Here is a 64,051-nt window from a genome sequence, read left to right as displayed (position 1 = left end):
CTGGAGCCTCTACCTGTGCCAAGCCATCTGTGTGAGTGCATAACTAGGGATTTTATTGTGAGCTTGCCGAAGGCACAAGGCTGCAGTTCTATCTATATGGTTGTGGATAGGTTTTCAAAGTATGTTGTTTTCGTGTCTGCCCCTGTCACCTACTCAATTGTTGTCACCGTAAAGTTGTTCGTGCGAAATGTAATCAAGCATTGGGGAATTCCAAATAGCATTGTCAGCGATCGTGATGCACGCTTCGCTGGCAGGTTTTGACGAGATGTGTTTTGCTTGATGGAAACAAACTTACATTTTAGCACAAGATTTCACCCCCAAACCGACAGACAAACAAAGATGATCAATGACATGTTGGAGGAATACCTATGACACTTTATCAGTGCTAACCAAAGGGATTGGGTTGATCTACTTGATGTAGCTTAATTCTACTACAACCTCCAAAAGAGTGTGCCATTCGGTCATAGTCCATTTGAAGTTACAATTGGACAACAGCCGCAAACTCCACAGTTCCTTACTGCGCGAGGACGCGTCAAAGCGCTTTATGCATACCAGCTCGTCAGGAACTGGCAAGATCAGACAAAGTTAGCGAAGGCATACCTAAACAAGGCGACCAAGCGTATGAAGAAATGGGCAGATGAGAAGCGTCGTCCAACAAAATTTCATATTAGAGACAAGGTGTTGGCCAAGCTCTTTCTCGATCACATAACTATCTTTTAGGGCTATCACTGAGGCCTTATTGGCAAGTATGATGGTCCCTTTACCATTATCAAGCGTGTGAGAAACTTGGCGTATCGGCTGAACTTGCCAACAAACTTTCAAGTACATCCAGTATTCCACATATATAACCTGAAGCTGTTTCATAAGGATGAAGATCCTCAACAAAACATGCCTCAACGTGCTCCCATCCTACAACAGACACCCTCAACGGTCAGTGTACCAGGCATAGAATCGAAAGTCATTATCAACCATTCCAACAACTACCTAGGGGAAGTAAAAAAGTACTTAATGCAGTGGAAGGGATTACCAGAATATGAAGCTACCTGGGAGAAGACCAGCGACATGTTTCAGCATCGACAGCTTGTAGAAGACTACCATGAACAATTGGCGTTGAGAACAACGCCAACTTTGGCGGGGGACCATGTTCAGGATCACCATGTTTTTCACCTTTTTATTTTGATGTATATACCTCTTTGGCACTCTCGAGTGCCCCACAAGGCCTTACGGCTTAAGAACTCCGTGTATTCATACTCTCTCTCTCCCTCTTGATGTACTTTGCTTTCAAGTATCTATAAAGAAGCTTTTTGCATCATTGTCTCTTTGCTTTCTTTGTGATTGTGCATGCGCGTACTCTTGCTTCTGTTTGTGCGCATGTGTCGTGCATTGCTTGTGTGTTTAAAAGGCTTGTTTTTAGTGTTTGCATTTACCCGAAGCTATGTCGTGGGGGCCTTCGTTTCTAAGCCCGTGACAATAAGTAACCATGTGATTTTCCTTCTATTAGTCGCTAATCTCATTATTGAGATTTTCTCGACAAACGTAAGTCTTGGTTTTGAGAAATTTTTGAGAATATATATAAGAAACAAAATAAATTATAAAAATTTATGTAACCATTAATAACATGTTAATATCGTGATAGATACATGGTATTATCAAAATAAGTGATATTTTGGAAATGTCATATATATAGTTTTTCTTGGGATTATATCGGTTTTCAATATCTCATGAAAAAATAGAGAGATTTTCATAAAACGGGCAATATTTGTGTCTATGTAATGAACAAATGAAATGAACATAAACAGCTAACCTTTCCAACAAATATCGGAGACGTTTTGAAAGTATCACAGTTTTATCGAGATGTTAATGCAATAAGAACATTTATTTTGATAATTTGATATTCTTTATAATTTCTTTTCAATTTTGAATTGTATGTTCTCCTTAAAATTTTCCCCAAAATAAAAAATTTCAGATTATTGCGAACTTTTTCCGGGTACCAAGACTTGTGATATTGCAACCAAGTTGGATATGGATCCCGTTAGAAGGGGTTAGTCCATGTCCACTTCAATCTATGATGGATTTGGTTGTAAGTGGATGAAGACTAGGTCTGCGTCAGTCCACATCCAAGCCCATTTATTTTACGTGCTTTTCAAAGATATCCAAAGTTTTATTCAATTTCAATTGGATATGCTCAGATCTGGATTCAATTCAGATCCAATTAGCAAGAACCGTATCCATGTCTTTTCCATCAGGTCCAACACGAATGATCCACAAGGGTCCCGTTTTTACGCTGGTACGGATACAAACGATTAATTTGCAGAAAACCTCAAACTCATCCATCTTTTACAAAGACCCCCCAAACTTTTCATTATTAGATTCTGCTACTTTCCTTTTTTAGTGCATTTTTAAGAACTCATCTTATGTTTTTGAAAATGAATACTAAGGTTTCTTGGCCATTTTATTTCATTGGGCGATGGTCTAACTCGTAAATTATGGGATTTAAACTTTTGGATTTGAAATCTTCAAAAACCCTCCTCTAAAGTATGCCGATCCTTAACTGGTGGGCGCCATAAGAGCTTGGGTGCCCGTGACCCCACCCGAGGTTTTTTGGGGAATATGAGTCGAAGCAAGAACTGCGAATCACTATAGAAGTGGAACATCTTTCACAATCCCTGGGGAGATGGTTCACTAATAGACCGAGGGATAAGTAATTCGACTCATTAACATACAGATCATGAATGTTTGGAATCCATATTATGTATGCAAGGAGACATTGCTTTTGCTAATTCTAATGGAAAGGTGATCTCAAATCGGTTTATTTTCGGCGTCATATACATAGTTAGCACATTCGACATAGTTAGCAGCTCCGTATCAAGGTCATCATCGATATCGTCACTATCATCAATATCGAACTCATCAAAAAAAGGTCTTTTCTTCTGCCTGCTTATAGTGGTGACCTATTTTTCCTATCATAAATGACCCTCGTGGGCAATTCCGACAGATGTTGGTTTTCAAAAAGGCAACAACTAATGGTTGTTCTGGTATATGGAACAATGCGAATCATGCATCGCGCTCTCGCTCCTCCACTTGACAGGCCTATAGAGGGTGCGGTGCGATCACATTTTGGTTCCTTCCCCCATTTCAATAACTTCGCTTTGCGAGTGCTGCTATTAAAGGGTACAAAGGAAAGATCTGTTCTTTTGTCATAGATAAAGAACGAACAAAAAGAAGGGTTTCGCGTGGTCCGAGAGTGTCTTTTCCTATCTCTCTCTGGAACGCAAGACCCATCCCGATTCTGGAGCCTCGAAACTCCACTCCCATGCCTTTCGTGGTCGGACCAAGCCAACCGGCTCCTTCCCACAAGTCTTTTTTCAGGGAACAACTTTCTTTATCTGTCTATTTTATGGATAACCCATTGTTCAAATATATTTGGGAAACTTTCCCCAAGAAATGGGTACAAAAAATGGAAAGATCGGAACATGGGAATAGATCAGATACCAATACGGACTACCCATTTCCATTGTTGTGCTTTCTGAGATTTCATACCTATACACGGGTTCAAGTTTCGATCGATATTTGCGGAGTTGATCATCCCTCTCGAAAACGAAGATTTGAAGTGGTCCATCATTTACTGACTACTCGGTATAACTCACGCATTCGTGTACAAAACCAGTGTAGACGAAGTAACACGAATATCTCCGGTAGTCAGTCTATTACCACACAGGGGATGGGCTCTCTAAGTGACCCGATTCTCGGCGATAAAAAAAATACCGATCTTTGGCCAATAAGATGATAGATGGAGTCATATGCAGAGCTAGGGGGGGGGGGGTCCAGATTCCATATGAAATAGATTTTTATCCATTTTTGTAGTCCAGTCCTAGCCCAGCCCTGACCAGCAAATAGTTTGATTTGTGCATATGAAATTAGATTTTTATTAATAATTGTAGCCAATTTTTATTTTATCTCAAAAAAGAAATTTTAGACTATCACACAAAAAATATATATATATTTTTTGCTAACTCCCCCCCCCCCATGAATCCTAGCTACGCTACTGGATGGAGTGGAAAGGGAGGATTGGATGATGAGATCTGTGTATTAGAGATCTTATGATCTCTAAAACACTGATTTCAAATCACCTCAGATCCGAGGCAATCGAACGAACTCAAGTAATTTTAGGAACAAGATAGTCTTCAAAATAAAGGTCAAAAGTTAAGCGTTTAACTGTAATAACAAGAAAGTTGATCTGTTATCGTATATTTCTCACAATCTGGCAGTTATTTGGAATTTTAATAAAGAGGGAGAAAGAAAAAAGGCTTTTACGGAAACTCTGCCCTCTCTCTCTCTCTCTCTCTCTCTCTCTCTCTAGGCCCGCCGGAGAATGGAGGGGCAACCGGAAAATGAGATCTACGGCGACAACAATGTGACGGAGGAGGGCGAGATGGATGCGGATGCCGAGATGGTTGGGGCTGAAGACGGCGATGCTTCTTCTTCCAAGGTTAGGGTTTCTTCCTTTCCGACTCTCTCCGCAACGGATTCAGAGCACCAAAAGAATGTTTTTTTTTTAGGAGTTGGATGAGATGAAGAGGAGGCTCAAGGAGATCGAGGACGAGGCCGGCGCGCTCCGCGAAATGCAGGCCAAGGTCGAGAAGGAAATGGGCGCCGTGCTAGGTGTTGTGTTTTTTTATTTTTTTTACTTGTTTGGTGGAAATCAGTTTCGGTTTATGGAATGTTTATTTAGAAGAGTGAATCTTGAGCTTTGGTTTGTTTTCTTCTTACCGGATATGGTTGAGTTTTGTGGGAATTATGCGATTCTGGTGAGTTGGGATGCTGGTTTTCTTGGGTTTCGATTAGTACGGTCTTGATATTGAAGTCCTATTGCATATTTATGATGATGGGCGTCGAAAATCTGTCACAAACTACATGATTTGCTAGCTGAATTGAGCTGTTTGTCAAACGATTTTAGAGTTTCAACTTGAGAAAATTGTCAACTTCTGTTGCGGGTTGATTTCGATTGTTGTCCGATTTGTTTTTAATTGGGTTTCAGAGCAACTGGTTTAGAATAACATGTGCAAGCATTTAGCGGTCCTACTTAGACTAGCTAAATACCACAGGAGTTGGAATTATGAAGATTGGATTTGCATCTATAGCTGCATTTTTGTACTCTATTCGTCTTGTTCTGGAGATCACTTCAAGATTTTCAGTGGCTATTTCCATGTACTCTTTGACACTTCACTTCACTATTGATCGAATAAGCGATGAAAACTAAATAAAAAGATAATACCAATAGAAGAAAACGAGGATGGGGGGATGCATCGTTTTTGGTTCTTTGAATCAAATGAAAAATCAAGGGTGACAAGAAGGGAATTGCAATGTGAAATGTTATGGAAAGTGAAAGTTGGAGGTCATCATAAATGGTGTTTAATAGGAATCTTCAATCCATTTAACCGGTCCCTTTATCCATAATTTGTACTGGTTCTTGATCAAGTTAAAAAAGTTATTCTAATCTCAGCCAACTTCGAGTCAGTTTTTATTTGAGCAAAACACTATTGGTTTTCTTCTGTCTGAGCAATAATTCTAGTTTCAACCTAAGTGTGAGTTGGGATACTGAATAAGATTAAACTCTACTTAGCTTGTGATCTAGTCAGATCCAGATTCATCAATGAAATTGACTTTCAACAGTTCCAGAGTTGGATTTTTTATCAAGTTTGTGCTGGATTTGAAGGTTACTTGGTTAGGTTCTGGTTTGACTTAGAAATTTTTTAGTTTTGAGTGATACTGGCTCAATAAGATCCCATAGCCGCTAAGTAAAAGTCCTGAAAGTTAATAGAAAAGGCATCAATTTCAAACAAAAAAACAAGTAATGGATTAACAAATGTGGGCTGAAGAAGAAAGGGATCACGAAGAATGGCATGAAGAGCATGAATAGAGGGAATGAATAATAAGAGAGGAGCCGACTATTTTCTAGGGCAATTTTATCGAGGCAAAGGTTTAGGCCATAGTTGGCAAACTTGTGACTCGGATTCGGATTGCCTGACCCTTGACTCGTGAGTCAGTGGGTCAACTCGGTAACTCAGACGAGTTAGGATTATGCATTTTCTATTATTAAGATATGTAAAAATATCAAAATTCATTCTATATGATCGCAAAAATTAGCACATGACATCAATAACTAAGTTATATAAGTATTCAACTATACATAATTGTTAATATTTATGATTTAAAAACATATGATTCTTTATAACAAGTATTCTTTTTATGGACATTATACATTAAAAGCACAAAATGCAAAATAAAAAGTACATAAGAAGCATGTAGATCGGTGGCTCTGAATTTGTGAACCAGTTAGGGTCTGATCCAGGTCCCAAGTCGACTCGCCGAATTTGCCAATTACGGCTTAGGCATCCTTGATAGATAACAAGCAAGTTAACCAAAGACTTATTACTATGCCAATCATAGTTGACAAACTTGTGATTCGGATTTGGATCGCTTGACCCTTGAGTCACGAGTTAGCGGATCAACTCGGTAACTCGGACGAGTTAGGACTATGCATTTTCTAATGTTAAGATATGAAAAAAAATCAAACTCTAAATTGTTTAATAACTAAATTTAGCACATGCTATCAATGACTAAGCTATATAACTATTCAGCTATGCATAATTGCTAATATTTATGATTTTAAAATATATAATTCTTTATAACAAGTAGCCTTTTATGAGCATTACACATTAAAACCACATGCATGAAAAAAACACATAAGAGATATGCGGATCAGTGGTCCTGAATCGGTGATCAGTTGAGGTTCGATTCGGGGTTTGCCAACTATGATGTCAATGGATCATTTAGGCACAAGGAAATCTTAGTTTTCTTGAGTCTAGGATTGCCTAAAATAAATGACATAGCTTGGCAATCCTTTGAGCATGAAGCCATGAAAATATAAAAATATAAAAACATAAAAATAAAAAAAAATACTGAAAAACTTATCGAAACATGATTATAATGTTTTAAATATTATAAAAACAAATGCAAAATTTCAACTTTGTTTCACATCCCCTTCCAAACCTAGGTACTTTCCTAGGCACCTAAGTGCTCCTAGGCGGGCTTTTAATTACATTGCTTCACTCCAACCAGTCATAGAAAGACTAAATCAATATAGTTCTCCATGGAATCAATAAACGCTTTGTATGTTGTAAAAGATGCACCGAGCCCTAGATAGAGAGAGAAGAGAGAGAGAGAAGAGAAGAGAGAGAGAGAGAGAGAGAGAGAGAGAGAGAGAGAGAGAGAGAGAGAGAGACGGCTGCACAAGAAAAAGAGAACTCAATATCGTTATTAAGGCCTCTCTCTATGTTAAATAGAGAGACGCTTAAAAGCATAATTACAATCAAGCCCCATTATAAAAGCAAAAATACAAATAGCATCTAATATAAAAGGACTTCACTTAAAACCACCTATTCTCAACACTCCCCCTCAAGCTGGAGCATAGATATCAATCATGCTCAGCTTGTCACAACATTTTGAGAAATTTGGTCTACCAAGAGGTTTTGTAAACATATATGCAACTTGGTCTTCCGACTTTAGATATTTGGTAGTGATATGACCAACTTGAACCATATCTCTTACATAGTGGCAATCAACCTCAATGTGCTTTGTTCTCTCATGAAATACAGGATTGTTCGCTATATATGTTGCAGCTTTGTTATCACACATCATGGTCATGGGAGAGAAAACCTTCACCTGAAGATCAAGAAGAACAGTACAAACCCACATCAATTCAGCAGCTGTTTGGGCCATAGCCCGATATTCTGATTCTGCACTCGACCTAGAAACCACATTTTGTTTCTTACTTCTTCAAGAGATCAAGTTGTCTCCCAGGAACACACAAAATCCTGTGGTAGATTTTCTATCCACTACAGATCCTGCATAGTCAGCATCAGAATAGGCCACTATCTCCAGAGTTCCACCTTTTCTGAACAATAACCCCTTTCCAGGAGAAGATTTTAGATATCTGAGAATCATAATAGCTGCATTCCAGTGTACCTCAGTTGGTTTGTCCATAAACTGACTAACTTTGCTTACTGCTAAAGCAATATCCGGCCTGGTCACAGTTACATACAGTAGTTTCCCTACTAGGGAGCGATAGCTTTTGCTATCAACCAGTTTTGACCCTTCTTTAGACAACTGAACTTTATGGTCCATGGGAATATTTGCTGGTTTAACTCTCAACATTCTCGTTTCCTTTAATAAGTCAAGAACATACTTCCGTTGAGACAAAACCATCCCTTCACGGCTCCTGGCAACTTCTATACCCAGAAAATACCTGAGTGAACCAAGGTCTTTTGTAACAAAGTGTTTTTGAAGATGAGCCTTTGTGGCTTCAATAGCTTTCACATCATCTCCTGTAAGAATGATGTCATCCACATATACCACCATAACAACTATGCCAGAGCTAGTTTTCTTTTTCAATCTACACACCTTCTGACACTCCCCCTCAACCTCGAATCCTGGAGGTTGTTGCATGTAAACGGTCTCAGATAAGTCCCCATATAGAAATGCATTTTTCATATCTAATTGGTACAAGCTCCAACCATGCTGAACAGCTACTGAGAGAACAAGACGAATGGTACCCATCCGTGCAACAGGAGAAAAAGTTTCAAAGAAATCAATACCATATGTCTGAGTATACCCTTTGGCTACTAATCTGGCCTTGTACCTTTCAATAGAACCATCAGATTTGTACTTTATGGTATATACCCATTTACATCCAACAATGTCAGCATCTGTTGGGGAATCAACTAGATCCCATGTATGCTGAGATATTAAAGTATCTATTTCTTCTTGCATAGCCAGCTTCCAGCGAGTATCAAGCTCTGCCTGTTGATAGTTCAGAGGAATAGTTTCAGCAGATAAGGCTGAAATAAAAGATTTCATCTGATTTCCAATTCTGGCATCAGAGACAAAATGAGATATGGGATATAAGGTACATTGTCGTGTCCCCTTTCGTAGAGCAATAGGCCTGTTATCATCATCATGAAGATCACTATTGTCAGTAGAACTTACCTCAAGGGAAGAAGAAGATGAAGGCACTTGCGAAGGTGGATCTCTACGCACATATACCAATGGAGGATTATGAAATCTGGAAGAGGATGAAGTTTGGTTCGGGAATGAGGGCACGAGTTCTAAAGGAAAAGGAGGTATAGGTAATGGACAAGACTCAGCTGGATCAACCTGCAGCGGGGAACCGGTACTAGAGTAATATGGAGTGGATTCCAAGAAAGATACATCCGCACTGACATACTCTCGGCGAGAAGTAGGATCATAACATCGATATCCCTTTTGATTTTTGGGATAACCTATAAATATGCATTTTGTAGCTTGAGCAGCTAATTTATCATGGTCAGGGCCAAGTTTGTGTACAAAACAAACACATCCAAATACTTTGGGCGAGAGGGAGAAGAGGGGGGTATTGGGTTTTAGGATATGAATTGGAATTTGATCACCCACAGAAGATGAAGGCATGCGGTTGATTAGATAGCAAGCAATTGTAATTGCATCACCCCAGTATAACGCAGGAACATTGGATTGAATCATAATGGTCCTGGCAACATCAAGTAGGTGACGATGTTTTCGCTCAGCCACCCCCATTTTGTTGAGATGAATAGGCACATGAAGTTTGGGGTTGGATGTCATTATCTTGGTAAAATTATAACAGACTTTTTGATTTAAACTCGAGAGCATTATCAGTGCGAACAATCTTGACACTAGATTCAAACAGTTTTTATTTCAAGAATTAAAGATTTGATAATACTTGGAACGTCAGATCGTTCCTTTATTAAAAACACCCATGACAACTTAGAGAAATCATCAACAATAACTAAATAGTATCGACACTGAGTCCTAGTAGGAATCTTACTAGGACCCCATACATCTGCATAAAGAAGTTCAAAGACTTTATTACTAGACTGACTTTGACTCGAAGGGAACGGACTTCGATGATGCTTGCCCAGCTGACATGCTTCACACTGAAATGATGTGGTGGAAGGAATCTGAGGAAAGACCGAACAGAGCTTTGACAATGAAGGATGACCAAGACGACGATGCCACTGAACAGGACTGAATGAATGTTCCACTGCAGCATGAACAGTACCCATTGGATGATGTAGGTAGTAAATTCCATTTTCTTCATAGCCTCCACCAATACCACTATCTTCAAGATACTTCTTGAATTCATTTGAGATATACTCTCCTCCGGAATCAGTTCTAAATATCTTTAAGTCGCTATTAAATTAATTTTTAATCATCACATGATATGATTTAAAGCATGAAAAAACTTAATGCTTATGTCTAAGAAAATATATCTAAGAATACCTAGAAAAATCATCCGCAAAAATCACATAATAGGCAAACCCTCTTTTTGAAACAACAGGTGCCGGTCCCCAAACATCCGAATGAACAATTTTGAAAGGTTTAGAAGTAAACATGGATCTTTGTTCAAAAGGCATACTTCTCATCTTTCCAAGAATAAAGTCATTACAAGAGAATGTATCTTTACAAAGATTTTTAGCAAAATGCAAATAAGATAACTTGGTGATATTGGGATGACCAAGTCTTTTGTGCCAAACATTTATATCCTTATGTTGGACAACATTACAAAAAGATTTTTAGGAACTTAAAGAGAATCCATATAATATAAGTCTCCCTTCCTAGAGCCTTCCTCAATCAATTTCCTGGACCGTGATCCTGTATTAAACATTTATCAAAGGAAAATTTAATATAGCATCCATGGTCCGAGAGTTGAGAAACAGAGAGAAGGTTCAAGTTTAATTTTGGCATAAATCTAATTTTGGGGATGAAAAAGTTTTGAGTTTCAAAATTCCCAACACCTTTAATTTCAAGAGAAGTCCCATCCGCAGTAGAAACAAAAGATGTGGAAATATTTTTTGAATATCCGAAAAAAGAATACATGTTTGGGGACATATGAAAAGACGCACCCGAATCCAAAAGCCAAGGAGGTTTACCTGGACGAGAGAAAGTAGATACAACAACTCCCAAGATGACTCCCTTGAAGAGAGGTTGAAGTGCTTCCACAATTTGATTTAGTGAAAGTGATCCACTTGAAGAAGTCTCCTCCTTTTACGGCTGAGAGGTGGTGGTCATGGCTAACAACTTCTTCCACTTGGGACAAACGGGTTTGATATGCCCCGGTTCTTTAAAAAAATGGCAAACAATTTTGCTATAATCTTTTTTTCCACCTTGTCCACCATTTCCTCATTGATTTTGATTTTTAAAATGAAGGGGGACGATAGGCTCTTAAATTGTTTCCGGGCCTAGACACCGCATTGACCTCATCATTCTCTTCGAAATTGGATGGAATCACAAATATATTTAACCCTTGCTTATTTATACCCATACGGGTTTCTTCCCCACTTAATTTGGTGAGAACATCCTCAAGAGAAGGAGGAGTGAAAGAGGACAAAAGAGAAAACCTTATTTGCTCAAATTCGGACCTTAGCCCATTCAAAAAATTGAAGAATCGATCTTCTTCTAATTGTTTGTGGCGAAGTTCAATTGTCTCTCCATTCTATTTTGGTTTGAGCATAGCAAGCTCGACCCAAATGGAAGAAAGATTGGCGAAATATTCCGTAATGGTCATTTCGCCTTGAAGAAGAGTTAGAGCCTTCTTTTGAAGGTAATATTTATGGGACAAGTCCCTTGAGCTATACATTTTCTCAAGATACTCTCATGCTTGAGAAACCTTTTTGAATTTGATAATATTCGCGTTGATTTTTGTCCTAACGGAAGAAAAAATCCAAGACAATATTTTGAAATTCTGCATTTTCCATTCATCATGCTTCTTCGAATATTCCTCAAGGGTTTTGGTTCTTTCCTCCCCTCCAAGGATTTTAATTTTACCTTTCTCCATCAAGGTGATTTTTTGTTCCAGTTTCGGGATTGTGCCTTGCACATAACCCCAAAGACCTTTCCCTTTTACGTGAGCCTCCATATTTTTGGCCCAAACATGATAGTTGGAGCCATTGAGTTTGAATCCAATAAAGAAATAAAACTCCTTTTCACCCATTAGAGAGGAAAGATGGAAGAAGAAATACGTACCACAATAGGACTTATAAGTCTTACTTGTCATAATGCCCTTCTAAAATATTGAAGGAAGAAAAGCCCCCACTCCAGTCTCCAAGAAGCCAAAGGCACGTTTTTTGAGGCACCCGAAAAATGAAAACACACACTATCTTCAATCTTTAACCAAGCTTTGATACCATGGAAAAATGTCTTCAAAAAGACTATATGCAAACAAGCATTAATACTTCACAAGAGCGAGCACAAAAGCACCCAAAGAACACTTGAATAATTATGCACAAAGGCATAAAATATCCCACACATGCACAAAGGCATAAAATATATCTTTATATTAAAAAAGTAAAGGAGCTTGAGCTCTCAAGCTTGAGGAAATACAAGGGGAAGTCCCCTATTTATACATCACAAGAGGAGCCACTTAGAGGGCTCCCAAGGGAGTCGTTGGGAGCCCCCCAGCGACTCTTGTGAGGAGCCTTCCATAGGTGGCACAAACCACAAAAAGATAATAAGAAAAGAAAAAGAAAAGAAAGAAAAAAAAGAAAGAAAAGAAAGAAAAGAAAGAATACAATCATATTTCAAATGGAATATGCGTAAAATAGAAAATTATAGAAATACCCTTTTGGGTTATTATGAGCAATATATATATATATATATATATATATATATATATATATATATATATATATATATATATATATGTGTGTGTGTGTGTGTGTGTTTGTGCATACAACAAGATTAAGGATTATATTTTAACAGCGTTGACATAAAGAAATGTTGAAGTCTTGCAAAATTTGAGCATGCAAATGATGCGTGGGATTACCTTAAGAGAATGTATTCTCTTAAAGATATTGCACATGTGTGCAATCTACAAATCAAAGTACGAAATATGGTTCAAGGAGACAAGAACATTAGGAAGTACTACAGTAGCTTGTCGAAATTATGGGAAGACTTAGCTCTTCTTGAACCAAAATGACATTGTCCACAAGATATTGAACTCCGCCAAAATCAAATAAATACAAAACAAATTTTTTATTTTATTAGTGGATTAAGATCGAAATTTGAATCCACTAAGTCTATTCTTCTCCATCGTGGAAATGTGTCTTTGATAGAGGATATAATAGAGGAATTAAGTATAAAAGAAAATAGACTTAAGAATAGAATCACCAAGTGTGATGACGACTCTGTTTTAGTCGTCTCAAAACCAGGAAACTATGTTAGAACCTACAAACCCCCTAACTATGGAAGTGGAAATGATGAAAAACAAGGCAACGATTTTGAAAAAAGAAAAATCATCTATTATTATTGCCTTGAACCTGGACATGTGAAAACTCATTGTCCAAAATTAAAAAGACCTTATGAGAAAAGGGTTGCATCCGTTGGACCACCACAAGAATCAAGTGAATCTTCCATTGGAAGTATTTCTCTAGCACAATTGATGGAAGCACTTCAACCTCTACTCAAGGGAGCATCTTCATCTACAGGAGCTCCAGTCTCTTCAGTTAGCACCTCCGATTTAGGTAAATCTCTGACTTCTTAACTCAGGTGCTTCATTTCATATGACCCCAAACATTAATAATTTATCTGAATGTCATAACTCAAATGGGTCTAATGTTTTTACTGCTGACGGGACATCACTAGAAATCAAAGCAATAGGAGATTTTGAAAATGTTTCTCAAAACTTAAAAGGTTTTTACATTCCATAAATTAGGTATATTTCAAAATTAAATCTCAATCTTTTGTCTGTTTCCCAATTAACTGACCATGGATATAACATTTCCTTCTTCTCTTGTGATTGTCGAGTATAGGATCACCAGTCAGGGAAGTTGATCGGGGAAGGTAATAGAGAATGCGGCCTATACTACATGGATTTTGTGGAAATTCTCAAGAATATGTTATGTTGTAATGTTCAAAAAAATGACTTGGATCTATGGCACATGAGACTTGGTCATCCTAGCATATCCAAGATTCATCTTTTTCTAAATATGGAAAACTTTTGTAATCCTGAGACATTTAAATATGAAAAATATATTCTTGGAAAATGAAGAAACTACCCTTTTAAGAAAGAAATTTTGTCTCTTCTCAACCTCTTGAGTTAGTACATTTAGATGTATGGGGTCCTCCACCTGTCATATCTGAGGGAGGTTTTTCGTACTATGTCTAGATGACTTTACAAGGCATACTTTGATTTATTTTCTCAAACATAAATCCAAAGTATTTTTTCATTTTCAAATATTTCATAACCTGGTTAAAAACCAATTTAAGAATGACATCTCTATTTTTTGCACTGATTCATGGGGAGAGTATTTATCAAAAGAATTTAACGATTATTTAAATTTACATGGTATTACACATCAAAGATCATGTCCATGTACTCCACAACAAAATGGTTTAGCAGAAAGAAAACATAGGCATATTATAGAAACAACAAAAACTCTATTCATTACTTATCAAGTACCCAAAAAAATTTGGGCCGAGGCTACTCTAACTGCAGTATATCTTATTAACAGAATGCCATCATCCTTGTTAAACAATATATCACCCGTTAAAAAACTTTTCAAACAAATTCCAGATTATTCAAGGTTAAGGGTATTTGGTTGCAAATGTTTTGTTTTATCTAACAAAAATGACAAACTCTCTTCCCGTGCCATTCCATGTGCGTTTTTTGGTTATGCTAACAATAAAAAAGGATATAGATGCCTTGATCTCAGAACTAGAAAGTTATGTGTCACGAAATGTATCTTTTTTAGAAAATGAAACTTTTTTTGAAGTTAAAGATTCAAGAGAAATTGATGAATACTCCTTATTAGACTTTGTTCCAGAGACTAATGAATGAAAAGTTGATCAAGAAGATCAAAATGATATAATAAGCACCGAATCATCTCATCCAGACTGCATTCAATACTTCAGACGAGGTAATCTAGAGCAACTTTATGCTCTAGAAAAATATACTAGAGCACATGATCAAATAGAAACAAGATCATCTAGGGTGCCAAAAGTGCCCAAAAAATTTGTATCCTATGAGTCTTTTTCACCAAAGTATCAAGCATATATTGCCTTATTATATTTCTACATAGAATCGTCTAATTATGTTACAACAAAATAACATTCAGAATGGGTCGAAGCCATGACAGTAGAGTTAAATGCCTTAGAAAAGGCAAATACGTGGACTATTCAAGATATTTCACCTGAAAAGAAGTTCATAGGATGTCGATGGGTATACAAAGTTAAAACCAAGATTGATGGCACTCGTGAAAGATTTAAAGCCCGACTAGTTGCCAAAGTTTATTCCTAAGAACATGAAATAGACTATGAAGAGACTTTTGCACTAGTCGCTAGAATGACCACCGTAAGAACCTTAATAGTTCTTGCCTCTGTAAAGAAATGACATATCTTTTAGATGGATGTCAAGAATGCATTTCTCAATGAAAACCTAGTTGAAGAAGTATATATGGAATGACCACCTGGCATTAAGATTCCTTTAAGAAAAAACCCTTCGTTTACATAAGGCCTTGTATGGTCTTAAGCAGGCCCAAAGGCTTGGTATAATAAGTTCAGTCAAGTTATGCTTGATTTTGGTTTTCAATTTTGTCTTCTTGATACAACTTTGTTTATTAAGAAATCTAATGCAGGTATTATTATTATTCTTCTCTATGTGGATGACATGATCATCACAGGAAGTGATAAACAGGGAATTGACAATATCAAAAAAATTCTCAAAAACAACTTTGAAATAAGTGATTTAGGGTTTTTAAATTTTTTTTTGTATTGAAGTGGTTTATTCTCTTAAAGGATATTTACTAACTCAATATAAATTTGCTCTTGATATTGTTGACAGGTCAGGAATCACAAATGAAAAGCATGTTGATACTTTTGAAGTTGTAAATACCAAAATAAAGATTGACAATGGAGAACCACTTGAGAACCCAACACCTTATAAACAACTTGTTGGGGCATTGTCTTACCTTTCTATCACCAGACCTGACATTGCACATGTTGTTCACACAGCAAGTCAATTTCAGCATGCTCCTACCACTGTTCATATGGGAGCTGTGTTACGTATTATTAGATATATTAAAACTTTCATTTTTAGAGGACTTTTTTTATCTGTTTTTTCTCATTAGAATTAACTTCTTATACTGATGCAGATTGGGGAGGTGATCCCAATCATCGACACTCGACTACTGGACTTTGTGTGTTTTTAAGAGAATCATTGATTCCTTGGAGGTGCAAGAAGCAACAAAAGGTTTCTCTTTCGTCAACTGAAGCAGAGTATAGAATCATGACTACAACCACCATGGAAGTAGTATGGTTGAGGCGATTGCTTCAAGATATGGGTATTGGGAGTACAGGAGCATTACGGCTATGTTGTGACAATAAAAGTTCTATTTACATTGTCAGCAATCGTACATTCTACGAACGGACCAAGTATATTATGATGGACTGCCACTACGTACGAGTGGAATAGGCACCATTGATCTCCCATATGTCTTCTCAAAATATCAACTGGCGGATTTCTTTACCAAACCTTTCGATGCTCCTCGATTTTACTTTCTTTTAGACAAACTTTCGGTTGTTCAACTGTAAGTTTGAGGGGGAGTATTAAATAATGTAATCTCATATGTAAATATTCCATCATATGTAATCTTTAATCTTTTATTTTCAGTTTAGATACATAGTTTAGTTATATTAGGAATAGAGTAAACTTTAAATTTCATTTTTTTGGACATATGTAAACTTTATGCTTTTTGACCAAAAGTCAAAAGCCATAAAGTAGAGAGACGTTGGACTCCCAACAACTCTAAATAGAGTTGTTGGGAGCCCAACGACTTCCTCTCCCTTCTCATTTCTTTAGTTATAAATAGGGGACTCTTCCCTTTATAATAAATCACTATTGGTGTGGGTTTAATCCTACTTGAATGAAATTCATTCTTTACTTTTTATTTGTGCATTATCTTTTGGGTACTTTGTGGATGAACCTTGGTGGTTCTTGAGTGAATGCTTTGTGTATGAACCTTTATGGTTCTTTAAGAGATTATTTGTGACGATTCGGTTATGGGTTCTATCTTCTTTCATTCAGGTATGAAATCACATGATAAAAAAGTTAACACTCCCGATGTTATCAATGCTAAAATAAGGATTGATGACGGAGAACTACTTGAAGACCCAACTCCTTGCAGATAACTTATTGGAGCTTCTTACCTTTCAATTACTATACGCGATATAACACATGTTGTACACACTAGTCAATTTCATCACGCTCCCACTTTTATTCACATTTGAGTTGTTTTGTATATTATTAGATATATTAAGACTTCTATTTATTGAGGCATTTTTTTTGTCTACTTCTTTCACTTTAGATTTAATTGCTTATATTGATGTTGATTGGGGAGGTGATCCGAATAACAGACATTCAACCACAGTTTTTTGTGTTTTTTTAAGAGAATGATTGATTTCATAGCAGTGCAAGAAGCAACAAAATGTCTCTCTCTTCGATTGAAGTTGAATATTGAGCCATGACAACTATAGAAGTGGTCTGGCTCAGAAGATTGTTGGCTGATATAGGAGTTCCAATAAAATGAGCCTTATGAATATGTTGTGATAACAAAAGTTCTATCTACATTGCCAGCAATCGGACATTTCATAAGCACATCAAACATATTGAGATAGATGTCACTATATACAAGGGGAGTATTTACATGGCACTATCGATTTGCCCTATGTTACATCAGAATACCAGTTGGCGGATTTTTCAACAAACTTCTCGTTGCTCCTGGATTTTATTTTCTCTTAAGCAAACTTTCGGTTATCTAATCGTAAGTTTAAAGGGGTGTTAAATTGTATATATATATATATATATATATATATGCTGTAACTTTTTTCTCTTTTTGTATTCTTCCTTTTGTCTTTTGTTTCGTTCCTTTTTGTTGTAACTTTTTCCCTTTGTATTCTTCTTTTTGTCTTTTTGTTTGGTTCCTTTTTGACCCGTCAACATAAAGTTAATTAGTCAAAAAGAGTTGCTGGAACTGTTCCCTTTCGAAAGTTAACTAGTCAAAAAGTTAACCGGTCAACATAAGCAGTTAAATCAAAAGATGAGGAAGAGGATAAGAAAAGCCTTTTCGAAATAGTGTTTGTAATGTATCACACAATCCTCGTTACTACTGCCATGTGCACAATGGTAGGTGCATGTTGAAACTGGCTAGTTGCATGAACAACATGAGCAATATCAGGTCAGGTGATGAAGAGATAAGTGAGAGATCCAATTCATTAAAAGATGATGAAGGGGATAAGAAAAGCCCTTTCGAAATAGTGTTTGTAATGTATCACACAATCCTCGTTATTGCTGCCATGTGCACAGTGGTAGGTGCATGCTGAAACTGGTTGGCTGCATGAAAAACATGAGCAATATCAGGTCGAGTGATTGAGAGATAAGTGAGAGATCCAATTAATTGATGATACAGAGGAGGATTTTCAAGTAATACAATATCTTCGAGCCTTAATTTAACATTTATGATTTCAAGGGTCTCCACCTTTTTTTCATTTGAAACTCTTGACTTAGCATATATGTCAGCAGCTAATTTCATTTGAGAGAGAATATATCTTAAACTCCGCCTGTGTAGTTATACACTGCCGGTCCCAAGCCCGGATAAAGGAGGAGGGTTGCGGTAGGCCTGTGACAGCCAGCATAAAAACTTTGTCATATCCTATGAAAATGAACCAATATAAGAATTTCGTTGGGGCGTTCCCTACTGAGCGACGCGCTGTACTCTCTAGGCCCGGAGGCAGTGATAAATGTGCAAGGGTTGCTAGGTCGTCGCCCAGAAGCGACGCGTCACACCGGCGCCCGGGTGTGGTGTCAAATAGGCAAGGGTTCCCTCACTTTGTTGGACGGGTGGGGGTAAAGAAGTTAGTCCAAGACCATAAAATTAGGTTAGCCACTTGGAACATAGGGTCTTTAACTGGTAAGTTGGTAGAGTTAGTAGATGTTATGTGTAGGAGAAAGATTGATATTTTATGTCTTCAAGAGACCAAATGGGTAGGTGAGAAAGCTAAAGTGATAGAACCTTGGGGATATAAGATTTGGTATACAGGAATAGGAATGGAGTAGGGATTGTTATGAGTCGTCAGTTTATAGATAATGTAGTTGAGGTCCGTAGGAAGGGTGATAGAATTTTACTTATTAAATTAGTATTAGGTACGGATATTATTAATATTATTAGTGTTTATGCACCTCAAGTAGGTTTAGATGATTCCATTAAGCATCAATTTTGGGAAGATTTAGATGGAGTAGTACAAGAGACATCTTATGGAGAAAAGCTTTTCATCGGCGGTGACCTTAATGGACATGTAGGCATTAGTAGGGATGGATTTGAGAATATCCATGGAGGCTATGGTATAGGAGAAAGAAATGAAAGTGGAGAAAGGATTTTAGATTTTTGTTTGTCTTATGATATGATCTTAGCAAACACTTGGTTTAGGAAGAGGGAGTCTCACCTAGTAACATTTAAAAGTGGGGTTAATACGAGTCAGATAGATTTTTTCCTACTTAGAAAGAGAGATAGGGGTTGTTGCATCGATTGTAAGGTTATACCAGGAGAAAGTGTAGCTACACAACATAGAGTCTTAATTTTAGATCTTAGAATTAGACAATGCCGCAAAAGGGATAGACATAGGATAGATCCTAGAATTAAGTGGTGGGCACTGAAAGGAGTTAAACAAGGAATGTTTGTAGAGCAGGTAGTTAAGGAAGCTGATTGGTGTCTCGAGGAGGATTCAGAATCAATGTGGAATAAGATAGCGGGTGGCATGAGAAAAGTGGCTAAGGAGGTATTGGGTGAGTCTAAAGGCGGTGCACCACTAGGTAAGGATACATCGTGGTGGAACGAGGATGTCAAATTAGCTATTAAGGTTAAAAGAGAGTGTTATAGAAATCTAAGTAAGAGTCGTGATAATGAGAATTTGGAGAAGTATATGATAGCAAAGAAGGAAGCTAAAAAAGTTGTTCGAAACGCGAGGGCTAAGGTATATAAGGAGGTTTATGACAAGTTGGATACCAAAGAAGGCGAGAAGGATATTTATAGGCTTGCAAAGATGAGAGATAGGAAATCGAAGGATTTGGGTATGGTTAGATGTATCAAAGATGAAACGCAACGGGTTTTAGTCAAAGATGAGGAGATTAAGGAGAGATGGAAAGATTATTTTGATAAGCTATTTAATGATAGTCATGCTCAAGATCTTGGAGACTTCTCCATTCCTTTTCATGAGATAAATCGTGACTTCATGCGCAAGATTCAAAAGAAAGAAATTGCAGAGGCTTTGAAGAAAATGAAATCAAGAAGGACAGTTGGCCCAGATGGTATACCTATCGAGGCTTGGAAATGCTTGGGAGAGAAAGGTTTAGAATGGTTGACAAATCTTTTTAACTTGTTTTGGCGAACAAATAAGATGCCTAATGAGTGGAGGAAGAGTACTTTGGTGCCTTTATATAAGAATAAGGGTGATATACAAGATTGCACAAACTATCGTGGTATAAAACTCATGAGTCATACTATGAAACTTTGGGAGAGGGTGATTGAGTCTAGGTTGAGGAAGGTTGTCATGGTATCGGAGAATCAATTTGGTTTTATGCCTGGAAGATCAACTATGGAAGCTATACATCTTCTTAGACAACTTATTGAAAGATATAGAGAGAGGAACAAAGATTTGCATATGGTTTTTATTGATTTAGAGAAGGCATACGATAGAGTACCTAGGGACGTTCTCTGGTGGACAATGATGAAGAAAGGTGTTTTTCTCAAGTACATTAGTATAATTAAAGATATGTATGAAGGAGTAGTAACCAATGTCCGCACTTGTGGAGGGGTGACAACCAATTTTCCGATAACGGTTGGGTTACATCAAGGATCTGCTTTAAGCCCTTTCCTATTTGCGATAGTGATGGATGAGCTTACGAGATCAATTCAAGATAATGTACCGTGGTGTATGTTGTTTGCTGATGATATTGTTTTGATTGATGAGTCTAGAGCTGGGGTTAATGCTAAGTTAGAATTATGGAGACAGACATTGGAAGCTAGAGGTTTTAAGTTGAGTAAGAGTAAGACTGAATATATGGAATGTCGGTTTAGTAAGCAACGAAGTAGTGATGGGAGTGTAGTGAAGCTTGGTGAGCAAGATATACCGGTGAATGATTATTTCAAATATTTGGGATCCATCATTCAAAAGTATGGAGAAATTGATGGAGATGTAAATCATAGGATAAAGGTTGGGTGGATGAAATTGAAAAGTGCTACTGGAGTGCTGTGCGATCGTAGAATGCCATTGCGGTTGAAGGGAAAGTTTTATAGGACGACTATTAGACCCGCTTTACTATATGGTACGGAATGTTGGGCTGCCAAGAGACATCATATTCAAAAAATGAGTGTAGCTGAGATGCGGATGCTTAGATGGATGTGTGGAAATACAATAAAAGATAAGATTCGGAACGAAGAGATACGTAAGAAGGTAGGTGTTGCACCCATTGAAAATAAGATGCGAGAGAATCGTTTATGGTGGTTTGGACATATTTGGCGAAGGCCTAATGATGCTCCAGTTAGAAGGTTGGAGAAATGGGAAAATATATTAGTTAAAAGAGGTCGGGGTAGGCCTAGGAAGACTTGGATGGAGATGATAGGAAAGGATATGAATGCTTTGAACCTCACCGAGGACATGGCGTTGGATAGAAATGATTGGAGGAAAAGGATTCATGTGGAAGACCCAAAATGAATTTCTTTTTTGGTTCATATCGCTGACCCCAATTGTTTTGGGATGAAGGCGTAGTTGTTGTTGTTGTTTGTTGTAGAGAATATATCTTATAGGGGAGTAGGCAACTTCAATTCTTAAAAAATATCTCAAGAAACCAAAGTAAGACATATCAAAAGTTTTCTTTAAGATTGATTTAATTTTAATAACTCATTTGTCGTTTCCTGTGATAATCATATCATCAACATATAGAAGAAAAATCACAATTGTAGTACTTGTTTTCTTGACAAAAAGAGCAGTGTCAGTATAACAAGAGATAAATCTTAATTTAATCAAAACATTACTAAATTTGTCATATCAAGTCTTATGAGCTTGTTTAAGGCCATACAAGGCTTTTTTAAGTTTTAAAACTTTTCTATTTAAATTCATCCTTAGAGGAGGTTCCATGTAGACTTTCTCACCAAGCTCTCCATTCAAAAAAGCATTTTTAATATATAATTGAAAGATAGGCCATTTTTTAATAAATGCAATGGTAATGAGAGCACAAACACTTGTCATTCGTGCTACTGAGGCAAAAGTTTTTTCATAATCTATTTAATATTCTTGAGCATACCCTTCTGCAATTAACCTTGCTTTGTATATTTCTAACGATCCATCACTTTTGGTTTTAACTTTAAACACCCATCTACATCCTATAGGTTTCTTTCTTAACGGTGGATCAACTATTTCCCCTGTGTTAGCTTTCTTAAGAGCATTAAGTTCAAATTTCATTGCTTCATTCCAATGCGGATATTGTTTGGCATCATTAAAATGAGATGGTTCATAATAAAAGTAAGGAATTATTAAACATGCTCTAAAATTTGGAGAGAAAGAGTCATATGATACAAATCTACTTGGAGCATTTTCTAGGTTGGGATTCTTCTAAAGATATGTTTTGAGAGAACTTGTCAAGGGCACATGAATGATCACCTTCACCCCGTCTAGTATACACATGTGTATCATTTAATACATGTTGATTCAAATTCTCATGTTGATCACCATCCTTATCATCTAGTGGATGCTTGTTAAAACATATGTAATAATACCATAATACCCGATAGGGGTATTATGGTCATTTCACAAAGTACCCCATAGGGGTACTTACTTTGCTTCTCGTATTTCACTATTTTTTATTTTTCTTTTTATTTTTATTTTTGTATTTTTTGGATACCGAAAAGGGGCCCCACAATGGAGTCGTTGGGGCTCCCAACGACTCTATTGGGAGCCCCTTTGGTCTCCTCTTCTTATAAATAGGGGGAACCCCCCATGTATGTTGTATTGCTCTTTAGAGCCCCTCTTCAATAATAGTGATATTATTTTTCATGTGTGTAGCCTTTTTATAAGGCCCTTTGTATATCCCTTAGTGGATTTTCTCTCTTGTGCTTGTTGCATTTGTCCGTGTGGGACATAGTGAATGCTTTAGCATTCTTGGTTTCTTCCGCTTATTTCATTACATGGTATCAGAGCCATAAGATCTTCTAAAGGTAAAATCTTGTCTCTCTCTACTTCCTTTCTTTCTCACATCTTCCTTGTGTAGCAATGGAAGTCAAGATCGATCTATCATTCAAACTCAATGGAAAAAATTACATGATGTGGGCATCCGCAATGGAGAATAATCTCAAAGGCAAGAAGCTTTGGGGTTATGTAATGGGAACCGTTCCGGAACCCCAACTTAAGCTCACAAAGATGGAAGGAGATCAAGAGAAAGCACTTGAAGGCGATGCTCGTCTCAAGGCCATTGAAGATTATAATCATCAAATGGAAGATTGGGAGAGCAACCATGCAAAAATCCTTGCATGGTTTATGAATAATGTCGAACTTAAGGTATGTGCAAATATTGCAAAATTCCGCCGGGCAAATGAAGCTTGGTTTTTTATGAAGGGTATGTTTACCCAAAAGGATCTTGCAAGAGCTTATTTCTTGCAAGAAAAAGTAAGAACCACAAAACAAGGCGACATGAGCATACAAGATTACTATAGTGCTCTAAATCCTTTGTGGGATGAATTGGCTCTTTTAGAGCCTAAATGGGTATCTATGGAGGATGTGGTTCTAAGACAAAAACAAATGGAACAAGATAGATTGTTTCAATTTTTATTTGGGCTTCGTCCCGAATTTGAACAAGTGAGATCCTCACTTCTCCATAGATCCACGTTTCCTCCCTTAGAAGAAGCTATTGCCGAGATTACTCAAGAAGAGACTAGGCATAGCATGGGTAAAAGCATAGAGGAAGTTCTTGCCGTATCTAAACCCGACAATCATGTTAAAACATACAAACCACCTCATTTTGGTAAGCAAGGGAGTGGTGGAAGAAAAATGATTATATGTCACCATTGTTATGAGCCGGGACATATTAAACCCGTTTGCCCAAAGCTAAATGGGGCATTCAAGCCAAAGGTGGCTTCCGTTGAAGAATCCACCACCAAAGAAGATGACGGCAAGAACGGGGATCTCAAAGACACTCTTGGACAAATCTCCTTGGCTCTTCAACAAATCTTAAAGGTCACTTCTTCCACCTCCGGTGCCGCCATTGCCTCATCATCACCTCCCGGTACGTACTCTTGGATTTTAGATTCCGGAGCTTCTTTTCACATGACCCCTCATGAAAATGCATTAACCAATGTGCACACCAATTCAAAAATGTCTTGTGTCTCTACGGCCGATGGAACTTTTCTCAAAATAAATGGTGTTGGAACTCTTGATTCTAAAAATGTTCAAAATTTCCTTGTTCCAAAAGTTAGAATAGTTCCAAAATTAAATCTTAACCTCTTTTCCGTTTCTCAAATAGCCGACCATGGATGTGAAATATCTTTCTCATCCCAAGGGTGCTTTGTGCAGGATCTCCGGTCCGGGAAGCGGATTGGGCAAGGCCATAGGAAGGGAGACCTTTATTTTATGGATAATTTAATGCTTCCAAATACCTCATTTTGTACTTATGTCCAAGACAAAAATATTGAAACTTGGCATAAAAGGCTTGGACATCCAAGTTACTCTAAAATGTATCTTTTTCCTTTTGGACACAAGTTTTGTAAAGAAAAAGATATCAATTGCAAAGATTGCATTTTTGGCAAAATAAAGTCTACTCCTTTTCCTATTAGATCCTTTGTGACAACAAGACCTTTTGAATTGGTGCATTCCGATGTTTGGGGGCCATCTCCGGTTCTATCTAAAGGTGGTTATTCATATTATGTTACTTTTATTGATGATTATACTAGATATGTATGGATTTATTTTCTTAACTTTAAATCAGAAGTTTTTAACTTCTTTAAAGAATTTCATGCAAAAATTCAAAATCAATTTCAAAGTCAAATATCCATTCTTAGATCCGATTCGGGTGGAGAATACTTATCAAATGATTTTCAAGCATATCTAAAACAACATGGCATTTGTCATAAAAAATCTTGCCCAAGAACTCCTCAACAAAACGGTCTAGCGGAAAGAAAACATAGGCATATTTTGGAAACCACTAGATCCTTACTCATTTCTAAAAATATTCCTAAAATTTTTGGGCCGAAGCCGTGTTAACCTCCACCTATTTAATCAATAGGATGCCATCTTCAAAATTGAATAATATCTCTCCCTATGAAAAACTTTTTAATATGACACCCGACTACAATCGTCTTCGGATTTTTGGGTGTAAATGCTTTGTTCTTTTACATAAAAGAGATAAATTGTCACCTAAAGCAATAGAATGTGTGTTTTTAGGATATGGTGAAAATCAAAAAGGCTATAGATGCTTTGATCATAAAAACAATAAGTTATTTGTCTCCAAAGATGTAACCTTTTTAGAAGATGAAAATGGATTTGACATATTGGAAAAATCAAATGAAATTGATTATATGTTTATCAATGATCTTTTAGAAGATTCAAATGATGACTCTTTGAGTCATCCGAAAATTTTAGAAAATACTCATGATTCTCATGATAATGATGTATCACCAACTAATGGTGACAATCTCCAAGTATACACTCGGCGTGAGGAAGCCCAACCTATTAGTGCTTTAGAAAAATTCTTGCGGCTTAATGAACCCCTAGAAGAAACCTCCCTTAGGCGTTCTTCTAGAGAATCAATTCCACTTAATAGGTTTGTCTCATATGAAACTCTTTCACCTAAATATAGAGCTTGTCTAATAGCCTTGCATTCTTACTATGAACCCTCCCATTATAATCAAGCAAAAAGTATACCTCATTGGGTTGAAGCAATGAAAGTTGAACTAGATGCTTTAAATAAAGCTAAAACTTGGGAAATAGTTCACCTTCCTCCAAATAAGAAAGCTATAGGATGTCGATGGGTCTACAAAGTCAAAACAAAAAGTGATGGTTCCCTAGAGCGCTATAAAGCTAGATTAGTTGCTAAGGGATACTCACAAGAATATGGCATCGATTATGAGGAGACTTTTGCTCCCGTGGCTCGCATGACAAGCGTTAGAACTTTAATTGCGGTAGCATCATCTAAGAAATGGCCTATATTCCAATTAGATGTTAAAAATGCCTTTCTTAATGGTCAGTTGAATGAAGAAGTATATATGGATCCTCCGCCGGGAATCAGTGTTAACCAAGGACAAACCCTTCGGTTATTAAAAGCCTTATATGGTCTTAAACAAGCCCCTAAGGCTTGGTATGATAGATTTAGTGCTATCATGTTACAATTGGGATTTCGCTCATGTTATACTGACACTGCTCTTTTTGTTAAAAATGCAGGTAATAGTATCATCATCCTTCTGCTTTATGTTGATGATATGATCATCACTGGCAATGATGAAAACGGTATTCTTAAAGTTAAAAATATGTTAAAACATAATTTTGATATGTCTGATCTGGGTTTTCTCAGGTACTTTCTTGGCATAGAAGTTGCATACTCTCCTCGAGGGTATATACTGTCACAGATGAAGCTTGCTGCAGACATATGCTCCAAATCTGGGATTTCAGATGATAAAAAGGTGGAGACTCCCGAGGTTATCAATGCTAAACTACGACTGGAGGATGGAGTTCTGCTGGACGATCCTACGCCCTACAGGCAACTCATAGGCTCCCTCACCTATCTGACTATCACCAGGCCCGATATTGCTCATGTTGTGCACTCTACAAGCCAATTTCAGCATGCTCCTACATCTGTGCATATGAGTGCTGTGCTCCGGATCATTCGATATATTAAAAATACTTTGACTAAAGGGCTATTCCTATCCTCAATCTCTTCCTTAGATTTACTAGCTTATACTGATGCTGACTGGGGAGGAAACCCAAATGATCGAATCTCAACTACTGGCTTTTGTGTATTCCTAGGAGATTCGCTAATTGCTTGGAGGTGCAAGAAACAGCAGAAAGTCTCATTGTCTTCTACTGAAGCAGAATACAGGGCTATGGCAACCACTACAATGGAGCTGGTGTGGCTTCGAAGTCTTCTTCAAGATATGGGAGTCGAAATTACCGGGGCTTCGAAGCTTTGTTGCGACAACAAAAGTGCTATCTACATTGCCAGCAACCACACTTTCCATGAGAGGACGAAACATATTGAAATGGATTGTCATTATGTACGTGATGAATATCTTCGTGGGACAGTAACACTGCCATATGTCACTTCAGAATATCAACTTGCTGATTTCTTCACCAAAGCCCTGCCTGCTCCTCGCTTCTTGTTCCTCCTTGGCAAACTTTCGGTCATTCCCCCGTAAAGTTTGAGGGGGGGTGTTAAAACATATGTAATAATACCATAATACCCGATAGGGGTATTATGGTCATTTCACAAAGTACCCCATAGGGGTACTTACTTTGCTTCTCGTATTTCACTATTTTTTATTTTTCTTTTTATTTTTATTTTTGTATTTTTTGGATACCGAAAAGGGGCCCCACAATGGAGTCGTTGGGGCCCCCAACGGTCACATATGTGACCGTTGGGGGCTCCCAACGACTCTATTGGGAGCCCCTTTGGTCTCCTCTTCTTATAAATAGGGGGAACCCCCCATGTATGTTGTATTGCTCTTGAGAGCTCCTCTTCAATAATAGTGATATTATTTTTCATGTGTGTAGCCTTTTTATAAGGCCCTTTGTATATCCCTTAGTGGATTTTCTCTCTTGTGCTTGTTGCATTTGTCCGTGTGGGACATAGTGAATGCTTTAGCATTCTTGGTTTCTTCCGCTTATTTCATTACAATGCTCACTACTAGAGCTATTGTCAAAAGATTCAAATACCTCAATAGAGTTTGACTCATCATTTCTTGGTAATAAATCAAATAGAAATGAATAATCCATGTTTTCTCTTAGTTCTTTGTTATCAAACCCATTTTCATTTTCATTTTCATTTTCAAGAAAAGTAACATCTTTTGAAACATAAAGTTTGTTATTTATTGGATCAAAACATCGATATCCTTTTTTATTTTCTCCATAACTTAGGAAAACACACTCAATGACTTTTGGAGATAGTTTATCATTTTTATGAGTAAGAACATAACACCTACAACGAAAGATTCTTAGTCTTTTAAAATCGGGAGTCATTTTAAAAAGTTTTTCAAATAGAGAAACATTGTTTAATAAGAATGAAGGGGTTCTATTAATTAAGTTGAGGTTAGAACGGCTTCGGCCTAAAACTTTTTTGGAATATCCTTAGAAATTAAAAGAGCCTTAGTGGTTTCTTTTATATGTTTATGTTTTCTTTCCGCTAACCCATTTTGTTGCAGAGTTCTAGGACAAGACCTTTGATGACAAATTTTATTTTGTTTCAAGTAATTTTGAAAATCATTAGACATGTATTCTCCTCTTGAATTCGATCTAAGAATAAAAAGGTTGCTTAGAAATTGATTTTTAATCATTATATGAAATTCTTTAAAAAAAGAGAACTCATCGGATTTATGATTTACAAAATAAATCCATGTGTATCTAGTAAAATCATTAACAAAAATAACTTAATATGAGTAACATCATTTTGTTATGATAGGTGAGGGACCCAATATATCCGAATGTACTAATTCAAAAGGCCGTATATAAACAAAAGTTCATTGGGTACAGGGAATCGTTTTCATTTTTTCAAAAATACAATCTTTACAAGATATGCCTTTTTCATTACATGTATTTCCCAAAAAAGAAAAAAGAGACATCTTTGAAAAGTTAAGGTGGCCAAGTCTCTTATGCCAAATATCAATACTTTTGATATATACAAAATTACAAAATGACTTGGCTGGAAGAGACAAAAAATTCATAAAATAAATAGCACCTTTCCTATGGCCTTGCCCAGTCAGTTTCTCTAACTGGAGATCCTGCACGGTGCAATCTTTAGGTGAGAGAAACTTTGCAACCATGATCTGACATTTGAGAAACCGAAAAAAATATTTAAATTTAATTTTTGAACCACCGTTATTTTTTGAACCAATTTTTTTTTTAGAATGTTTTGAATCAAGTGTTCCAATACTTTCTATTTTTAAAGAAGTTTCATCGGTCATTGAAATATAAGATGAAGTATGATTAAAATAAACTTTGGAAAGAACATTCTTATAATGTGTTGTATGAAAGGAAACACCCGAATCAAGAATCCACGTACCTAGAGGAGATGAGGGCAATGCAATGGCAGTACTCGAAGTGGAGGATGATTTGAGAAGTTGTTGAAGTGCCTCTGATATTTGATTAATCGTGTCTTTAATATCTTCATTTTTTGCTTGTTTTTTCTTTTAGGTATAATTTCACCAACGAAAGCAATCTTATCTTTAAGCTTAGGACATACCGGTCTAATGTGTCCTGGTTCATTACAATGGTGGCAAGTGACACCCTTCCTATATCCAATATTATAATTGGGCCGATTACCATAGTTATTTAGTTTTACAAAGTGGGGTGGCTTATAGGTTTTTTTCATTGAAACCCGGCCTAGTAACGGCCAAAACATTATCATTCTTATGGGTCATGCCAAGACGTGTTTCTTCTTGGCATACCTCGGCAAGAGCATCTTCAATAGGCATAGCTTTGGTCCTATGAAGGAGAGAAGCCCTCACTTGTTCAAATTCTGGTCTTAGACTATAAAGGAATTGAAAAAAGTACTCCTCAATTTGCTCTCTTCTCATTTCAATATCTTCGGGAGCCACCCATTTAGGCTCAAGAAGAGCTAATTCATCCCAAAAAATGACAAAATGCTAAAGTAATCAAGGACACACATGTTTCCTTGCTTAGTAGATCTAATTTTATCTTGACAAAAATATTGTCTAGTAAGATCCTTTTGGGTATACATACCCTTGAGAAAGAATCAAGCTTCATTTGCTCTTCTAAATTTAACAATGTTGGCTCATATTTTAATGTCAACATTGTTATTTTCCCAATCCTCTAGTTTTATTTGATGATCATTGATAGCTTTAAGACGATCATCCCCAATGAAAGCTTTTTTGACACCTTCTTCAACTTTGGTAAGCTTTAACGATGGTTCAAGAGAGGTTCTCGTCACAAAACCCCAAAGTTTCTTTCCTCTAAGATGATTTTCCATAGCTGCCCGCATCAATTAGTTTGATCCATTAAGTTTGAAGAACTCTACTCTTGATTCATGCTTCATGACAATAAGAAAAAGATTGAGACAAAGAAAGCGATAGCACCTTTGTCATGATCTTCAAACACTACAAAAAATTCTTTCAAGATCAAGAGAACCTAAATGGCTCTGATACCATGTAATGAAGTAAGCGAAATTACAAATAACTAAGTGTAGAACACTTACAAGTCCAATGATGGACAAATACAAAGAGAGTAAATAAGTAGTTTAAGTGCACACACACAAATCCACAAAGGATAATGCCAAAAGGCAAACAAAAGTAAATATTATTGAAAATGTGAGAGAAGAAATAATTAACATGTAGGAGATGCACCCCTATTTATATACACAACAAGAGAGGGAGCCATTGGGAGCTCCCTCTTTTTATAGAGACGCCGGGAAGCTCCCAACCGTCATAAATATGACCTTTGGGGCCCCAACAACTCTATGGAAAGGGAGGGCCCCAATGTGAAAAAGGTGAAAAAATAAAAAGAAAAGAAAAAGTAAAAAAGAAAAAGAAAAAGAGAAAATATTTGTTTTTAAGAAACAACTATTTTATACATGTAAAAAGACAAAAATGCCCCTGTCGGGCAATACATAATAAAACGGAAATATATATATTAACATTTGTTTCATTTTCAGTTCTTCATATTTACATGTGATTGCTCTAGCTTTCTGTTGACCAAGTGCTTCTTTGTAGACTCTTCCAGCGCTGCTGCAACACAAGCTAGCAAAGAGGAGGTGGATGCCAGATCCATCTATGTTGGTAACGTGAGTTCCAGAATATGCTTGCTTTCCTGAATCTAATTGCAAATATATTTTTGTAAACATCACTTTTTCCCAATGGATGTGGACCTACATTGGTTTAATCAGTTTCCACATTTATTTTTGTTATTGCTTTTTGAATCATCCATCTAATTGTTGGAATGTAAGCACTTCTGAAGTTAGTTTTTTTTATATACTGGATAAGCAACACTGGGAACATTAGTTAGTTGGAGGAGAAGCTAGCGTAATTTGACTGTCATTCTCAGGTTTCATACACGGTGTTTCATTGTCAGGGATCATATGAGTTCCATCTTGGTTTCATTGGACTAGGTATTGGATCAGTGTTGAATATTATCCATGTTTTTGTGTAAATGGTTAACATTTGGAATGCCACAAAAACCAAAGCTATATCACACGAACATGGCTGAAGGACATGAGGACAAACTATTCTTATTTAGTTTTCCACTAAGAAATCTATATAAGGGACTGTGACTGTAACGAAAAGAGGCGAAAGCACCAATAGAGCAAAGGCACTCTTTAAGAGTGACCACAAGAGCCAAGAACACAAACGCCAAAGGTGTACACACAAAACTCACAAAAGTACAAAATGACTTAAAGTCATAAGTTGAATATTATTGAAGAAAGGAAGAGAAGGGTGAAAACCCCATGCATTTACAAGGAGAGAGCCTCCTCTATTTATAGAGGAGGGGAACAAAAAAGGAGACCATAAAGGGGGTTCCCTTCTAGTCGTTGGGAGCCCCAACGGTCATAAATATGATCGTTGGGGCCCCAACGGTCATAAATATGTTCGTTGGGGCCCCAACGACTAGATGGGTGGGGCCCCTTATGGTCCTCCGAAGTGAGAAATAAAAAATAAAAAAGGAAAATGAAAAAAGGGAAAAAGAAAGAAAAAGGAAAAATAAAAAGGGAAAAATTACATGGTAATTTACCAAAACACCCCTATCGGGTTTTTGGTTGTACAGAAAAAGAAAATAAATTATGTATATATACATATATGTATATATATACTTATATATATACGAATGTATATATATATAAGTATATGTATATATATATATTAATATATACATAATTTAACACGCCCCCTCAAACTTTACGGGGAGAAGACCGAAAGTTTGCTAAGAAGAAACATAAATCGTGGAGTTGGGAGCGCCTTGGTGAAGAAGTCAGCCAGTTGATATTCTGAAGTAACATATGGTAATGTGATAGTTCCTCTAAGATATTCGTCTCGAACATAATGACAATCCATTTCAATATGCTTGGTTCGCTCATGAAAAGTGTGATTGCTGACAATGTATATCGCACTTTTGTTATCACAGCAGAGCTTGGTGGGAGTAGAAATAAGGACGCCCATGTCACCAAGGAGACTTCTGAGCCATACGATTTCCATAGTTGTCATTGCCATGACCCGATATTCAGCTTCAGTGGATGATAGTGAGACCTTCTGTTGTTTCTTGCATCTCCACGAAATGAGAGATTCACCTAAAAAAATACAAAGACCCGTAATTGAGATACGATTATTGGGATTTTTTCCTCAGTCAGCATCAGTAAAAGCAGTTAACTCAAGAGATGAGGAAGAGGATAAGAATAGTCCCTTGGAGATGGTATTTTTGACGTATCTCACAATTCTCATTACGGCCGCCATATGAACCAAAGTGGGTGCATGTTGAAACTGGCTTGCTGCATGAACCGCATGAGCTATATTTGGACGTGTGATGGATAGATAGGTGAGGGATCCAATTAATTGACGGAAGGGGGTTGGATCCTCAAGAAGAACACCATCCTCAAGCCTCAGTTTTGCATTGATAACTTCGGGAGTCTCAACTTTCTTTTCATCAGATATTCCTGATTTGGTACAAATTTCTGCAACTAATTTCATTTAAGATAGGATGTATCCGCGCGCGGAATAAACTACTTCAATCCTTAAAAAATATCTCAAGTATCCAAGATCAGACATATCAAAAGTTTCTTTTAACATAGACTTTACATCATTTACCCCATTTTTGTCATTCTCAGTGATGATCATATCATCAACATATAACAGAAGCATAACAATGGAGTCACCTGTCTTCTTAACAAAAAAACCAGTGTCAGTATAACAAGAAGAAAATCCTAAATTGATTAATACATTACTAAACTTGTCATACCAATCTTTAGGAGCTTGCTTAAGTCCATATAAGGCCTTTTTTAATTTTAAAATTTTTCCATTTAAATTCATTCCTGGAGGAGGTTCCATATAAACTTTTTCATTTAAATTTTCATTCAAAAAAGCATTTTTGATATCAAGTTGAAAAATTGGTCATTTTTTAACAGAGGCTATAGCAATAAGAGCTCGAACACTAGTCATTCGAGCAACTGGGGCAAAAGTTTCATCATAATCTACCCCATACTCTTGGGCATATCCTTTGGCTACTAACCTAGCCTTATATCTTTCTAATGAACCATCACTCTTAGTTTTTACTTTAAAAACCCATCTACATCCAATGGGTTCCTTGCCATTGGGAGGATCAATGATTTCCCAAGTTTGTGCCTTTTTAAGAGCATTAAGTTCTAGATCCATAGCTTCATTCCAATGAGCATATTGTTTAGCATCATTGTAATGAGATGGTTCATGAAAGGAGTGAAGAGCAAGTAGAGATGCTCGAAAGTTTGGAGAAAAATAATCATAAGAAACAAATCTATTTGGTGCTTTGAAAATACAATTTGATCTTCTTTGAGAGGTTTCTTCGATCGACTCACTTTGAGAGAATTTTTTAAGGGCACAAGGTGGATTTCTTTCATTCCTTCTAGAGTAGACTTATATTTGTCTTGAAACATTTTCTTCTAAATTTTGATCATCATTTGGATGTTCAAAATGATCTTCAATATTAGGATCAATATGATCATCTATGATGTTTTCTTGAGGCAACAAGTCGAATAAAAAGGAATAATCAATATTTTCATTTGGTTGGTGCGAAAAACCATTTTCTTCTTCTAGGAATGTGACATCTTTTGAGATATAAAGTTTGTTTTTTAGTATGTCAAAACATCGATAACCTTTTTGTTTTTCGCCATATCCTAAGAAAATACATTCAATAGCCCTAGGAGAAAGTTTATCATTTTTGTGAGTTAGAACAAAGCATTTACATCTAAAAATTCTTAGTCTTTTATAATCGGGAGACATATTGTAAAGTTTTTCAAATGGAGAAAGATTTTTCAAAGAAGATGAAGGGGTTCTATTGATAAGGTATGTTGAGGTTAGAATCGCTTCAGCCTAAAAGGATTTTGGAATATTTTTTGAAATTAATAACGTTCTTGTGGTTTAACTCCGCCTGTGTATAACTGTTTAGTTATACACCGTCGGTCCCAAGCCCGGATAAAGGAGGAGGGTTGCGGTAGGCCTGTGACAGCCAGCATAAAAACTTTGTCATACCCTATGAAAATGAACCAATATGAGAATTTCGTTGGGGCGTTCCCTACTGAGCGACGCGCTGTACTCTCTAGGCCCGGAGGCAGTGATAAATGGGCAAGGGTTGCTAGGTTGTCGCCCAGAAGCGACGCGTCACACCGGCGCTCGGGTGTGGTGTCAAATAGGCAAGGGTTCCCTCACTTTGTTGGACGGGTGGGGGTAAAGAAGTTAGTCCAAGACCATAAAATTAGGTTAGCCACTTGGAACATAGGGTCTTTAACTGGTAAGTTGGTAGAGTTAGTAGATGTTATGTGTAGGAGAAAGATTGATATTTTATGTCTTCAAGAGACCAAATGGGTAGGTGAGAAAGCTAAAGTGATAGAACCTTGGGGATATAAGATTTGGTATACAGGAATAGGAATGGAGTAGGGATTGTTATGAGTCGTCAGTTTATAGATAATGTAGTTGAGGTCCGTAGGAAGGGTGATAGAATTTTACTTATTAAATTAGTATTAGGTACGGATATTATTAATATTATTAGTGTTTATGCACCTCAAGTAGGTTTAGATGATTCCATTAAGCATCAATTTTGGGAAGATTTAGATGGAGTAGTACAAGGGATATCTTATGGAGAAAAGCTTTTCATCGGCGGTGACCTTAATGGACATGTAGGCATTAGTAGGGATGGATTTGAGAGTATCCATGGAGGCTATGGTATAGGAGAAAGAAATGAAAGTGGAGAAAGGATTTTAGATTTTTGTTTGTCCTATGATATGATCTTAGCAAACACTTGGTTTAGGAAGAGGGAGTCTCACCTAGTAACATTTAAAAGTGGGGTTAATACGAGTCAGATAGATTTTTTTCTACTTAGAAAGAGAGATAAGGGTTGTTGCATCGATTGTAAGGTTATACCAGGAGAAAGTGTAGCTACACAACATAGAGTCTTAATTTTAGATCTTAGAATTAGACAATGCCGCAAAAGGGATAGACATAGGATAGATCCTAGAATTAAGTGGTGGGCACTGAAAGGAGTTAAACAAGGAATGTTTGTAGAGCAGGTAGTTAAGGAAGCTGATTGGTGTCTCGAGGAGGATTCAGAATCAATGTGGAATAAGATAGCGGGTGGCATGAGAAAAGTGGCTAAGGAGGTATTGGGTGAGTCTAAAGGCGGTGCACCACTAGGTAAGGATACATCGTGGTGGAACGAGGATGTCAAATTAGCTATTAAGGTTAAAAGAGAGTGTTATAGAAATCTAAGTAAGAGTCGTGATAATGAGAATTTGGAGAAGTATATGATAGCAAAGAAGGAAGCTAAAAAAGTTGTTCGAAACGCGAGGGCTAAGGTATATAAGGAGGTTTATGACAAGTTGGATACCAAAGAAGGCGAGAAGGATATTTATAGGCTTGCAAAGATGAGAGATAGGAAATCGAAGGATTTGGGTATGGTTAGATGTATCAAAGATGAAACGCAAAGGGTTTTAGTCAAAGATGAGGAGATTAAGGAGAGATAGAAAGATTATTTTGATAAGCTATTTAATGATAGTCATGCTCAAGATCTTGGAGACTTCTCCATTCCTTTTCATGAGATAAATCGTGACTTCATGCGCAAGATTCAAAAGAAAGAAATTGCAGAGGCTTTGAAGAAAATGAAATCAAGAAGGGCAGTTGGCCCAGATGGTATACCTATCGAGGCTTGGAAATGCTTGGGAGAGAAAAGTTTAGAATGGTTGACAAATCTTTTTAACTTGATTTGGCGAACAAATAAGATGCCTAATGAGTGGAGGAAGAGTACTTTGGTGCCTCTATATAAGAATAAGGGTGATATACAAGATTGCGCAAACTATCGTGGTATAAAACTCATGAGTCATACTATGAAACTTTGGGAGAGGGTGATTGAGTCTAGGTTGAGGAAGGTTGTCACGATATCGGAGAAACTATGGAAGCTATACATCTTCTTAGACAACTTATTGAAAGATATAGAGAGAGGAACAAAGATTTGCATATGGTTTTTATTGATTTAGAGAAGGCATACGATAGAGTACTTAGGGACGTTCTCTGGTGGACAATGATGAAGAAAGGTGTTTCTCTCAAGTACATTAGTATAATTAAAGATATGTATGAAGGAGTAGTAACCAATGTCCGCACTTGTGGAGGGGTGACAACCAATTTTCCGATAACGGTTGGGTTACATCAAGGATCTGCTTTAAGCCCTTTCCTATTTGCGATAGTGATGGATGAGCTTACGAGATCAATTCAAGAAAATGTACCGTGGTGTATGTTGTTTGTTGATGATATTGTTTTGATTGATGAGTCTAGAGCTGGGGTTAATGCTAAGTTAGAATTATGGAGACAGACATTGGAAGCTAGAGGTTTTAAGTTGAGTAAGAGTAAGAGTGAATATATGGAATGTCGGTTTAGTAAGCAACGAAGTAGTGATGGGAGTGTAGTGAAGCTTGGTGAGCAAGAAATACCGGTGAATGATTATTTCAAATATTTGGGATCCATCATTCAAAAGTATGGAGAAATTGATGGAGATGTGAATCATAGGATAAAGGTTGGGTGGATGAAATGGAAAAGTGCAACTGGAGTGCTGTGCGATCGTAGAATGCCATTGCGGTTGAAGGGAAAGTTTTATAGGACGACTATTAGACCCGCTTTACTATATGGTACGGAATGTTGGGCTGCCAAGAGACATCATATTCAAAAAATGAGTGTAGCTGAGATGCGGATGCTTAGATGGATGTGTGGAAATACAATAAAAGATAAGATTCGGAACGAGGAGATACGTAAGAAGGTAGGTGTTGCACCCATTGAGAATAAGATGCGAGAGAATCGTTTACGGTGGTTTGGACATATTCGGCGAAGGCCTAATGATGCTCCAGTTAGAAGGTTGGAGAAATGGGAAAATATATTAGTTAAAAGAGGTCGGGGTAGGCCTAGGAAGACTTGGATGGAGATGATAGGAAAGGATATGAATGCTTTGAACCTCACCAAGGACATGGCATTGGATAGAAATGATTGGAGGAAAATAATTCATGTGGAAGACCCAAAATGAATTTCTTTTTTGGTTCATATCGCTGACCCCAATTGTTTTGGGATGAAGGCGTAGTTGTTGTTGTTGTAATAACGTTCTTGTGGTTTCTATTATGTGTCTATGTTTTTTTTCCGCAAGACCATTTTGTTGCGAAGTGTTGGGACAAGAACGTTGATGACAAATTCCATTTTCTTTTAAATAGCTTTGAAAATCATTGGACATATATTCGCCTCCCGAATCGGATCTAAGAATAGATAGGTTTCCTAAAAATTGATTTTTAACCATCGCATGGAATTCTTTAAAGAAGGAGAAAACTTCGGATTTGCGACTTAGGAAGTAAATCCATGTAAATCGAGTGAAGTCATCAATAAAGACCACATAGTACGAAAAACCTCCTTTAGACAAAATAGGGGAAGGTCCCCACACATCGGAATGAATAAGTTCAAAAGGCCGAGTGGTGAAGTAACTTCTTTGAGGAAATGGAGTAGCTTTAGATATCCCAAAAATGCAATCTTTACAAGTCATGTGATTGTCTTTACAAGTATTGTTCAAAAAAGGAAAAAGAGACATTTTTACAAAATTTGGATGACCAAGTCTCTCATGCCAAATTCCAATACTTTTGTCTTTTACAAGATTGCAAGATGACTTAGATGGAAGAGTAAAAAAATCCATAAAATAGAGATCACTCCTTCTATGGCCTTGCCCAATCAGCTTCCCTGACTGGAGATCCTGCACGGTGCAATCTTTAGGTGAGAAAGAGACTTGGCATCCATGATCGGCGATTTGGGAAACGGAAAAAAGATTTCGATTAATTTTTGGAACAATTCTTACTTTATGAACGAAAAAGTTTTGAGAATTTTTAAAATCAAGTGTTCCAATACTTTCAATTTTCAAAGATGTTCCATCGGCCGTTGAAACATAAGAGGATATGGGTTCGGAAAAAACATTTGAAAGAGAGTTTTTATGAGATGTCATATGAAAAGAAGCACCGGAGTCTAGTATCCACATACCTGGAGGTGATGAAGAATAGATGATGGTGGCTCCGGATGTTGAAGAAGAAGTCTTGAGAAGATGTTGGAGAACTTCGGAGATATGATTAAGAGTTTCTTTGATATCTCCCTCTTTGGCACTTTCTTCTTCCTTCTTTGGAGAATTTTCTCCAACCGCGGCTACTTTTCCTTTAAGTTTGGGACAAACCGGTCTAATGTGTCTCGGTTCATTACAATAATGACATATCACTCCCTTTCTAGGCCCATTATTTTTGTTAAAGTGAGGAGGTCTATATGCTTTTACATTTGATCTGGGCCTAGTAACGGCCAAAACTTCATCACTCTTAACGCTTAGGCCAAGTCGAGTTTCTTCTTGGTATATTTCGGCAAGAGCGTCTTCAATGGGTAAGGCTTTGCTTCTATGGAGAAGGCATGCCCTAACTTGTTCAAATTCCGGCCGAAGACAATGAAGAAATTGGAAAAAATGCTCTTTTTCAATTTGTTCCTTTCTTAACTCAATATCTTCCGGAGCCACCCATTTAGGCTCAAGAAGAGCAAGTTCATCCCAAAGAGGGGTTAGAGAGCTAAAGTAGTCCCTATCCATTTGTTTGGTGGAACGGATTTTTTCTTGACAAAAAAATTGTCGAGCAAGATCCTTTTGGGTATACATACCCTTAAGGAAAAATCATGCCTCGTTGGCCCTTCTAAATTTGGCAATATTAGCACAATTTTTAAGGTCTACATTGTTCATAAACCATGCCAAAATTTTGGCATGGTTATTCTTCCAATCCTCAACTTTGGATTGATGGTCATTGATAGCTTTGATGCGCTCATCGCCATCTAAAGCTTTTTCAACCTCATTTTCGATTTTAGTGAGAACAAGAGAGGGTTCGGGAGTAGTTCCCATAACAAAACCCCAAAGTTTCTTACCTCTTAGATGATTTTCTATAGCGGAGGCCCACATAAGATAGTTGGACCCATTGAGCTTAAAAGAAAGCTCCACTTTAGAATCACGTTCCATCGGTACCAAATATTCTTCCTTTCTTTAAAAAGCTTGAGAGGCACACGTCCCAAGATAACAAAGAGAAGCCCAATCACCAACCGAGCTTTGATACCATGTAATGAAAAGAGGCGGAAGCACCAATAGAGCAAAGGCACTCTTTAAGAGTGACCACAAGAGCCAAGAACACAAACACCAAAGGTGTACACACAAAACTCACAAAACTAGAAAATGACTTAAAGTCATAAGTTGAATATTATTGAAGAAAGGAAGAGAAGGGTGAAAACCCCATGCATTTACAAGGAGAGAGCCTCCTCTATTTATAGAGGAGGGGAACCAAAAAGGAGACCATAAAGAGGGCTCCCTTCTAGTCGTTGGGAGCCCCAACGGTCATAAATATGATCGTTGGGGCCCCAACGACTAGATGGGTGGGGCCTCTTATGGTCCTCCAAAGTGAGAAATAAAAAATAAAAAAGGAAAAGGAAAAAAGGGAAAAAGAAAGAAAAAAGGAAAAAATTACATGGTAATTTACCAAAACACCCCTATCGGGTTTTTGGTTGTACAAAAAAAGAAAATAAATTATGTATATATACATATATGTATATATATACTTATATATATACGAATGTATATATATAAGTATATATATATATATTAATATATACATAATTTAACAGTGACATGGGAGTAAATTGGAGTATTCCTGTGACATAGGACCAAAAGGTTATAAAGGCTCTAAAATTTGTATAGAAGAAATTTCAAGTAATGATAAATCTAGATAAAATCAAAGAGCTGCATGAGGTGAAACAAGTTCAATATTCTGTCAATTTTGAGCAATCCGAAAAAAAAAAATCTGGTTGTCAATTGCAGAATCTCATCAATTCTAGAATTATATAGGATGTTAGGAGTTTGCTTCCTGAAAAGCTTGGTTCAGAATTGAAATGCCAAGTGGTTCCCTAAAATTGAGAAGCTTGGACTGATGATCTATATTGACGTAGACGTGGGTACAGGTGTAGATGATGGGCATGGTTTGGAGTATCGACACATTGATGCTTAAACACCAGATATGCGTATATGGGAAAAAATATCTGCTACTATTGGTGGTACCATAGTAACCATACTATCTAGCAAAGACCATAGGTGTGACCATCTGACCCATGGATTCATTCAGCATGGTTCGTTTACAAGGAAACACACTTTGGATCAAGTTGTTTTGGCATAAAAACATGTCTTCTATGAGGATGGTTTGAAAGGGTATGTTCATCATTTTGCACAATGATGGCATTCTGGTCTTTATTTTTTAGTGCTGGGGGCAGTTAGATAAACTTGAATTATTTGTCATAAGTGACCCTTGTAGTATGAGGATATAAATTTTTAATCATTGTAGTGCTTCTCTTAAAAATAAAAAAGGATTAAACAGGAAATCATGGTTGTCCCACTCCCTCAAGTAGTTTCTATTATATTTATTATCAAGGGCTGTCTTGACAGTAAATTAAGAAGTTATCTCAGGCAAGATGAACGTACATTATGAGAGGCACTTTGGTGTTTATTCCAACATATAAAACTTGACCTTTTAAATGTTCATCTCCTTGGAAGCAAAATTGGGAAGATTGACTTTGGTTGTCTTTGTAACTTGTCATCTAAATTGTCAGGTGGATTATGCGTGTACACCAGAGGAAGTCCAACAGCATTTCCAGTCATGCGGAACAGTCAATAGAGTGACCATTTTGACAGACAAGTTTGGCCAGCCTAAATGTTTCGCTTATGTGGAGTTTGATGAAATTGATGCCGTCCAGAATGCTGTATTGTTAAATGAGTCTGAGTTGCATGGTCGTCAACTAAAGGTTCAATATTGGTTGAATATCTTCAGCTTGGTTTTTGCTACTAGTTGTTTGCTTGAGTGTCTTCAAGGACGTTGAATTGATTGACAGGTGTTGGCGAAAAGAACAAACATTCCTGGAATGAAACAATATCGAGGTCGGCATCCATATCCTTACTTTGCTGGTCGATCTCAAAGGCCTTATATGCCAGCTGTGTATTCTCCTTATGGATATGGGTGAGTTCATCTTTATCTTGCAAGTTTTCCTTCTTGATCCCTATTTGTATTTTGGTTGCTTGAAACTTATTGCATTTGTTATATTAAGTGAAAGAGCATTAGATGATATGCATTTTTTGAGAAATGTCTTGTTAACCTTTTATGAAATGGTGTTATTATTCTTTGAAAAGTATGATGCATAAAGTTTAATTGTAAGTCCATTTGAGAACTAGCAATACTGAGATGCCTTTGTGTTGGTAGTGACCAATGGCACAATTGGTACATCCAGCTTTGCTTGTGTCAATCTTGGGGCAGCCTGGTAGATGCAGAATTTCTTGACAGGAGAAAATTGATGAACCCGGAAATGAGACCATGCGGTAGCAAGGCATCACCAAGTTTTCCAAGTGAAGAGGTTTAGTATATTTTCCCGTGGATTGGGCCACCCGCTGGAACACAAGCCTACATTGGACTGAAAATGCTTATGAATGGACCTCCATGGAGAAGATTCTTCTTTTGAGAGCCTGTTGTTTCTTTCTGACCAAACTCACCACCAGGCCAAGCATAATCCAACACTTCCTCGCGAGGTGCCACTTGTTAGATCTTAACTGAGGGGCTAAGAAGAAGGTTCCTAATATAAGACTCCTTGCAAACTAAGATGTTAAGGTCCGGTCAAGCCTGCTTGAATACACTTTGAAAGACACTAAAATACCAAAAGATGAGGGGAGGTTTCCTAACTTGTAAGCAAAAAAGATACCTACTAGCTAAGGAAAAACCCCTGAGCTTCAAAATGTTTTGTGGTTAACTATGTAACACGGATTCGGCTAGCAGGGTGCCGCACCCGCGTCGACGCGACTCGACGCGGGTGCGGCATTGGGTGTGGTCAACCCGACCCTGGATGCGTTGACTGCACCCAGGGTCATTTCGGTCCATTTTTTTGGATTTTTTTTTTAAAAAAAATTGCCCTATGAAATGGGCTGCGGAATTTAAAAAAAAATTGGGGGGGGGCTGCCCCCCGCCCGCGCAGCGGGACCCGTGCCAGGGGGAACCCCCGGACCCCCTTTTTATATATATATACATTTTTGCCCCTGCCGCACCCTGGTTTTTTGGAAGTGCCGAATCCCCGCACCCATGTGACATAGGTGGTTAACCTTGTCAAGGGACAATAACCATGCAAACATCCTGGCCCTAGGTGAAGGGTCTCACCTCCACAATAAATTTGTAAGATAGATAGCAATACCTGGACCCAGTAGAGCCTAAAAGGAAGCAACTGAAAAAGCACCTGAATTGAGCGTGGCCAATAAACAGAATTGTCATCATCATTTGGCCGAACAGGCGAACACTCTTCAATAGTGCGGCCCACCTCCCTTAATGCTCTTCTAAAGGAGACTGACCATCCAGACACACTACTCCAATACTTGAAAACGCATACATTAGGATCCCTTGCAGCTCTAAACAGCATTGGGTTGGTTTGAAAGAATGTTTCTTCATGCTGGAAGAGTTTTTCTTTCTTCTTTGCTACAAAAAAAGAAATGCCATCACCTTTCCCAAGCTTTGTTCTGGTGAGATGCTGAAAGGGCTAAAAAATTTCGAATCAACCTTTCCAAATTCCAGAACCCCCCTTCCACTTGATAGTGACTTTGCATTGCCAAGGCCTACCACTGATACCATATTTGCTTTTAAAAAGCTGAACAGAGGCTTATCCTTAAAATGTCAACTATGTCTGCTTCGAGAAAAGTTAACATGAATTGCAAAATTTGTTTTCATTAGTGGAAGTGAATTTGTGCTTGTTGCACGAACTTTTCTCATTTTTTTGGCTTCCATGCAAATTGCATTAGCATGTCACATCTACCAGGTCTGATTGGCTAAATAATACCTGCAGCTGTAGTGACAAATATCTGTGATATTTTGAAAATATCAGTAAAAAAACAATGTTAGGTCGCCATTTTAAATGGCAAAATATGGTGATATTATCATTAAAACATATCACATTATTTACCTTCTTATCAGCCAGTTTTTGTGAAAAAGGGTGATTTTACTTTTTTATAATTTTAATTTTATTTCTTCTTACAAATATAATTTCCTATTGAGCATGCCTTTGTGGACTAGGCTGCCATTTAGGATTTATATCCAAGGGGGGGCCCAGCCGTCTGTTCCTAGGTGGTTTATGTTTGTTTATTTATTTCTACTTTTAAGCTTAGTTATTTTTGTTGATAAAAGTGCAAGAAACATGGAAATTTTCAATTTCTTACGGCACCATTGTTTTGTCGTTTAAAAAGCTTGTTGCTATGCCTGTAACCATGATTTTCTGTTATGGAGTATGGTACCCTTGAGGGTACCAATGATAAGGCCCTTGTTTTTAATTGAGTTTTCTTGTACACAGGAAGATTCCTCGATTCAGGCGTCCAATGAGGTATCGCCCATACTATTGACAATTTGCAAGCTGACACAATGTGAACGTTGTTTTACTTCAGCAATTGGATGGTATCTTGTAAACACATTGTTATTGCCTTTCTACTTGGATTGAGGTATTCTTTTTGCTTTTGTAACCTAATTCTAGGAAATTTCTTTGATCAATTTGCAGTTGCAATGGCTTTTTCTTCACAATTAATTTCTAATTTTGGCAACATTTTGGTTAAAAGAATATCTGTATCCAATCTGTTAACCTTACTGCTGGTTTACTGAATGATTCTACCGAGGCACTACCAACTGTTGGCTAACCTTCTCTGATTGCTTAGGCGTCTGAAAAATTGTCCAACTCTGCACTTGTTCCTAAAGCATCAGGCACCATCTATCTTTCAAGTACTCTATATAAATTTTATGCAATTGTATCTTCTGTAAAGTTTGAGCTTATCGATCATCACTGCTCCTTTTAGTAGGCATCAGTAATTTTCATTATTGGATGGGTTTTAGCCTTTTAGGTTCCCTCTGCCTTTATTTATGGGGAAAATGAAGAGATCCACTTCATTGTAGAATCCTGGTGCCTAGTGTTAATGTTTTTTATCTTCCTCGTACCTCCTTTCTGTTGTCATTAAGGTTTGAATAAGTAAAATTTCCTCGGCTCAGGATGTGGATTCCTGTATAAAAGAAAAAATCAAAATCCATTTTCCAGTGCATGTTTGGCAATACTCCTTTTTCAATCTTCTAGCAATCATTGATATACATCATATTGAGTGGATTTGTATGCGTGGTGTAGTGGAGTATCAGTGTGATAGTCACCTTAATTCAGGAATGGCAAGACGGCTGTCAAGTGCACGATCAGGGAGGCATCAGCCAACTCAGCCAGACAATGTGCGGATGGATGTGGTGTGCGCAGAAGGGATCTGCAAGGGCTACATCCAGAGGGCCTTGCTGGTTCTCAACCTGGATTTGGGGAGGGGAGGGGTAGGTGTTGAAGATGGTCATGTGCAATCATGTGTGAAGGCTGTGCACAGGGGCAAGGGAGTTTGTGCTTGCTGTGTGTCCGTTGGTGGAAGCCTGAGCGAATGAGGCATCCATGCAGGTCTTCCTCTTTTCGCTTGTGCAGCAGAGGTGCTTTGGTGGGGCAGAGCGCACCCGTGTGCTAGTGCTGCAGGCATTGCCTGGGGGTAGTTGGGACCTTGGAGTGTGGGAATGCATGCAGGAGAGAGGCCCTCCGCCTCCATATTGGCTTGAGAGAGAGAGAGAGAGGTGCCTCTTAAACAGTGTGAGAATTCGTCCAATTCAACGATGAAGGTGCTACCTAAATTCACTGTTTTGTTCTTAATCAAAAACCTTCATACGAGTTGAATGCAGACTTGAATCAGCTGTGGTCCTGTCGGGTCTGAGCCCTTCTCGCCTGTAGAATTCTACCTCCAGTTATCCTTCCTGCTTTCATTGCCACAACTCTTCGTGCAGTTTTTTGAAGAGATTTAACTCTTATCTTATTCCTGAATATTTTTTTGGCTCTGTAAACCTGAAAGCTCCTGGACAAGGTAAGTGTGGAGGTCTGTTGGAGCATTTCTTTTAGAGGTAGCATTTCTTATGGCATGAAAAGTTTGGCACCTTGTTACATGTCAGCTTAAGGCATCAGTGAGACAGTAACATATATAGCAACTATTGCCCAGAAGGGCTCCTGCTCATCTGGTATGGGCCACGTTCGAATGCCACCAAGTTGATGGGATGTCACAAGTTCGAAACCAATAGGTGGTGCCCCTTGCTGCAAGGTCGATGCTGCTCGGTGGACATGAGGAACCTCAAGGGTTTTACCAACCGGAGGCCAGCTAGCCAATGTACAGTCGGTGATGGGGGTGTTTCCCTTGGATTATCCCCCCCCCCCCCCCCCCCAAAAAAAAAAAACATATATGACATCTATTAACTAGCTGATAGTGAAGCCATTTTATTTTCTCTATATTCAGACACCAAGAAAACTGTGAATATTTAAAGCTTGAGTACTAATACTGCAAAATATTGCCTTAAACTCTTCATTGATTCAGACGGGCCTTAACCTTTTGAAAGGACATTGGCCAATGTTTTCGATATGTCTGTGTTCAGAGACTGGGCTGCACAAAGGTAAAATATGGAATAGTCAAGGACCAATCCGATCTTCAAGTATATGCTAATGTCCATTTAAAAAATTGGGTGGGTTTAGGTGTGATCAAAATCTGGTTCGAACCAGATATGGCCAATGCTGTGTTGAGGCGAAGTGAGGCGCTCTACCAAAAACTGAAAATTATAAATAAATAAAAAATGTTTTATTGATGGAGTAACAATCAATAAAAAAAAAATCAAATAAATACCAAAAAAATATGAGATTAACATGAAAAGTAATATTAATGCAACAACTTTCTATATAAGTATCTAAGAAATAAAAGTAAATCTAGTAGGAGAGCTAGTTCACGTGTGTTGGGGGGTGTTGCAGGTTAAAACTCAATGGTATAGTTGTATAATTGGTAGGGGCTGACTAACCTCAGCTTGCCTTTCAAAAAAGCGCAGGGAGAGCAGAGACACATAGGAAGAGCAGGAAGAGAGGGAAACACTGGTCTACCTTATTATTATTATTATTATTATTTGCCAGAGACGTAGGGAGACCAAGAGCATAGTGACAGAATATCACGAGATTTATGAAAAAATATAAATACTGCAATTTAAACGTGATATTTACATTTTAAACACTATTTATCATGAAAAAATCATGTATTTTTATTTTAAAATATATTTTATTAATATTTTCTTATAAAGAATATTTTTATTTTTTATTGCTAAGATTTTGCAGAAAAAATGTGAGATTTTATGAAAAATTTTCAATTTCTTATAAGTTTTTGAAAAACGAGATTTTGCCAAAACAAACGTTTGTCACTATGATCGAGAGACGAGATCGAGAGAGCAGGGGCTATTTAACCTCAAAATTGAGTCAAATAGGGGCTTTGACCTCTATTTGACTCATAAATGTGAGGTGCACGCCTCATGCCTGAAGCGCGCCTTGCCCTGAGGTGCAGGCTTCAGGTCAAGTGCGCCTCAAGGCAAAAAACAAGGCCCTAGCCTTTAGGCGATGTGCGTTTTTTGCATGGCACAATTTTAACAATAATAGATATGTCCAACTGACCTCTGCAATCTGACTCATCTTTTCCTTTTCTTTTTTAGTACAGTAAATGGTGCCAAACTGTAAATTTGGCTGGATATCATAGGATGCCATGCCTTGCAACTGTATCTGCAAAAACAGATTCTTGTAGCAATCATGCTAACAAAGTTTTACCATTTTTGTTATCGTCTTCTTTGAATCTGTTGAACCATGACAGACAAATCATTAGTTGGCCTGTGGTCCAGACCAATGTTGTTCAGTAATCGGTATCGGCCCTGAATCGTTTGGCCAATGATTGCAGCCATGTTGGTAAAGACTAAGCCTTTGTTTGGAAACTGGTATTGGGGGAGTTGATGCATTTGGAAAATTGGCAGCCTCTGGATTTGGCAGCTGCTACTTTTGGGAGGCCTAGTTACCAAATCCAGGATTTGATTCAAATACAAAAGCACGGTCTCATTTCCAAAGTATTCATCTCAGCTATCAGTCTTCACACATCTACTGCCAAGATAGTTTGCTTAAGGGCTTGTTTGGAATCTAGGAACTGGGATAGGAGTGAATGCATTTGGCAAAAAAATTGGTCAAACTACCACCTGGTGGCTGTTTGGAATCTAGTAGCTGGGATGGGATTTAATGAATTTGGGATGGGAAGCGGCACTGTATTTACTGTGAAGGATGGAATTGACAGCTACCACCTCACGATCCACTTGAGTATCGGTATCGGCCAGCTGAATCGGTGGCCCAACGTTTCAGGGCCGATACCAATACTGACAACATTGGGGAAGACGTCGTCAAAATCCCCCTTTAATCTTGGTTTCTTTCAATCCTACCACGATCACGTCACACCCAACAATTTCGAACACCCACTTCCCAACCACACCACCTCCGCCACCACATCCCCCACCACCAAGTTCAATCCTTTAACCTCCACGACCACTAAAGCGGTGCACCACCTTTTTTTTCAATTCATTTCCTTTTTTTCTTTTTATTATGTTCATCTCCGACTCTCTGACCAACCACCACCAAACCACATGTCCCAACATCATCACTTTACTAGCACCACCTCCACAACTACCATGCCTTCTCCACCGCTGCTGGCACTTGCACAAGTGCACCCTCCACCATTCACACCCACCACGCCCCTCACCGCCACCACCAGCCACCTCCCATTATTTATTATCACCACCATGACCATTATTTGATCACTTTCACCACCACCGAACTTGGCCATAACCAATTTGCACCTGCACCAGCAACCACGTCCACCCATCCCTTACTGCCACCCGCTTTACTATGCCAACTCCTCTACCTTCCCATCTTCATCAGCACCTACACCACCTATACAAACTCTTTGTCAGATCCCCAAATAAATTAAACTAGCATACATGTAAATAAATACAGTTACCCAAATAAATTAAACTAGCACACATGTAAATAGATACAGAACAGAATAAGCAGGTTAGGTAGGCTAGCCGTACTGTCAGAATGGTAGTGAAATAATTGAGGGAAATGCACGTGAATTCAAAGCAAGGAGCGTTTCTGAGTGCTGTTTTAGCAGTGAGCAGACCGTACCTAATGACGGAATAATACAACGTGAGAAGGGTGTAGAATCAGCTATACTTAACGCCTGGAATCATAGCCAACAAATTTTTTTTACTGTGTTTTCAACTTATTCACCCCTTCTCTTCTTTTCCATCTCACACTAGTGAAGGTCACTGGGCTTCTGCTAGCATAAGGTTAAAAATGGTTGAAGTGATAAGCAAGCTAGAAGTGGTGGAACTAATGAAACCAAATAGGTGGCCTAACTGGGATGACTTACAATGGTACATTGTCCCTATAGTAGCCTAAAGATATCCGGCTTTAGACCACATGAGGCTTGTTTACTCCATCTAGAATGTTACAGGCTGAATACCCATTTAGAAGGGTACGTGTAGATTTGATGTTCGTTAAGTAAACATAAATTCTTAATAAAGTGAAACTGTGAATTCACCCGAGTGCACAGGGAAAGTAAAAAATTGTACTTTTGCAAGTTTTAATTATCATTGAAGCCGTATAATTACTATCCCTACAGATGGTATTTTGTGTTAGGTCTATGTTTATTCATGTTTTTGGGGGGTACCAGAAAAAACTCAAGAAATATAATTCTTGTAAAACAAGCCCCCGGATCAAAACATTTTGTGATCAGAACAGAATTCCATAATCAAGAAATCTTACCTCCAACCCACGAATGCTCTGCTCATCTGGTGGGACTGGCTTGTGAACGGAAAAGGATCAGGTGCAATCACATTGCACATTTCAAATGTACTGCTGCAGGAGCATCCACCATCTGCTGTTGGGCCCCACAGCTGACAGGCTGTAGGGGAAAGATGGAGGGTGCTCAATTGCAGCAGCACATAAAAAATGTGCAATGTGATTGCACCTGATCCAACCTCCCTGTGAAGGCGACCGACTTTGATACCTACAGGTTTATGGCTTGTTGTATAACCAGTAGGTGTTTGCCTAACCCGAGCTTGCCTATTTAAAAAAACAAAAAAATTCTCACCACACAACCTAAATGGAAAGTTTCAGTATGTTTAGCATGCAATCCAGGTGGAACTTCCTTGAATTGGTTAAACTTTAGCATGGCAGTAGAATATCAGCACTCAGAAAGCTGGCTCCCCTGAAAGCCACCCACACCACTGCTTCCAACATTGACCCTTCCTGATTTATAGTGCGTTCTGTTGATGGTGGTATTATATGATGCTCTGCAGCACAAACACTGGACTTTATGCAGACATGCATCGCCTGTAAGACTTCTTGTTTGCCTTTACTGTTCAAGGACACCTCCCAGATCATGAGATGCAATTCTAGAACCCCCGTAGTCCTTGTGTACGGGAGTCTAGAATTAAGAGCTTTCCACTAAACTTTCAGTTGGTCCAGAAAAGAAGAACTTTGATACAATTGAAACACTAGCAAGACTTCCAGCGTACAGTCACAAGGCCAAGCTTCATATGGACACAACTTTTTCTCAGCTTTTTCGGTGCATACCACAGCTGATAGGCCAAAATCATACTCAAACCAAACATAATTGTTTTATGATAGGCATATACATACTAGTTTTTTGTTTGACTGTGGGAATGCAAGTACAAAATATATGGACACAAAATGACACAGAAGAAGGAAGATGGAGTTCCAGACAAGACTGATTTATAGTATTGCCTGGAATACTATGTATAACGGTTATACTATAACCTCTACCAGTAGAAGGACATAGCTGCCAAGATGTCTTAAGCAAACTACACATTAAGCAAGATTGTCAGAATGATCAATAGTACAACAATGTGTCATGCTGCAGATGCTTAACGTCTTTAGTAAAATACCTTAGCAAAGCGCCTCAATCGACTCTGGAATCAAAGTAGACAAGACAATAGGCATGGATTCAGCACTCATCCATACTAATGCTAAGAGACAATGGCCCGATAATATGTCCTAAAAAGAAAGCCTCCACAATTATACTGTGACCTGTACCAAAACGGGGGGCTCTTTTTGTTAAAAAAAAAGGTGTACATTAATGAAAAAGGTTGGCAGTGCAGCAAACAGCCGTCTAGTCTGTCCTTGCCAGTCGGGAAAGCATTTTCCTAATTCTAACAAGTCTTCTCCTGAGAGAGCAATGTTGTCAAGCAGAAACATCTTTGGAAGCAATTGCAGAGCTAATCTTGTTAAGAGTCATGTCTTCAACCCTTCTATCAGGGGTCAAGACGAACTCACTCTAGCAACACTCAGAAATTTTTAGCTTACCAATAACAATAGTCAGTTTTTCCTGGCAACTGATCCGTCCATCATTTAAAATCCATTATTTTTTAAGAACAAAATTATTCTGATTCTGAACTCTTAAGAACTCCGAGCATGATCATACACAATAAGCCATTCATGATAGCGAGATCTTAAGAACTAATCAACCAAGTGGATAAAGGATAAGTGCAACTTTAAGAGAAATATTCAAGTTAAAAGGAGCAAGAAGTACCAACGTATAGCACTGCTAAAACTTTGTGAAGACTAAACATGATATCGTGAGTTCCCTGGCCAAAAAACATCATAACCTTTACCAGACATTGAGGTGCAAATTATAGTCACTTCACTCTACAGAAAAACCCAAGAGCAACTGGTTCCCTTCTTTAACTAAGCTGCAAACACAAAATATTTGAGTCCCAGCAGAAGCGGTCTGTAACAGCAGCCTATTTCTACAATCACACTCATCAGAGCCATCAGAGAGATCACATTATCATCTACTGTCTGAGAATGGTGCCCCCACTCAATTTATTGCAGAGAAGGGCCTTAAATTTTTTATTCACTTCATACAACCTAATCTCCTGACAAAATTAACTTCTAAAAGAGTGAAAAAATTGTTCAATCATATTCTGATACTTCACAGTCCCACCTCAAGAGGAGAGCAGATCTAGTGATCTGCCAAATCACTTTTAGAAAAGTGATTTGGCATCCTCACTTTTAGAAAAGTGATGAAGCAATGGACGGTGAAGATAAGCGAAGACAGCTTATGAGACAGTCACAATCAAGACTATTTTTCTTAAACCCTTGATTTTCATCTCTAGATATCTGGAGATGAGAGTTGATTATGAACCAACAACAAACAACAACAACAACAACAACTACGCCTTCATCCCAAAACAATTGGGGTCAGCGATATGAACCAAAAAAGAAATTCATTTTGGGTCTTCCACATGAATCCTTTTCCTCCAATCATTTCTATCCAACGCCATGTCCTCGGTGAGGTTCAAAGCATTCATATCCTTTCCTATCATCTCCATCCAAGTCTTCCTAGGCCTACCCCGACCTCTTTTAACTAATATATTTTCCCATTTCTCCAACCTTCTAACTGGAGCATCATTAGGCCTTCGCCGAATATGTCCAAACCACCGTAAACGATTCTCTCGCATCTTATTTTCAATGGGCGCAACACCTACCTTCTTACGTATCTCTTCGTTCCGAATCTTATCTTTTATTGTATTTCCACACATCCATCTAAGCATCCGCATCTCAGCTACACTCATTTTTTGAATATGATGTCTCTTGGCAGCCCAACATTCCGTACCATATAGTAAAGCGGGTCTAATAGTCGTCCTATAAAACTTTCCCTTCAACCGCAATGGCATTCTACGATCGCACAGCACTCCAGTAGCACTTTTTCATTTCATCCACCCAACCTTTATCCTATGATTTACATCTCCATCAATTTCTCCATACTTTTGAATGATGGATCCCAAATATTTGAAATAATCATTCACCGGTATATCTTGCTCACCAAGCTTCACTACACTCCCATCACTACTTCGTTGCTTACTAAACCGACATTCCATATATTCAGTCTTACTCTTACTCAACTTAAAACCTCTAGCTTCCAATGTCTGTCTCCATAATTCTAACTTAGCATTAACCCCAGCTCTAGACTCATCAATCAAAACAATATCATCAGCAAACAACATACACCACGGTACATTATCTTGAATTGATCTCGTAAGCTCATCCATCACTATCGCAAATAGGAAAGGGCTTAAAGCAGATCCTTGATGTAACCCAACCGTTATCGGAAAATTGGTTGTCACCCCTCCACAAGTGCGGACATTGGTTACTACTCCTTCATACATATCTTTAATTATACTAATGTACTTGAGAGAAACACCTTTCTTCATCATTGTCCACCAGAGAACGTCCCTAGGTACTCTATCGTATGCCTTCTCTAAATCAATAAAAACCATATGCAAATCTTTGTTCCTCTCTCTATATCTTTCAATAAGTTGTCTAAGAAGATGTATAGCTTCCATAGTTGATCTTCCAGGCATAAAACCAAATTGATTCTCCGATATCATGACAACCTTCCTCAACCTAGACTCAATCACCCTCTCCCAAAGTTTCATAGTATGACTCATGAGTTTTATACCACGATAGTTTGTGCAATCTTGTATATCACCCTTATTCTTATATAAAGGCACCAAAGTACTCTTCCTCCACTCATTAGGCATCTTATTTGTTCGCCAAATCAAGTTAAAAAGATTTGTCAACCATTCTAAACCTTTCTCTCCCAAGCATTTCCAAGCCTCGATAGGTATACCATCTGAGCCAACTGCCCTTCTTGATTTTATTTTCTTCAAAGCCTCTGCAATTTCTTTCTTTTGAATCTTGCGCATGAAGTCACGATTTATCTCATGAAAAGGAATGGAGAAGTCTCCAAGATCTTGAGCATGACTATCATTAAATAGCTTATCAAAATAATCTTTCCATCTCTCCTTAATCTCCTCATCTTTGACTAAAACCCTTTGCGTTTCATCTTTGATACATCTAACCATACCCAAATCCTTCGATTTCCTATCTCTCATCTTTGCAAGCCTATAAATATCCTTCTCGCCTTCTTTGGTATCCAACTTGTCATAAACCTCCTTATATACCTTAGCCCTCGCGTTTCGAACAACTTTTTTAGCTTCCTTCTTTGCTATCATATACTTCTCCAAATTCTCATTATCACGACTCTTACTTAGATTTCTATAACACTCTCTTTTAACCTTAATAGCTAATTTGACATCCTCGTTCCACCATGATGTATCCTTACCTAGTGGTGCACCGCCTTTAGACTCACCCAATACCTCCTTAGCTACTTTTCTCATACCACCCGCTATCTTATTCCACATTGATTCTGAATCCTCCTCGAGACACCAATCAACTTCCTTAACTACCTGCTCTACAAACATTCCTTGTTTAGCTCCTTTCAGTGCCCACCACTTAATTCTAGGATCTATCCTATGTCTATCCCTTTTGCGGCATTGTCTAATTCTAAGATCTAAAATTAAGACTCTATGTTGTGTAGCTACACTTTCTCCCGGTATAACCTTACAATCGATGCAACAACCCCTATCTCTCTTTCTAAGTAGGAAAAAATCTATTTGACTCGTATTAACCCCACTTTTAAATGTTACTAGGTGAGACTCCCTCTTCCTAAACCAAGTGTTTGCTAAGATCATATCATAGGACAAACAAAAATCTAAAATCCTTTCTCCACTTTCATTTCTTTCTCCTATACCATAGCCTCCATGGATATTCTCAAATCCATCCCTACTAATGCCTACATGTCCATTAAGGTCACCGCCGATGAAAAGCTTTTCTCCATAAGATGTCTCTTGTACTACTCCATCTAAATCTTCCCAAAATTGATGCTTAATGGAATCATCTAAACCTACTTGAGGTGCATAAACACTAATAATATTAATAATATCCGTACCTAATACTAATTTAATAAGTAAAATTCTATCACCCTTCCTACGGACCTCAACTACATTATCTATAAACTGACGACTCATAACAATCCCTACTCCATTCCTATTCCTGTATACCAAATCTTATATCCCCAAGGTTCTATCACTTTAGCTTTCTCACCTACCCATTTGGTCTCTTGAAGACATAAAATATCAATCTTTCTCCTACACATAACATCTACTAACTCTACCAACTTACCAGTTAAAGACCCTATGTTCCAAGTGGCTAACCTAATTTTATGGTCTTGGACTAACTTCTTTACCCCCACCCGTCCAACAAAGTGAGGGAACCCTTGCCTATTTGACACCACACCCGGGCGCCGGTGTGACGCGTCGCTTCTGGGCGACGACCTAGCAACCCTTGCACATTTATCACTGCCTCCGGGCCTAGAGAGTACAACGCGTCGCTCAGTAGGGAACGCCCCAACGAAATTCTCATATTGGTTCATTTTCATAGGATATGACAAAGTTTTTATGCTGGCTGTCACAGGCCTACCGCAACCCTCCTCCTTTATCCGGGCTTGGGACCGGCAGTGTATAACTACACAGGCGGAGTTAGAGTTGATTATGAACCACCGACTAAAAATTACGGTATGAAATGCATGCAGATATAGTTTACAACACTTGCTCCTGGGAAGGACAAACTGTCTGGACAAATTATGGATTCAAAATTGGAATCTTCTATACCAAAAGTCATTAGGTTAGTAGTCAAGGACATAAAGGATCTAGGATAGTCTAGTTTAACTAATTTTTCAGTTGATTAGATGTCAGTAACTGCAGCTCCTTAATAACACGACTAGTTTTAGTTAAGAACTCAGAAGTCAACTGTGGTAATGACCAGGCTTAGCATCAAACCCTAGATGTGAAAAGAGTAACAAAATGCAAGATATTTTCTTTCTTGAATGACAACATTTACCTACAAATATATAGCTCAACAAAGTATTACGTATTCCTATTCATAGAAAGGTATCCGGTGCAAGTCTGCAACACAATTTGTAATACTGAAAGTCTGAAAACACACGCATTGTCTCCAAATATACCAGGATAAATGGCCACCAACTAGCCCACTTCACTAGCGATTCCAGTTCAGTGTCCTCAAAGAACACACGTGATACATAGCCAACCAAATCTATAGCGCCAGTGACAACGCAGCGCCATATCCAAGTTTTTTTCACAACAAAACATATATTACAAATGAGAATAGAAAAGCTTGCCATTTCAAAATTATGTAGAGGGACAGATATGAGTTTCCAGATTATCAATTCAGATCGTGATCAATGCATTCAGAAAAAAAGAAATCCTTAGATGCCTCGAAATTGATCATTTTATTGGTTATGAATTGGGTATTTCACATTGTGATGGCGATTCATTCGGAACCGCATCTGTTTCCATAGAGGGGAAAAGAGAAAGGAGAGGAGAAGATACTGGTGTACTGTCTTACAGCTTTTGAGCAACAAAACATATTCAGACCAAAAGCTCTCAACCAACATTACCCACCAGCAAAATTCAATTCAATCAATTCCATCATCTCCATCAGAAATCATCCGTGAAACAGCATTCCTCAGTATTGATTTCAGCGCCACATTGATCCTGTCCTCTTCAACCAAAATAAGCGTTTCCTGCAAGCAACATTCTGCCATGATCTCGTGATCGAGGTTAAATCCCTCAAAAGACTTCTGTAAAACGCACCATCGTTTCATTCTCCCCACCAAATCCACCACCTCCCCACCAAATCAACCAGAGGCAAAGAGGAAACCCCAAAAGAACCCGAACCCACGTCCAAAATCCTTTCTACGAATCAGGCGAAGACATCCTCTTGAGCTTCTTCCTCGCGTAGAATGCGTCTGCAAACACGTCCGCAATCTGCTGCTGAGACTCGATTATCATCTCGGTCCGCTTCATCTCCATCTCCATCCGCATCCTCTCCACCTCCCTCATCATCTCCATCTTCATATGCTCCAACTTCATAAACCCATCGCCTAAGCTCCGGATCGCCGCCGTCAATTCCGCAATCGGGCTCCCCTGCTTAAACTCCAATCTCGACGAGGAGCAGCTACGGAAAATCCTGGGCAGGTGGTCCGCCTCGTCGGGCTCGCCGGAGTGATCGCTGCCTTTCCCCCGAGCCGCCGCCAAAGAGGCGCGGGCTTCCGGCGGAACCCTGACTTTGCCGTTGCCCATCAAGAGATGGAGGCTCCTGGTGTTGGTGGTACCGTTCTCCGTGGTATCGGAGTCTTCCTTCGGCGTCTGAGAGACCTTAGGAGGCCCGTTCTCCATGAAATCCATCTTCTTGTAGTAGATCCAGGAGGACCCATCGGTGAAACCCTTCTGCTTCTCAGTCCTGTACCTCTTGCGAAGCTTCTCCATCTTGTGCCGGCATTGGGTAGAGGTCTTTGAGAGCTGGGGGAAGCCGCAGCGGAGTCGCACCATCTCCGCCACCTCCTCCCAATGGGAGGCCCTGAGTTGGCCCCTCTTGAGGGCGTACCACTTCTCCTGGTAGGAGTCGATGAGGTGGGTGGTCTCCTCGTGCGTCCATGGACCGGGGAGAAGCCTCCTGGCTTGGGCTGGAGGTGAGGGTTCTCTGGCAGACGAAGAGGACGCAGCCATTCCTAGAAGAAGACGATGATGATGGTGGTGGTTGCGGTGGAGGAGTAGGGGAGTTCTAGGGATTCTCTTTCTTTCTTTCTTTCTTGGGTGTCAAAATTTGATGGGCAGCAGTCCTTTTTTGCTACTACCGTCTCTCTCTCTCTCTCTGTAATGAAGATCTGACCTGAAGTTCGTCCGCTTCTTTCCTACCCCACCAAGAAGAAGAAACGAACCCTTTTCTCCTTTTTGCCAAGTGGTGGTGGCGGTGATGGAGGTAGGAAGTTTCGGAGATTTCCTTCTCTCAAATTTGATGGGTGATGGCGGCCCTTTCTGCTACCATCAACCAACTCTCTCTCTCTCTAGAGAGAGAGCAAGGCCGGGGATAGGAGAGTATCTTATCTGAATTCCGACACATCTTTTCCTACCCCACCAAGAAAAAGAACACCTATCCCCTTCTTGCCCCACCCCAAGAAAATGAAACCCCATTTTTTAGACATTGGTTGACATAGTTCTGGTCAAATGACGAAAGCCCCCTCCCCCTCCCCCCGAACTATTAGTTAGGATGACATCGTGCTACGGTTGCAAACAATTCGAATTTCGGATCACAAAATACATTAGAGAGATGGATTCGGATCCTAAACAACCAAAATTTGCCAAAAGCCCTTCCTGAATCTGATCGGTTTACAACCCTTCGCGGTGGCCAATCCAATTGTTTTGGTCCGGGCAACGTCGCGGGGGCCTTCGCTTTTAATGCTTTGCCATATGTAAAGAGAAGAATAAAATGATGACAGACTTTAAGTAGGCTTGAAAAAGAAGCAGACTCGGCTCATGTTCGAGTGGTAAACTAGGCTCGATAAACTTAATATGAACAATAAGTATTCAGCTCGACAAACTCATTATTTAGCAAAAAATATATTTTATGTGTAGTTTCTTGTAGCCTTATTTCTTTCCTCGCTAAAACAATGTATTTTTTTTTTATAAACAAGTCGGCTCAAACTCGGCTCATTTTAACCCGAGCTGATTATGAGCTTCAACTTGGTTCGGCTTGCGGTAAGAATGAACCAAGCTTGAACATTTAAAATTGTCTCATTCAGCTTGTTTACCAACCCGAACCGTGAGGGTAAGCAAAGGGATTTCCCCTTCTTCTTCTTTTTTGGATTGAAGGGTAAGCAAAGATAGGGTGTGGCCAGTTCTAGTCAATTAAAGAGGTCCCTGTCAAGTTGTTTGGTCTCACCCGGTGTAAGGTGTGAGTCGACTTTCGTGAATAGCCGAAAGCTGGATTGTATTATGAGAGCGAAGTTGGATAAATACCCATTATATCAAGGACTTGTTCCTAAGTAAGATTAAAGATAAAAAGTCCAATGCTAAATATACTTAGTTCAAGCTCAATTGTCATACAACCAAGTATGCGGGTGCCTTTCACTGGTGAGTTTATAAAGGCTTGGGTGTCGATGATCCCATCCAAAGATTACACTCTTTAACAAGGAAGTTCATCACATAAAAAAATGATAAAAATGTAATTAGTGCTCAAGTAGCTTATTATGTCTTCCAAGACAAAATGATTAGGACTAAATGTCCAATATTGTGGAGTAGAACTGCACAATGGGTTGGGCAGTCCAAAGCTGCTTCTGGCAAGTGTGTGCAGTGGCGGAGCCAGGGGTGGGCAGTCGCCCACCCCAGAATTTGAAACCAAAAAAAAAAATACTGTGCCTCCAACGATATTTGGTAAAGAAACAAAGAATCTGATTTTAACTCTTGCATGCTAATGCCTACCGCTCTGTGTGTTTTAATTCGTCTGGTGTGTGACAAACAGAAAATAAGTGTATGTTTACTTTTAATCCAGCAATCTGTTTTGGATATTATCATTCGTGGTGTGTTGTCATTTAGATGCAGTTTGTTTTTAGGTGGCGAACACTCACCCAGGACAGCAATCAGCAAGTGGTGCTGACACGTTTAAGTCTTCCCGTGGTAGCGGTATCACATACACCCTAAGCTTCCACCTAATCTGGACCCGCGTCTATCACTCCCCGAGTTCGAATCTGCATTCAACCGGGTTCTAGATTGTGTGTTTTAAGTTTTAGAAGCTGTTTTCGGAAAGCAGCGTAATGTTCTGGTTCCTTGCTGTTTATTTGAGCTGAATGTATGCAAGACTGATCTCAAATGATTTGAGTATATTGTGATAAATATTGTTGATTTTTTTTTTACATTGATAACCAATTGATTTCAATATAATTCAAAAGCTTATTTAAGTTTTATCTCTTCACAAAGGACTGTGCCTCCAACGAAATTTTTTTGGCTCAGCCGTTGATCCGAATAAATGGATCGTCCTTCAAGACCATAGCATTGTCCCGGACCTGAGGTCTGCCCACCCAACGAAAAACTCCTGGCTCCGCCACTGCGTGTGTGTGTGTATATATATATATATATATATATATAGAAAGAGAGAGAAAGAGAGCATGACCAATCCAATCCAAATATGCCCATCAGCCTAATGGGTGGCTGCTGCTCATCAATTGACAGGCCAAGCTTTGACTTGGGGCAGCCCAATCAATGGCTGGACCTGCCGGGTCCGTTAGTGGGCCCACAAATGTGGAGTCTTCAATAATTGATGTTGTTCTGAAAACAATGTGATATTGTTCTCTCTAATAAGAAGCAATGACAGGCATCCGATTGTTTCAAACTACTTGGGTGTTCGATCATATACCCTACTCTATCCATCTATAGTTTTTGTTCGACAGAGAAAGCTGGGCCCCTACCAGTTATACAACCATACCATTGGGATTCGAACTTGCAACTTCCAACACCCAGAAAAGCTGAGCACCCGTTGGTATCCATCTATACTAATAAAAGAGCAATGAGGGTGCAAAAAAAGTTGTACTGTAATATTTTTAAAATGACAAAAAAGGTGGTTTGGATTGAATGTAATTTACTAAATTGTAATTTTTTTTATAGCAGTACTCACATCAGACAACATTTTGTACCCTTTGTAAAATTGAGAGTGTCGAACTCATTGAGCATCGACCGTGGTCGGACACGCCCAGCGCATCAGGTTGCATTTTTTTGACATCTAACGGCAGTCTTGGGCAGCTAAAGGTCTGGGCAAAAACCCGGCCTTTAGTGGCGGCCCAGGACTGAGAGAAATTAAGAAAGCTACTTACATGGGATTCTTTGGGGCATACGAGAGAGAGATTATTAAATAGGGATGTCAACGTATCGGGTTTTATGTGATATCTAACCGAATCTGACTCTATTTAGTAGTCAGATTTAGTAAGACAAACCCATATTCGATTGTAATTGAATATGGATATGGTTTTGATTTTTTGCTACCAAATCTGATGAATATTTGGATTTGACAGAAATCTGAATTCGTTTACTTGTAAAATCTGGATTTCGTATGAGCTTTTTATTGTCCAGATCCAAATTCTATTTATAATTCATTTGTCCAAAAGCTGGTTAGTTGGATATGGTTAGGGGTGCAACGGGTCAAGTTTACTTGGACCCCACCCGTACCAAAGCCTATAGGGTACAGGTATAGTGATAAATAAGAAGACCCAGGTCCGGATTCAAAGATCCGATTAATACATGGATCGAGGTATAGTTTGTGAAAGTTTATACTAGACACGGGCCCGACCTGAGTTCTGATTAAAACCTGCAATTTTTCAATGTAAAAATGATAAAAATAATAATTTGTTTTACTGGGTATGGCTCAAGTCTGGTTCATGTAGTTCTTATCGGGTCCGGGTATGAATTCTCTTATGATGGGTCTGATTAGACCCGATACCATACCCTAAAACCAAGGCAAAGTCTGGTTTCACCTGGGTCTGAACCAAACCCAACCCGTTGACACCCCCTAGATATGGTATTGGCTGCATCCAACCCAAATCTGAACCATTTGCGTCCCTATTACATCACTCGATTATCATGTTTAGTATGTGCGTGAATATACCCATTCATAAAGATGAGTCGTGTTGTAGTATAATATATATTATATTATGGGTAAATATTGGCTAGTGATGGTACGGAACTAATGACTAGAAATCATTTTTTTCTTCAAAAAATTTCAATTTTTTGTAGATCAAATGTGACAGATGTGATCTACATGGTTTGTTTAGTAATAAACTTGTTTTGAGTGATTATAAAAAGTAATTAGGTTTTTAAAAGGGTTAAAAAATCAATGGCCCACAATGTGCCAAAATTTCATAACTCAAAAGATCACATTTTTACATCTGCGTTCCAAGGCTTGATCCTTAGCAAACCGAGCATGGTGAACACTTCTATATGGTTAGAGTGAGTGCATTGCACCTATGATTTTTAGCTCATTAGTTTTGTACCTTCATTAGTAGCCAATATTAACCCTTATATTATATATATAATATATTATGTTATATATACTAGGTTATAATATATATATATATATATATATATAACGGGCTAGACCGGGCCGGCCCGCAGCCCAGCATGTGTCGGACTGCTTTGGGATAGAGGCCTGGTTCAGTCCGAGCCTGGGCCAAATATACTGGCCCATGGTGGGCTGAACCGGGTTGGCCCCTAGTGTCCACCTCTATCCATAGTAGGATTATGGTTTCTAGGGTCCCTCAGGGTGTGTGTGTCTATATATATATATATATATATATATATATATATATATATATATATATATATATATTGTAGAGAAAAAAGAGAGCTCGATGATAGATTATTCATGAATTTCAGTTAATTTTTCAATAATTTCTATTAGTTTTCTTATTTTTCAGTCTCTTAGTGTCATAGCTAGCTAAGGTACGGATCCTTGCGGGGTTCAGGAGCGAACCTTCTAGCCACTGCATCATAATGTCATGGGGTCTCCTGTGGTTCAATACAATTCTTGTCATGGAGTTCGAAAGTGCTAGTGAAACCCCATAGTTTGTATCTATCATGACAGCAGCTTGCCCTAGGGTCTTGGCTACCAATGTCATGACAGCAGAGGTGGACATGATGGTGCTGGTTGGGTTGGTTATGCGAGTAAAGGTGGCAATGGTCACTGGGCTCCCGAAACAGTTAAAAAATAATAATTTAAAAGCCCAGTCCTAGCCCAGCCCTGATTCCATATGAAATAGATTTTTATCCATTTTTGTAGCCCAGCCCAGTCCTAGCCCAGCCCTGACTGCAGCAAATAGTTTGATTCGTCCATATGAAATAGATTTTTATTAATAATTGTTGCCATTTTTTATTTTATCTCAAAAAAAAAATCCCCCCCCCCCTGACATGAATCCTAGCTACGCCACTGGCAATGGTAATAGAGATGGTGGTGGGTGATTGTTCACATGTAGTGGTGGTGGTTGATGTTAGAGGGATGATGGTGGGGATCAGAATATATAGTATGTTTTGGGCCCCAGGTTTTTTTCACATAATATTGACACGATAGAAGGATTCTCACACAAACACACTGTTTGGAGACGACCTTTTAGAAAGTAGACATCTCACTTTTCCTATATATGCAGGAACAAGGGATGTTAAAAAAAGCGTTAATATTTGGTGTTATTGAAGGCATAAATTATACAGAAGTATTGAGCTGAAAATCATAGGTTCCAGCTTTATCAACTCAATCTGACCACATAGATGTGGTCAGGAAGGTTTGCTTGCTAAGGATCAAACCTTGGATCACGTTATTTCATCTAAAAATATGATTTTTTGAGTTATGTAATTTTAGTGTATTGTGAACAGTTAATTTTTGAAAAACCTATTTATATGTTAACAATCATATGATTCAAAACTCATTTGGCACTAAACAAGCATTGTAGATCACACTAATAAGATTCAATTTAAAAAAAAAACATAAATAAAACCTATGATTTTCAGTTCAATAATTCCATATAATTTAGTTTCTTCAATAGCACTGAATATTAACCCTTAAAAATATGGTGAAAGCAAAAGGGGACTATATTTGTAGGCCTGTAGCATGGAATAGCTAAACGTCCGGAGCATTCTGCTATTATCAGCCATTCCGGTGCCAAAGTTATAAAAGAAGAAGGACCAATATCCCTACTGAATTAGGAAAGCTATTTTCAATGGGCACAAGTGGATGCCAGATTGATGTGGGGGTGGTGACGTCATGATGGTGATACTGATCCCAAGCCATGAAAGAAATAGACAATCTTTCATATACCTCATCCCAAGCCATTAAAAACCTTTGGCTGCTCCTCCCCTTGTCTATCAAAGAGCCTGCTGCTTCCGCAAGGAACACACACTCCGAGTATCGAACTCGTAACATCCTTCAACTTCAACAACTTAAACTGGTCCACCTCCACCTAGCCAGGTGTGAGAGCCCTTGTCGGCGAGACAAGGTTAAAAAGTTGACAACTGGCACATCCAAACCAGACTCAAGAACAAAGTACCAAAGTCCAAGACCCATAACAAATTCATAAAAATCATTTTAATCTTCCTTCTTTCTGCCCCAAGGGGGGTTGGAGTAATGAGGTGGGGGCTTGGCTGCTAGATGGGCAGTCAAGGTTCGATTTCCATACTGCGCAAGCCAACGCGTAATATAAGCTCCGGGGGAAGGGGTCCTAGCCTCGGAGTTTTATGCTTCCAGCACAACGACCTTAGGTATGGTATGGCTGGCTGAGCCAGCGTGACAAGGCCTTGGGGAAGGGTGTGGTTTTTTCTGGTTTTAATTCCAAAATAACAAAAATCTTCCTTCTGTGCACCAGGCCTCCGAAAATTTCGTGATAAATGAAAATCAATGCATTATGTCAAACTACCTTAATCTTGAATGATTCTCGGGATGCTTTTGATCATTCTTCATGGCTATTTGTCATAATCACTATAAATAGTGTACTATCGAATCATAAGGAGTTTCGGTAGAGATTATCAAGACTTCGTGTGAATTTATAATGGGTGTCTCACTCTCACTGCATGGGGATGTAGAAATTGCAGGGACTCCATCGGTTTAAATCTTACGTTCTTACTGATAAAGAGGCCCTTATGGCGTCTTTGAATGCCTCAGAAACAATGTGTAATGAATCTAGCATGCCACTCACATTCAGACTCCTGGTAAAACAAATGCTGAATCCCATG

General features: G+C 38.4%; 2 protein-coding genes across 2 annotated transcripts; one reads left to right on the top strand and one right to left on the bottom strand.

The window, feature by feature from the left end:
- Positions 1-4,349: 4,349 nt before the first annotated feature.
- LOC149819101 (polyadenylate-binding protein 2-like) lies at positions 4,350-46,013 on the top strand. Its single transcript, XM_089984271.1, has 6 exons — positions 4,350-4,489; positions 4,560-4,662; positions 31,047-31,117; positions 41,196-41,387; positions 41,475-41,599; positions 43,959-46,013. The coding sequence occupies exons 1-6, from the start codon at positions 4,373-4,375 to the stop codon at positions 44,005-44,007; spliced, it is 657 nt and encodes a 218-aa protein (XP_089840397.1). The 5' UTR covers positions 4,350-4,372; the 3' UTR covers positions 44,008-46,013.
- A 9,708-nt stretch (positions 46,014-55,721) lies between these two features.
- Positions 55,722-57,358, bottom strand: LOC149819100 (trihelix transcription factor ENAP1-like). The gene has a single exon (XM_089984429.1). It carries the CDS (start codon positions 57,014-57,016, stop codon positions 56,204-56,206), a length of 813 nt encoding a protein of 270 aa, XP_089840555.1. The 5' UTR covers positions 57,017-57,358; the 3' UTR covers positions 55,722-56,203.
- Between the last annotated feature and the right edge of the window lie 6,693 nt (positions 57,359-64,051).

The sequence above is a fragment of the Nuphar pumila genome, chromosome 13, assembly GCF_984573655.1.
Source record: "Nuphar pumila chromosome 13, dmNupPumi1.hap1.1, whole genome shotgun sequence".
Classification (NCBI taxonomy): domain Eukaryota; kingdom Viridiplantae; phylum Streptophyta; class Magnoliopsida; order Nymphaeales; family Nymphaeaceae; genus Nuphar; species Nuphar pumila.
The sequence above is the reverse complement of the archived record's forward strand: the minus strand, read 5'-3'. Positions and strand labels throughout refer to the sequence as shown.

Excerpts from the sequence above, each read along its gene's own strand:
- LOC149819101 (XM_089984271.1), top strand. The coding sequence starts at position 4,373 with ATGGAGGGGCAACCGGAAAATGAGATCTACGGCGACAACAATGTGACG. Across the intron at positions 41,388-41,474 it reads TGCATGGTCGTCAACTAAAG|GTGTTGGCGAAAAGAACAAA; the intron begins GTTCAATATTGG and ends ATTGATTGACAG. Across the intron at positions 41,600-43,958 it reads TATTCTCCTTATGGATATGG|GAAGATTCCTCGATTCAGGC; the intron begins GTGAGTTCATCT and ends TCTTGTACACAG.
- LOC149819100 (XM_089984429.1), bottom strand. The coding sequence starts at position 57,016 with ATGGCTGCGTCCTCTTCGTCTGCCAGAGAACCCTCACCTCCAGCCCAA.